Source organism: Carassius gibelio, chromosome A3 (assembly GCF_023724105.1).
Source record: "Carassius gibelio isolate Cgi1373 ecotype wild population from Czech Republic chromosome A3, carGib1.2-hapl.c, whole genome shotgun sequence".
NCBI lineage: Eukaryota > Metazoa > Chordata > Actinopteri > Cypriniformes > Cyprinidae > Carassius > Carassius gibelio.
This window is the reverse complement of record NC_068373.1, coordinates 33,091,836-33,153,197: the sequence shown is the minus strand read 5'-3', so window position 1 is coordinate 33,153,197 and position 61,362 is coordinate 33,091,836. Positions and strand designations below refer to the sequence as shown.

The 61,362-nt window shown below is 40.3% G+C and overlaps 3 protein-coding genes, 4 long non-coding RNA genes and 1 other non-coding gene across 12 annotated transcripts; 3 read left to right on the top strand and 5 right to left on the bottom strand.

Moving 5' to 3' along the window:
* Positions 1–15,105: 15,105 nt before the first annotated feature.
* rrp7a (ribosomal RNA processing 7 homolog A) lies at positions 15,106–23,672 on the bottom strand. Its single transcript, XM_052554256.1, has 7 exons — positions 23,571–23,672; positions 23,275–23,423; positions 18,733–18,858; positions 18,513–18,636; positions 18,256–18,353; positions 17,974–18,181; positions 15,106–15,428 (listed from the first exon to the last, which is right to left on the bottom strand). The coding sequence occupies exons 1-7, from the start codon at positions 23,620–23,622 to the stop codon at positions 15,343–15,345; spliced, it is 843 nt and encodes a 280-aa protein (XP_052410216.1). The 5' UTR covers positions 23,623–23,672; the 3' UTR covers positions 15,106–15,342.
* Positions 23,673–25,222: 1,550 nt separating this feature from the next.
* LOC127956249 (polymerase delta-interacting protein 3) lies at positions 25,223–29,748 on the bottom strand. 2 transcript variants are annotated; one of them, XM_052554079.1, is made up of 10 exons: positions 29,578–29,748; positions 28,891–29,000; positions 28,431–28,816; positions 28,273–28,332; positions 28,058–28,144; positions 26,376–26,549; positions 26,004–26,081; positions 25,808–25,937; positions 25,647–25,713; positions 25,223–25,553 (listed from the first exon to the last, which is right to left on the bottom strand). In XM_052554079.1, the coding sequence occupies exons 1-10, from the start codon at positions 29,646–29,648 to the stop codon at positions 25,364–25,366; spliced, it is 1,353 nt and encodes a 450-aa protein (XP_052410039.1). In that variant the 5' UTR covers positions 29,649–29,748; the 3' UTR covers positions 25,223–25,363. The 2 variants fall into 2 exon arrangements, with proteins under 2 accessions (XP_052410039.1, XP_052410047.1); XM_052554087.1 differs by having other exon boundaries at positions 28,273–28,329; positions 29,578–29,737.
* A 2,853-nt stretch (positions 29,749–32,601) lies between these two features.
* On the top strand, positions 32,602–32,755 carry LOC127966303 (U12 minor spliceosomal RNA). Its single transcript, XR_008155578.1, has one exon. It is a non-coding gene; the product is annotated as a U12 minor spliceosomal RNA (small nuclear RNA).
* A 6,202-nt stretch (positions 32,756–38,957) lies between these two features.
* On the top strand, positions 38,958–41,913 carry LOC127956559 (uncharacterized). Its single transcript, XR_008153595.1, has 3 exons — positions 38,958–39,073; positions 40,771–40,890; positions 41,468–41,913. It is a non-coding gene; the product is annotated as an uncharacterized LOC127956559 (long non-coding RNA).
* A 2,531-nt stretch (positions 41,914–44,444) lies between these two features.
* On the bottom strand, positions 44,445–46,978 carry LOC127956553 (uncharacterized). The gene is made up of 5 exons (XR_008153594.1): positions 46,370–46,978; positions 46,082–46,187; positions 45,567–45,852; positions 45,232–45,382; positions 44,445–45,125 (listed from the first exon to the last, which is right to left on the bottom strand). It is a non-coding gene; the product is annotated as an uncharacterized LOC127956553 (long non-coding RNA).
* Positions 46,979–47,314: 336 nt separating this feature from the next.
* Positions 47,315–51,117, top strand: LOC127956362 (uncharacterized). Of its 4 annotated transcripts, XM_052554229.1 has the most exons (11): positions 47,315–47,387; positions 47,683–47,854; positions 47,934–48,335; positions 48,426–48,514; positions 48,600–48,716; positions 49,673–49,724; positions 49,821–49,871; positions 50,021–50,065; positions 50,159–50,229; positions 50,318–50,378; positions 50,634–51,117. In XM_052554229.1, exons 1-8 carry the CDS (start codon positions 47,373–47,375, stop codon positions 50,053–50,055), a joined length of 933 nt encoding a protein of 310 aa, XP_052410189.1. In that variant the 5' UTR covers positions 47,315–47,372; the 3' UTR covers positions 50,056–50,065; positions 50,159–50,229; positions 50,318–50,378; positions 50,634–51,117. The 4 variants fall into 4 exon arrangements, with proteins under 4 accessions (XP_052410189.1, XP_052410191.1, XP_052410193.1 ...); XM_052554231.1 differs by lacking the exon at positions 47,315–47,387 and having other exon boundaries at positions 47,393–47,854; XM_052554232.1 differs by lacking the exons at positions 47,315–47,387; positions 47,683–47,854; positions 47,934–48,335; positions 48,426–48,514; positions 48,600–48,716 and adding exons at positions 48,873–49,012; positions 49,111–49,176.
* A 1,282-nt stretch (positions 51,118–52,399) lies between these two features.
* On the bottom strand, positions 52,400–54,734 carry LOC127956607 (uncharacterized). Its single transcript, XR_008153605.1, has 2 exons — positions 54,645–54,734; positions 52,400–53,649 (listed from the first exon to the last, which is right to left on the bottom strand). It is a non-coding gene; the product is annotated as an uncharacterized LOC127956607 (long non-coding RNA).
* A 2,003-nt stretch (positions 54,735–56,737) lies between these two features.
* On the bottom strand, positions 56,738–57,464 carry LOC127956547 (uncharacterized). Its single transcript, XR_008153585.1, has 3 exons — positions 57,150–57,464; positions 56,990–57,056; positions 56,738–56,881 (listed from the first exon to the last, which is right to left on the bottom strand). It is a non-coding gene; the product is annotated as an uncharacterized LOC127956547 (long non-coding RNA).
* Positions 57,465–61,362: the final 3,898 nt, after the last annotated feature.

Genomic DNA, 61,362 nt, shown 5'->3' with positions numbered 1-61,362 from the left:
ACTCCAGAGAACCTTTTATGCTAAAAAGGTTCTATAATGACACGAAACAACAATTTTGGCACAAAGGTTCTTTAGGCTATTATTCATTCATATCACATTATTCTGCAACATTTTGTATTTGTAATTAAATTATTGTTTGTAGTAACTTAATATCACATTTTAATCATGCTGAGTTTTGGAGAAAAACTGAAATGGCACTCTTCGTGTGATATTGATTAACTACATAAAATGATATAAATATATACATTTTCTAACCCCCATATCTTGAATTTTGTGATCATTGACATGCATTCATAAATGCATTTGAATACACAGAATAATGCAGTGAAAGAACGCACTCAAAATGCACGTGCATGCGCACTAGTATGACTTCATCATGTAACTTTACATTAGCCTAGATGCATGCACTTTTTAGGCAAGATTTGTTTAGTTTTTGAATATACTTGATACTGTTAAAAGGCACATCAATAAAACAAAAAATACGAGTTCACATATCACACCTAAACACGCGTGGAAAATGTAATTAGAACTAGCTACTAAATTAGTTAAAAATACCTATCCATATACAGCTATGATTCGCGAACTGATTCAAATGATTCGCGATCCCCAAACTGACTCAAATGATTCGCGATCCCGCCACGATCGAACTCCCGAACTGATTCAAATGATTCGCGATCCCCAACTCAAATGATTCGCGAACCCGCTACGCGAACTCCTTTTTTTATTATTAAGCAATACAAAAATTAAAACATTAATAACGTACACTTAAAAAAAAGAATATACACAGATTTGTTTGTTATGCCAGGGTAACAACAAGAAAAACGAGATAATAAAATTACATCTCGAGGACACAAAGGAGGAATATAAAGTGATTCCCGGAAAAGAATCGACATCTCAGGGCATTTCAAAGTGTGGGCACGCGAAGCGAGTGACGTAGGCCGCGTTAGTGAGGTGATGCTTTTGTGGTTTATAAAGACTTTTTACATGCAAATTATGATTCAAAATGTTGTTTTTTCCTGTCAGAAAAGCATATGGATATATTTGTGAGAGAATAACTCGTCGAGTGCAGTCTTATTGAGGCGTCTAACGGTAAGTTCGTGTTTATTATACATTTTACATAATTGTTTGTCTGTGATAATCAACTACGTTAACCCTCAGGTAACTTAAACGCACATATATTTTTATTTCGTGCTATAGTTAAACCTGTACTTTGTAACTTTGTGTTCAGAATGTACCTAATTTATGAGCGTAAACATCATAAACATCCAGATCGTGTTTTGACTTGTCCTTATCCACTTTGGTACGCCTATAAGTGTTTATATATGGACTGTTTTAAAGCTGCGGAGTAACCCCATAGTCCAAACGCAATTGAAACGCATTTGATTTCAGATGCCTTACACAGAAAGCTGTCAATTTGTGTCAAGCGTGGGACTATACTATGGGGCATGTTTTTTATTGGGATATATTCTGTAGTTTTTACCCCAAATCTCTCACTGTTTGCACTCTGATACACATCAGCAAAACAACATTGCAGTTCTACTCTTATTTACCTATTTGCATCTTACCCTATATTTTATTCCTCCGGTGAAAAGCATTTGGTTAACGGTAAAAATGACAGAATTATTTATTGTGTATGGTGCCAAGAATATAGGGAGATCGGGTTTAACACACACCTCTCGGAGCGACAGATGCCTTTAGTAGTGCCTTAACCTCCATTGTTCAAAGCATTTGGCACAATTGTCTTTGAGTGACATCACCTCCCAATACAAACACTCTCCATAGTACGGTCTCACCTCTGGCAAAAATTGACAGCTTTCAATGTGAGATATTGGAAATTCAGATGCTAAAGTAATTGCGATTCCATTTGAGTTTTGACAGGTAACGTGCGACACAGTGAAAAAACAGACATGGTAATTAGTAACACCTCATGTACTTGTTCTTATGTTGCATCTATGCTAATATTAGTCTGTTTCTCTCTTATTCAGAGGGTCACTGCAGTCACCCGGATCCAGTACGTATCCAGACCAGATGGTGGATCAGCACCTAGAAAGGACCTCTACATCCCTGAAAGACAGCGGAGACCAGGACAACTAGAGCCCAGATACAGATCCCCTGTAAAGACCTTGTCTCAGAGGAGCACCAGGACAAGACCACAGGAAACAGATGATTCTTCTGCACAATCTGACTTTGCTGCAGTCTGGAATTGAACTACTGGTTTCGTCTGGTCAGAGGAGAACTGACCCCCCAACTGAGCCTGGTTTCTCCCAAGGTTTTTTTCTCCATTCTGTCACCGATGGAGTTTCGGTTCCTTGGTTTTCCTTAGTTGGGGACAATTAAGATCAAGCCATATCATCAACTTGATTGAACAGAGGGACGATAAATCACTGAATCAATGACGAACTGACTTTAACTGAAAACTGAGTGTTTACTGTTATCCCTTCGCATTATTACACACTATTTTCCTATTTAATATTGTAAAGCTGCTATGATGCAGTATTTGATCAATATGACAGGCTTATTACTCATAATACATGGAAAATACAGCTACAAACGGACTTTGCTTTTCCATTTGAAATTTGGCAGTCACTGTGCATTCATGAAAACTGAAACCGTAATTTTTGTTCAGTGTTTTTGAAACAGTGTTTTTGTTCAAGATTTGCAATTGTGTTTGGATTATGTCACAATGTGTCACATGTGGAAAACGCAATTGAAAATATAATTAGCAATTCCTTTTGAAAACTGTCCTTCCATAGACAGGCTCTATAACGGAGTACACTGCTCTCAGGTGTAGATCTTTGCTTCAGAGCTTAAGTGTTTGACAATAGTTCACACATTGTCATTAATAATTCACCCTGGTCTGAAAGCTCTCGAATATCATCGAAAATATCTTAACTTATGTTCTGAAGATGAACGAAGGTCTTACGGGTTTGTAACGTCATGAGGGTGAGTAATAAATGACAGAATTTTCATTTTGGGTGAACTATATGTTGAACCACCCTAAGCAGTGCACATCTACCTACATAGGAGTCTTTATATACTTGAAATAAATTTAAGGACATCTTTAAATGATTTTACATTTAAATTTAAAGAATGTTAATTGTCAGTGTAATTTCACTGTATTTAAATAGCTAAACATGTCCAAATGTAATAGTTAAACAGCTAGACGGGTCATTCAGAAATAATTTTCTTATAGCAACTGTAATTCTATGATTTTTTTATTTTATTAATTTATTTTGCATTTGCTGGAAAAAAAAAGGAAAAATTGCATGTTGTTTGTCATTGGTACAAATTTTGGAATGTCAGATGGCATTAAAAATATTTTTTAACAGTCTAAATAACCTGCATTCTTCATTACTTATTAATCCATGATTGCTTTGTTAAGCAAAAGTGAAATTATGAGAATAACCCAGCAAGAATAACCCGGAATCATAAAAATGCAAACCCACAAATGGTAAAAATGACTCTAACTTGGGTTTTCTCAATAGCCCAGCATGCTCTGGGTGTGCATATGAACATCTAGGTGTGCCACATTTATTGTCAGATTACTGTGCAAAATGATTAACCCTAACCATAACCATGCACCACATAACCATAAAACTATATAAAATAATATAGCTGCAAGCAGCAATACGATACCAAGCCATGCAAGGCACAGCAAGCAGCACAAGAAACATCCTCGTCAGGTCTAACATTAGGTTTTATGCTTAAAAAAAAATTAAGAAGGGAGCTCTGCAACATATTGCTGGCTAGCAATGTGCAATCAAAGATTCTCTGTTTAAATGTGCGGCAAAGATCTCTGGGGAGCTGCTGGGGTCAGGGTTGCCAGGTCCCAGAAATATTAACTCGAAACCCGCCCAAATGGAATGAAAACTAGCCCAATTTTTCAGTGTCCAATCAGATGAGACAACGACTGGATTCCCACAAAGGGCCTTAAAATAAATTTATATAAGTTTAAGTTTAAATTACTTGCTTTTTGTCTTACCCAAATTCTTAATATCACACACTTTTGTTTATACATCATCTCATACAATAAAGGTCAAATAAGAACATATCCTCTCTGATATTTTCTGACCCTAGTCAGAAGTACTACATTTCTTCCACAACACTTCCTAAGTGGTCAACAGTTGAAGTGCTTGAGTGACAAGCAACATGGACAGCCAGCTTCAACTCTGCCTCTTTCACAGGTGCATTATTTCTTGGAAAGGAACTGCCTGTGTCAAATAATGATCTGGCATTTCAGAAAGGAGCCGCATTTTTAAAATGTTTTTCAGTCGCAGCGTGAGCTACCAGATCACCGTGGTGAGCTCTTACTTCACATTTGCAATATTTGCAGAACGCTTTTCTATCATCATTTGGAACACTTTGAATCCACTCCTTTAATCCTTTCTCTGTCTCCCATTCTTTGCGATACTTCTTTCCATACTTTCCCCATTTACCTGACATTTACCTGACATTTTAGAATACTACTTGTTCATCCACAGACAACCGAACCGACGCTTCTGACTACAACGCTCTCATGATGTGAGTGACGTGATGATGATGCTTGATAGTGATGGCCGATTCGTGAACGAGTCGTTCAATTTAACCGGTTCTTCTTAGTGAACCGGTTGAACCAGTTCACCAAATCGAACTGAATCGTTTGAAACGGATCACGCAGGCGGCAAGGATGTCGACCAGAAGTTGAAATCGGGTGCGTGCTGCCATCTTGTAGCAGAACTTCACTTGCGTTAGCATTCCCATTGACTCCCATTCATTTTGGCGTCACTTTGACAGATAATAACTTTACATCTGAGGCGTTTAAAGACTCCGTTTGTCCATTATTTATTTCTAAAGATACACGACAATGTATAAAGGGCTCCATTACCTTCTATGTTACATTATGGCCCCGTATAAACAGTTTTTGTAAAAAATAGGCTAACGATTGCGTCATAATCACTCGACTCTCTGTCGCATTACCGTACAGACAGGAGGAGAAGCTCGCAGGCAATTAACTTAATATGGCTTACTGGCGTTACATTTTAAAATACTATACAAAATAATTAATCAGAATACTTACTCCTGCTCACTCACGACAAAGAACTCCCCGCTCAAGCTCGCCGTCTCTGCAAGATTAACGATGGCAGTTTGCACACACAGCTACTAGAAGATTTACATCTGTCAGACAGGTTGCTGACGTCGTCAAGCTTCGTTTGAGTCTGCGCGTCAGAAACGGAAGTGCTAAAAAACGCTAAAACTGGGCTTCACTTGTCTCAATTGAGTTCCAATGGGGTCGCTGTGTCCATTTTTTTTACTGTCTATGGGTTCACGTCTCCAATAAGCATTAATCCACAAATGACTTAAGCTGTTAACTTTTTTAACGTGACTGACACTCCCTCTGAGTCAGAATAAACCAATATCCCGGAGTAATTCATTTACTCAAACAGTACACTGACTGAACTGCTGTGAAGACCGAACTGAAGATGAACACCGAGCCGAGCCAGATAATGAACGAACACGCCCACTGCTGGAGCAGTTCTCGTTCTCGAGTCAAGAACCGGTTGCTTCGGTTTTCGGATCACCAGTACACTCAACCGAGAATCGTTTCTGTCGGATGCGTCCGAATTGAGAACTGATGAACCGATGAACTGATGATACTGCGCATGCGCGATTCAGCGTGAAGCCAACTGACTCACAGCATGTCTGAACCGAAGTGATTCTTTTGGTGATTGATTCTGATTCTGTACTAGTAATGTTATGAGCGCGGGTATTTCGAGGGCTTGGATGAAGGGCAATCTGGCGAAACGTAAGTTCATTTAATAACAAATACATCGCAATTATGTTTATTAAGTGGATCGTGGTTTGTGCGCTGATGACACCTAATTTATTTACTTTATATCTTCAAGACTTAAATCCTCATATGCACATTATTGCTGTTACTGTATTTGGGTGTTGTTGCAAAATTCAAATGTAAACTTTTCATGATTATGAGGGTTTTAACTGACTAAAGTTATGATTACTGACTTTATATATTTGAATGTTTGATAGACGTGACGCCATTACGTCATCGCCAATGACGTCATTACGTCGAGCGTAAAAGAACCGCTGAACCGTTTTTTTCAACCGGTTTATTGAATCGAACCGTCCGAAAGAACCGGTTCGCGAAAAAGAATTGAACTTCCCATCACTAATGCTTGATTTGTGATGTCAAAGCACATGTGGCATGCGCGCCTACTCGCATCTCGCGAGAACAGCAGCGTTTGTTGCCAAGTATTCATTCCCGGGGATCAACACCCACTTAATAAAAGGTTCACTTTTATCTTTGTCCACAATTATTTTATTTTATTTTTATTTATTTTTTTTGCGGCCGGGTACTTTATAAATGTAGCCCAAAAAACCGCAACCCGCAACTCCGTATTTTTTCCCGCAACTCCTTTTCTAAAATAGCCCAATTGTGCTGGAAAACCGCTACCCTGGCAACCATGGCTGGGGTCACAGTCAGCTGCTGTTTGCTGATTGGTTGGCAGTCCGAATGCCGGCAAATATTTTTTTAAAGAAAATAATTTAAAACGTAAATTACATTTTAAAATTTTTTAGCATTATTGCCCCATATATTGGATTCTTATGTCTGTGCCCCTTAGAGTATGATTTAGAATGTTCAGTGACGTCACAGAACTGCCAGATTCAAACAGCTTTCGCGCGCTGTCTGGCACTGAGCCAGAGACAGACGCGCTCAGAGCTTGTCATATATCACAATTAATAAGAAGTGTTTTCAACCACATAATGTTTATTTTGGTTTCATACATTTAAATATACATAATCACTAGTAAAATAATACATTGGTAGTTTGTAAAATACACACATATGTCTATGGAAGCAGCAAAAACTATTGAATCAAATGTAATTTGCCGACGTGTTTAGTCATATATCAGACACACATAGCAGAAAAATAAAGTTTACTCTATTTACACAGTTCAACAGCCACTTACTTTCAAGTATTTCGGGAGAAACTGGGGAATTCAAGTGCTGTACGTTAAAGGGGGGGGTGAAATGCTCGTTTTCACTCAATCTCCTGTTAATCTTGAGTACCTATAGAGTGGTACTGCATCCTTCATAACTCCAAAAAGTATTTAGTTTTATTATATTCATAAGAGAAAGATAGTCTGTACCGATTTTTCCCGGAAAAACACGAGCGCCTCGAGGCGTGACGTGTGGGCGGAGCTAAAGAATCACGAGCGCCAGTTGTGTTGACAGCGTTTGGAAGTTGTGACAGCTGTGAAGGCTGAAACTGAACGAGAGCAGCAGCAGCAACGACTCGCTCCGAGCGGGGCTCGAACCCGGGTCTCCGATGGGATGGGACGCACTAACAAGGAGGCAGAGATATTTAAGCAGTTTTACTCACCGCCTGTGGTTCCAACACACGATCGTGACCCTTTTTCGTTGGGATTGCATCATCCTTAAGAAATAAACGATAAGCAAATCCGTCGTCAAACTGGGCCTTGTTTGTAAAACAAGCATCTTCGAAATGCAGGGAACAAACACAAACACTTGCACAACTCCGTTGATGCTTTGTAAAAATAAACTCCATCCACTGATCCCTTAATGCTGTTTCTCTTTTGGTAATCTGTGCAGGGTTGTCTTGCCCTGGCAACCAAAAACACACTTCTTTTGTGACATTTGGCGACGCTCTCGCTCTGATCAGTGAAGTCTGTTGTGCTCTCAGTGCTCTGCTATACGGGAGCGCGCTCTTCCGGCAGAAGTGCCTCAGGACCCATATAAGGAAATTCCGCTCCATCTAACGTCACACAGAGCCATACTCGAAAAAAACACTTTCCGAAACTTGTGAAAAACCGGAAGGAGTATTTTTGGAACAGAAATACTCCTTCAAACGTACAACTTAATTTTTGAAACTTTGTCCATGTTTAGCATGGGAATCCAACTCTTTAACAGTGTAAAAAACTCAGTATGCATGAAATAGCATTTCACCCCCCCTTTAAATCCGACTGACACGACTCTGAACTGCTGCGCTCATCTCATTATAGAGGTCGGGATCGTTGCGTCACGTCGCAATGCATTGTGGGAATCGCGGTACAGAAGTAGATGTACTGTATAGTAGGCATTAGGTAACGTTGGTCATTTGGTCATTAATTTTGATTATTTTTTGGAAAATGGTTCAGTATTGCTGTATTGTGAACTGCTGTAATCGGTTTCATGATCGACAGGGCAAACGCCTCGTGAATCATATTAGTTTTCAACATTTTCCTACTTGGAAAAAAAACACAAGGTGTTTGAAATCACCAAGAGGCGTCAGATGGCTTGGGTCGCCACTGTACCGAGGGAAACCATCACCTTCGATAATATTATAATACATAGTTATGGTGAGACATGTTGTGTATAGTCTCTCTCTCTCTCTCTCACATACACACACACAAACTCAGACACAAACACATTACGTTTTCTCTAGTTTTTGGCCAGTAAGGGAGTCAGTTTAGTGTCTGTATTTTTTGTTTAAACATTTTCTTTTGACCCAATCCTGAACTTAATTTGCTTTTTGATATTTTTGTGCTGACTGTATTTAACAAATTTGAACAACTTGTTTAAAAAAAAAAAAAAAAAAACTGGAACGAACTTCAAAATAGGAAGTTAAGCGTCTTGTTTTGGTGAATGGTGGGTTGTGTCTGAGGTGAATGTTCGTCAATATTATACCGGATTACAGAACTACCGGAGGAAAACAGTACAGAACTACCGGAGGAAAACTTTTTGCAAGTATGATAGGTGAGTAATTACTCCTGAAGTGTAACAAACCCGCATAGACAAGCTTCATAGCTCGCAGAATCTGATAAGTGTGTGTGTGTGTGTGTCACCACTGATGCTTGGTTAATGTTAACATTTCCTTAGTGAAAAAGATTGTTTTCTCCACGTTTAACTTGCAGATCCATTTATGATCTGCAGGTGAGCCTCCAGTGACTTTTTAAAAAGTGAAAGTGACATTTTTAAATTGATCGGAGGTGTAAGCGCTCACTCCACAGACCCGGTAGGATAAATTATCAGGGAAACTGAGGCTTGGTAAACTTTCATGTGTTCATAGGGATCGATTCCGCCTACAACCTCTTTTTTTTTTAAGTAGCGTTGTTTGGCTTCATTATTAAGTTTGTCCGTATAGGTATAGGCAACTTTTTTTGTCACGTTCTATAACTTTTTCTGGAGACTGGCTATTATCTTATTACAAACCTGCTTTGCGATGCCTCTAAAATGGCCGCCGTTACCCACAATGCACCATTCCATGACGTCTACGCCCGAGCTCTATTGATCAAGATTATTTATAAAGGTTTTTAAACGAAGAATCGGAATATCAGACAGTTGACATGGTAAGCAAGTTTGTGAATATTTTTAATACAATTTTAAAAACTAAAGAAAAACGAATAGCGATACATCTGTTAGTTATTGTGGCTGTGGTGTGTCACGTGACAATCATGACACGTCGCCATGGAAACAAGGGGTCAGTTAAAATATTTGTAATTTATGCGTGAAAAGGTTGATTTAAAAATATATATGTTTTCTAAGTAAATAACAACAGCCCAAGTTTAGTAAACATTTTTTATTGAGACTATAAAAAATAATTCTGCATCTATTTTTAGTGTGGGTGGCACCGGCACACCCTGGCACACCCGTGGCTACTGCTGGGTTAAAATGTGTAAACTTTACTTTACTTTAACCCAGCACGTGTTCTGTCCAATATTTACCCAACGTTGGTTTGCCAATTGGCTTATTTTTAACCCAGCCACGCACTGGCCCTGTGCATATAGATTAATTAGATAAAGGAATATCTAAATTTGTGCCTAACCGCCTACGGTATTTTTTTAGAACTTAGAACAGAACAGAAAAAATGCTGCAGCCAATGAGCATCCGGCGGGGGCTGGTTGCACGACGACTCAACCTCCGCAGACAGTTTTTAATGTTTATCAGACAATAACTACTCAAGATTTAGCTTTAGTATAATTTTCGGGAAAATTAGGGCCAGATTCAGGATTCAGGACAAGTTTAGATTTCAGGAACTGTCCCTAAACTGGAGAGTGCCTAAACTCAGCGTGTGCCTCACAGATTTGAGAAATATAGGCTATATATTACAGACAGCTTGAAATGCCTTCTTTTAAACACAAACATTCAAACCAAAATAAACAGGCTACTCTCTGATGATGTAATCCATATGAAATGTGCATTTCTCTCTGGCGTTCATGGCGAGTCTGCATCGTCAGTTTCATCTTTGCAGCGACACAGAAAACACCAGTTTATTACTAAACAATTAAATGACTCCTTGCATATTTTGGAACCAGCAGGCCGTTCTGTGTTGAGCGAGACCCCACAGAGTGAGCGAGCGGAGCGGGATATTCAGAAATGCGCTCTCTGCTCACGAGCTCAGATCAGAATAAACCCGAGCCTCACTGTCTGGTGACCTTGCAGAAACATACAAATAGACATAGCCAGACTAGACTATTTTAGAACAAATTATGAGCTTACTGACGATTTTTTAATAATTCTTGAAAAATAAATTAGATTATATTAAGGATATATTTTTTGCTTATTTCCTACATCTATGGCCCTAATTACACTACGATGAGGATTTACTACTATTAAAAAGTGCAGATCAGGTACAATATTTTCTTTTCCTTTTTTTGCGGTCCGAGTTGCGGGCGGGTTAGTCGGTCAGGTGCTGGTTATTAATACATTGACCCGCGCATCACTGCCGCTAATAGCTGTAACCAAAACTACAAAATATTTTTGTAAAGTACATAAAATAAAAAATAAAAAAGTAGAAAAAGTCTTGCCTCCCTGTGTTCACTGTGTATAGTGTGTGAGAGAGTGTGTTCACTGTGTGTGTGTGTGTGTGTCTCACCATGCAGACGCTGTGAGGGTTGCAGGGACTGGAGAAGGCGCTGCAGGCTGCTTCTGCTGCTTTGGTGTTTCCTGGACACACAGAGATCATGTGAGGGATGTGTGCTTGTGTAATGAAGCCCCTGCGCCCTAAAACACCCGGGATCACCGGTCTAAATGACCCATCGCCCTCGCATCTGCAGTAATGAAGCCCCTGTGCCCTAAACCACCCGGGATCACCGGTCTAAATGACCCATCGCCCTCGCATCTGCAGTAATGAAGCCCCTGTGCCCTAAACCACCCGGGATCACCGGTCTAAATGAACCCCGTCGCCCTCGCATCTGCAGTAATGAAGCCCCTGTGCCCTAAACCACCCGGGATCACCGGTGTAAATGACCCATCGCCCTCGCATCTGCAGTAATGAAGCCCCTGTGCCCTAAAACACCCGGGATCACCGGTCTAAATGACCCATCGCCCTCGCATCTGCAGTAATGAAGCCCCTGTGCCCTAAAACACCCGGGATCACCGGTGTAAATGAACCCTGTCGCCCTCATATCTGCAGTAATGAAGCCCCTGTGCCCTAAACCACCCGGGATCACCGGTCTAAATGACCCATCGCCCTCGCATCTGCAGTAATGAAGCCCCTGTGCTCTAAAACACCCGGGATCACCGGTCTAAATGAACCCTGTCGCCCTCATATCTGCAGTAATGAAGCCCCTGTGCCCTAAAACACCCGGGATCACCGGTCTAAATGAACCCTGTCGCCCTCACATCAGCAGTAATGAAGCCCCTGTGCCCTAAAACACCCGGGATCACCGGTCTAAATGACCCCTGTCGCCCTCACATCTGCAGTAATGAAGCCCCTGTGCCCTAAAACACCCGGGATCACCGGTGTAAATGAACCGTCGCCCTCACATCTGCAGTAATGAAGCCCCTGTGCCCTAAAACACCCGGGATCACCGGTCTAAATGACCCATCGCCCTCGCATCTGCAGTAATGAAGCCCCTGTGCCCTAAAACACCCGGGATCACCGGTCTAAATGAACCCTGTCGCCCTCACATCTGCAGTAATGAAGCCCCTGTGCCCTAAAACACCCGGGATCACCGGTCTAAATGACCCCTTTCGCCCTCACATCTGCAGTAATGAAGCCCCTGTGCCCTAAAACGCCCGGGATCACCGGTCTAAATGAACCCTGTCGCTCTCGCATCTGCAGTAATGAAGCCCCTGTGCCCTTAAACGCCCGGGATCACCGGTCTAAATGAACCCTGTCGCCCTCGCATCTGCAGTAATGAAGCCCCTGTGCCCTTAAACGCCCGGGATCACCGGTCTAAATGAACCCTGTCGCCCTCACATCTGCAGTAATGAAGCCCCTGTGCCCTAAAACACCCGGGATCACCGGTCTAAATGACCCCTTTCGCCCTCGCATCTGCAGTAATGAAGCCCCTGTGCCCTAAAACACCCGGGATCACCGGTCTAAATGAACCCTGTCGCCCTCGCATCTGCAGTAATGAAGCCCCTGTGCCCTTAAACGCCCGGGATCACCGGTCTAAATGAACCCTGTCGCCCTCGCATCTGCAGTAATGAAGCCCCTGTGCCCTTAAACGCCCGGGATCACCGGTCTAAATGAACCCTGTCGCCCTCACATCTGCAGTAATGAAGCCCCTGTGCCCTAAAACACCCGGGATCACCGGTCTAAATGAACCCTGTTGCCCTCGCATCTGCACTAATGAAGCCCCTGTACCCTAAAACGCCCGGGATCACCGGTCTAAATGAACCCTGTCGCCCTCACATCTGCAGTAATGAAGCCCCTGTGCCCTTAAACACCCGGGATCACCGGTCTAAATGACCCATCGCCCTCACATCTGCACTAATGAAGCCCCTGTGCCCTAAAACACCCGGGATCACCGGTCTAAATGAACCCTGTCGCCCTCACATCTGCACTAATGAAGCCCCTGTGCCCTAAAACACCCGGGATCACCGGTCTAAATGAACCCTGTCGCCCTCACATCTGCAGTAATGAAGCCCCTGTGCCCTAAAACACCCGGGATCACCGGTCTAAATGAACCCTGTCGCCCTCGCATCTGCACTAATGAAGCCCCTGTGCCCTAAAACACCCGGGATCACCGGTCTAAATGACTCGTCGCCCTCGCATCTGCACTAATGAAGCCCCTGTGCCCTAAAACACCCGGGATCACCGGTCTAAATGACTCGTCGCCCTCGCATCTGCACTAATGAAGCCCCTGTGCCCTAAAACACCCGGGATCACCGGTCTAAATGAACCCTGTCGCCCTCACATCTGCAGTAATGAAGCCCCTGTGCCCTAAAACACCCGGGATCACCGGTCTAAATGAACCCTGTCGCCCTCGCATCTGCACTAATGAAGCCCCTGTGCCCTAAAACACCCGGGATCACCGGTCTAAATGACTCGTCGCCCTCGCATCTGCACTAATGAAGCCCCTGTGCCCTAAAACACCCGGGATCACCGGTCTAAATGACTCGTCGCCCTCGCATCTGCACTAATGAAGCCCCTGTGCCCTAAAACACCCGGGATCACCGGTCTAAATGACCCCTGTCGCCCTCGCATCTGCACTAATGAAGCCCCTGTGCCCTAAAACACCCGGGATCACCGGTCTAAATGACCCCTGTCGCCCTCGCATCTGCAGTAATGAAGCCCCTGTGCCCTAAAACACCCGGGATCACCGGTCTAAATGACCCGTCGCCCTCGCATCTGCACTAATGAAGCCCCTGTGCCCTAAAACACCCGGGATCACCGGTCTAAATGACCCCTGTCGCCCTCGCATCTGTATTAATGAAGCCCCTGTGCCCTAAAACACCTGGGATCACCGGTCTAAATGACCCGTCGCCCTCACATCTGCAGTAATGAAGCCCCTGTGCCCTAAAACACCCAGGATCACCGGTCTAAATGACCCCTGTCGCCCTCACATCTGTATTAATGAAGCCCCTGTGCCCTAAAACACCTGGGATCACCGGTCTAAATGACCCGTCGCCCTCACATCTGCAGTAATGGAGCCCCTGTGCCCTAAAACACCCGGGATCACCGGTCTAAATGATCCCTGTCGCCCTCACATCTGTACTAATGAAGCCCCTGTGCCCTAAAACACCCGGGATCACCGGTCTAAATGATCCATCGCCGTCACATCTGCAGTAATGGAGCCCCTGTGCCCTAAAACGCCCAGGATCACCGGTCTAAATGACCCCGTCGCCCTGGCATCTGCACTAATGAAGCCCCTGTGCCCTAAAACACCCTGGATCACCTGTCTAAATGACCCCTGTCACCCTCACATCTGCACTAATGAAGCCCCTGAGCCCTAAAACACCCGGGATCACCGGTCTAAATGATCCCTGTCGCCCTCACATCTGTACTAATGAAGCCCCTGTGCCCTAAAACACCCGGGATCACCGGTCTAAATGACCCTGTCGCCCTCACATCTGCAGTAATGAAGCCCCTGTGCTCTAAAACACCCGGGATCACCGGTCTAAATGAGCCCTGTCGCCCTCGCATCTGCAGTAATGAAGCCCCTGTGCTCTAAAACACCCGGGATCACCGGTCTAAATGAGCCCTGTCGCCCTCGCATCTGCACTAATGAAGCCCCTGTGCCCTAAAACACCCGGGATCACCGGTCTAAATGACCCCTGTCGCCCTCGCATCTGCAGTAATGAAGCCCCTGTGCCCTAAAACACCCGGGATCACCGGTCTAAATGACCCCTAATATGTGTGTGTCGTGTTAAAGATCAGATATGTTGTTGTTGTTTCCTCTCTCTGGATCAGGGCTCCTCCGTTTGGGTGATGGTTTTGGTTCAGCATTATGTCGGATCAACACTAAACTAAAACAGATCAATGCAATGTTACTTGATAACAGAGTGCTTTTGACCCGCGATCAGTAATGAATGCCTCAAACAGTCACACATTTATTTCCGGCACCACGTGACTCCTCTCCCCGCCCCCAGAAATCACGTGACCTGTCCCATGACGTCAGCGCCGGAACCCTGCTAAATATATCCATTCAGCTTTACTATTAACTGTTTCATTGAATTTCTTGCAGTGAATTTGACATTCGCCAGTCACCAAAAAGCCATTTTTATTGTTTGAAAAAAAATATATATATATTATATCGGCAGTAACCGATATAAGCATTTGATTATTTTGTGTGTACATAATATATGCCAACATTAATTTTTTTTTTTAAAAGCGAAACGAAGGACCCAAATCAAAAATTAACACACATTCCTCAAACATACACTGCATCATAATGGTTTATTTTTGCTCCAAACACAATTATCACAATTCTATGACTGACTCACTGCAGACTTTTTTTTTTTAAATGAACGTTCATGTCAGCAGACAGCCAACAGATGCATTGTGGGTAAATGGATCCAGTGGGTGCCGAGGATTGTGGGTAAATGGATCCAGTGGGTGCCGAGGATTGTGGGTAAATGAATTCAGCGGGTGCCGAGGATTGTGGGTATGTTGAATCAGTAGGGTCTGAATTTCCTCTGCGCTCTCAGTACAGCGATTCTCTGTTTGTCCTCCTCAAACTTCTTCCTTAGCTCAGCGATATCTGAAACAGATTATTTGGTTTGAGAGCCTCTCAGACACACATCACCATTCCCTGACTTATTCTCTGAATTATGAGCTTTGACATAAAAAGGCACACAAAAAAAAAAGTTAACGTCTTGCCCCACGGAGATCGAGTCTTGCACCTCCAAGTTAGCCCCTCCCAGTTCTCGTCTTGCCCCTCTGAATTCGCCCCACCGACATCGCGTGTCATCCCTATAAATTCGACCCTCCGAGTACGGGTCTAGCCCCTCCGAGTTTGCGTCTTGCCCTTTTGAGTTTTGCGTCTCGCCCCTCCGAGTTCGCGTCTTGCCCTCCGAGTTCGCCCCTCCGAGTTTGGGTCTCGCCCCTCAGAGTTCGCCCCTCCGAGTTTGGGTCTCGCCCCTCAGAGTTCGCCCCTCCGAGTTTGGGTCTCGCCCCTCAGAGTTCGCCCCTCCGAGTTTGGGTCTCGCCCCTACCAGTTTGGGTCTCGCCCCTCAGAGTTCGCCCCTACCAGTTTGGGTCTCGCCCCTCAGAGTTCGCCCCTCCGAGTTTGGGTCTCGCCCCTACCAGTTTGGGTCTCGCCCCTCAGAGTTCGCCCCTACCAGTTTGGGTCTCGCCCCTCAGAGTTCGCCCCTCCGAGTTTGGGTCTCGCCCCTACCAGTTTGGGTCTCGCCCCTCAGAGTTCGCCCCTACCAGTTTGGGTCTCGCCCCTCAGAGTTCGCCCCTCCGAGTTTGGGTCTCGCCCCTACCAGTTTGGGTCTCGCCCCTCAGAGTTCGCCCCTACCAGTTTGGGTCTCGCCCCTCAGAGTTCGCCCCTCCGAGTTTGGGTCTCGCCCCTACGAGTTCGCCCCTCCGAGTTTGCGTCTTGCCCCTCCGAGTTCGCCCCTCCGAGATCGCGTCTCGCCCTTTTGAGTTTTGCGTCTCGCCCCTCCGAGTTCGCGTCTTGCCCTCCGAGTTCGCCCCTCCGAGTTTGGGTCTCGCCCCTCAGAGTTCGCCCCTCCGAGTTTGGGTCGCGCCCCTCAGAGTTTGCCCCTCCGAGTTTGGGTCTCGCCCCTACGAGTTTGGGTCTCGCCCCTACGAGTTCGCCCTTCCGAGTTTGGGTCTCGCCCCTACGAGTTTGGGTCTCGCCCCTACGAGTTTGGGTCTCGCCCCTACGAGTTTGGGTCTCGCCCCTACGAGTTGCCCCTCCGAGTTTGGGTCTCGCCCCTACGAGTTTGGGTCTCGCCCCTCAGAGTTCGCCCCTCCGAGTTTGGGTCTCGCCCCTCAGAGTTCGCCCCTACGAGTTTGGGTCTCGCCCCTCAGAGTTCGCCCCTACGAGTTTGGGTCTCGCCCCTACGAGTTTGGGTCTCGCCCCTACGAGTTGCCCCTCCGAGTTTGGGTCTCGCCCCTACGAGTTTGGGTCTCGCCCCTCAGAGTTCGCCCCTCCGAGTTTGGGTCTCGCCCCTCCGAGTTTGGGTCTCGCCCCTCCGAGTTTGGGTCTCGCCCCTACGAGTTTGGGTCTCGCCCCTACGAGTTTGGGTCTCGCCCCTACGAGTTCGCCCCTCCGAGTTTGGGTCTCGCCCCTACGAGTTTGGGTCTCGCCCCTACGAGTTTGGGTCTCGCCCCTACGAGTTTGGGTCTCGCCCCTACGAGTTTGGGTCTCGCCCCTACGAGTTTGGGTCTCGCCCCTACGAGTCGCCCCTCCGAGTTTGGGTCTCGCCGCTAAGAGTTTGGGTCTCGCCCCTCAGAGTTCGCCCCTCCGAGTTTGGGTCTCGCCCCTCAGAGTCGCCCCTCCGAGTTTGGGTCTCGCCCCTACGAGTCGCCCCTACGAGTCGCCCCTCCGAGTTTGGGTCTCGCCCCTACGAGTTTGGGTCTCGCCCCTCTGAGTTTGGGTCTCGCACCCCTGATAGTCGCCCCTCCGAGTTTGGGTCTCGCCCCTCAGAGTCGCCCCTCCGAGTTTGGGTCTCGCCCCTACGAGTCGCCCCTCCGAGTTTGGGTCTCGCCCCTCCGAGTTTGGGTCTTGCCCCTACGAGTTTGCCCCTCCGAATTCGGGTCTCGCCCTTCGAGTTGGTGTCTCGCCCCTCCGAGTTCCCCCCCCTCCGAGTTCGGGTCTCGCCCCTCCGAGTTCGCCCCTCCGAGTTCGCCCCTCCGAGTTCGCCCCTCCGAGTTCGCAGTTCTGAGATTGTGCCTCAATGCTCCGAGATCGCGTATTGCGTTTGTGTCTCACCACTCTGAATAAACATTTAGAGAATTTCACAAGTTTTTTTGTTATATATAATAATAGACTTCTTTTAGCTTGACGCAAGAAGACAGCAAAGTTCAGGTAGCAGACTCGTACACTAGTGTATCCATCTTCTCGCTTCTAAATTCGCATCTCGCCCCTCCAAGTTCTCGCCACTCCGAGTTTGCTCAGTTTCCGCCTTGACGCCCAGAATTTACATTTAGTGTAATATAATAAAATACTTCTTGTAGCTTGGTGCATGGAGACAGTGATTATCAGGGAGCAGACTCGTACACTAATTCACTTTCTTACAGTCTCAACGCATGCATGAATGTGGCGTCGAGTTGCAGATCGTCTCAAGACTCACGTTCTTTCTGCGTGTTTCTGTGCTGCCACGTGTAGAAGTTCAGCAGCTCCTTGCGCTCGCTCTTCTTCTTCTCCCTCTTGAGCATCCTCTCATTGGCTGTCTCGCTGTGTGGGCGGACCTTCACGCCGCGGCTGCTCTTCGTCACCTTCACCCAACCCTCCTCATCCTCCTGCTGCTGCTCCGCCTCCTGGTTCTGACGCTCCGCCTCCTGTCAGGAAAGATTATGAATAATTCATGAGCTGTAGCTCTGTGTATGTGTGTGTTTGGGTGTGTGTGTCTCACCTCCTCCTTCTGTCTATCATAATTATTCATGAACTGATCGATGTCCTGCTGTAGTGATGAAGCTTTGATCAGTGAGTCTGAGTACTGCTGGATCCACTCTAGACACACACACATACATCATTAGTATCATCATATCTTCATCACACACACCACCACCATCATCATCATCATCATCATCATCATCATATCTTCATCACACACCACCATCATCATATCTTCATCACCATCATCATCAGTATCATCACACACACACTCACTGTGGATGCCGGTCCTGACAGGTCTCTCAGCTGTAGAGACGACGAGCGGGACGTTCTCCGGGTGCCGTTTAGCTGCGTTCACTGCAGATGCGTGTTTGAAGACGATGTATGCCACCCTGAAACACTACACATACACACACACAGTATATCATCATGAGAACATGCTGTGCGATCACGTTCAGTGATGTGTCAGCTGCTCTAGAGGCTGTGAAGGGGTCACCTGTCTGAGTGTGTCTGTGAAGTGTCTGGACACCCCGCTGTGGCTCGTCTCTGACGCTCCTGGTCTCTCCTTCATCTCGACGGACTGGACAGACCCGAAGCGGCTGAACACCTCTGTCAGAACACTCTAGAAACACACAGCACATGGGTTCAGTTCTCAAAGAGAAACACACAGCACACAAGGACACGGGTTCAGTGCCCAAAGAGAAACACACAGCACACAAGGACACGGGTTCAGTGCCCAAAGAGATACACACAGCACACAAGGACACGGGTTCAGTGCTCAAAGAGAAACACACAGCACACAAGGACACGGGTTCAGTGCCCAAAGAGAAACACACAGCACACAAGGACACGGGTTCAGTGCTCAAAGAGATACACACAGCACACAAGGACACGGGTTCAGTGCTCAAAGAGAAACACACAGCACACAAGGACACGGGTTCAGTGCTCAAAGAGAAACACACAGCACACAAGGACACGGGTTCAGTGCTCAAAGAGATACACACAGCACACAAGGACACGGGTTCAGTGCTCAAAGAGAAACACACAGCACACAAGGACACGGGTTCAGTGCCCAAAGAGAAACACACAGCACACAAGGACACGGGTTCAGTGCCCAAAGAGATACACACAGCACACAAGGACACGGGTTCAGTGCTCAAAGAGATACACACATCACACAAGGACACGGGTTCAGTGCTCAAAGAGATACACACAGCACACAAGGACACGGGTTCAGTGCTCAAAGAGATACACACAGCACACAAGGACACGGGTTCAGTGCTCAAAGAGAAACACACAGCACACAAGGACACGGGTTCAGTGCTCAAAGAGAAACACACAGCACACAAGGACACAGGTTCAGTGCCCAAAGAGATACACACAGCACACAAGGACACGGGTTCAGTGCTCAAAGAGAAACACACAGCACACAAGGACACGGGTTCAGTGCTCAAAGAGAAACACACAGCACACAAGGACACGGGTTCAGTGCCCAAAGAGAAACACACAGCACACAAGGACACGGGTTCAGTGCCCAAAGAGATGCACACAAGGACACGGGTTCAGTGCCCAAAGAGAAACACACAGCACACAAGGACACGGGTTCAGTGCTCAAAGAGAAACACACAGCACACAAGGACACGGGTTCAGTGCTCAAAGAGAAACACACAGCACACAAGGACACGGGTTCAGTGCTCAAAGAGAAACACACAGCACACAAGGACACGGGTTCAGTGCTCAAAGAGAAACACACAGCACACAAGGACACGGGTTCAGTGCCCAAAGAGATACACACAGCACACAAGGACACGGGTTCAGTGCCCAGAGAGAAACACACAGCACACAAGGACACGGGTTCAGTGCCCAGAGAGAAACACACAGCACACAAGGACACAGGTTCAGTGCCCAGAGAGAAACACACAGCACACAAGGACACGGGTTCAGTGCCCAGAGAGAAACACACAGCACACAAGGACACGGGTTCAGTGCCCAGAGAGAAACACACAGCACACAAGGACACGGGTTCAGTGCCCAGAGAGAAACACACAGCACACAAGGACATGGGTTCAGTGCCCAGAGAGAAACACAGCACACAAGGACACTGGTTCAGTGCCCAAAGAGATACACACAGCACACAAGGACACGGGTTCAGTGCCCAGAGAGAAACACACAGCACACAAGGACACGGGTTCAGTGCCCAGAGAGAAACACACAACACACAAGGACACGGGTTCAGTGCCCAGAGAGAAACACACAGCACACAAGGACACTGGTTCAGTGCCCAAAGAGAAACACACAGCACACAAGGACACGGGTTCAGTGCCCAGAGAGAAACACACAGCACACAAGGACACGGGTTCAGTGCCCAAAGAGAAACACACAGCACACAAGGACACGGGTTCACGGGTTCAGAGAACAAGTGCTGGTCCAGATAATATCAGTAGTCGATTACTCTCCAACTGTGCTGTACAATTAGGCCCGATTTTTTATTATATTTTTAATTTATCCTTGTCTCAACAGAAGGTGCCTAATCTGTGGACACAGTCTACTATAGTCCCTGTTGGTAAATCTAAGCATCCCAAATCATTAAATGACAAGGCCTATAGCCCTGACTTCATTAAGCCCCTTTCACACTGCCATTCCGGCAAATACAGGGGTAAAGTGTTCCTGTAATTGTTCCCTGGTCGCTAGATTTGGCACTTTCACACTGCCAGTGATGACCCGGTATATGTGCGTGCTTTCACACACAACCCTTGAAGATCCCGTAACGACACGTGACATCAGCGCGTGACGTGTAATGTACGAGTTGACAACGCTAGGCACGTTATACTTTCACTGAAGCAAGCGAACGATCTCGGCGTCAGCGCGGAAAGTGAGGAACTAACTGATCTCTGCCTCATTACAGTTTGCACATATGTTTTCGTCGCAAATGTTGATCTTCCTTCAAAACAGCCGGTAAAAGAGTCGCGCGATAACACGCGTCATCACTTCGATATGGAATTAGATCTGGCTTTTGTTCACACAGCGCTCGTTCCGGATCGATTACCGCAATGTTACTATGTCCACGACCCTGGTTCGATTCGGTAATCAATTCCGGGACGTGGTTGCTTTCACACAGAAGGCGACCAGGCAATGTTACGGGAATATTGCGGGTCCGACGTGCAGTGTGAAAGGGGCTTTTGTGATGAAGTCACTGGAAAAACTGATCAAAGCTGAACTGCTGAAAACTACTGAACACCGAATGGATCCCCTGCAGTTCACGTACAGGAACAAGAGAGGTGTTCAGGATGCCACCATAACTCTGTTGAATTACATCTGTAAGCACCTTGACAGTCCAAACAACCATGTCAGATTGATGTTTGTTGATCTTTCATCTGCCTTCAACACTATTCAGCCTCATCTACTAATTCAGAGACTAAGGGATAACTTTGGTCTAGATGGTAGTATTGTTGGCTGGATCTTGGACTTTCTTACAGGCAGAACGCAAAGAGTCAGAGTAAATGGCAAATTTCCTGATCTATCTGTAACATCTACTGGTTCACCACAAGGGTGCGTTCTTTCTCCTTTGCTGTACATATTGTACACAAATGACTCTTGTAGTAGTTTTGAAAACCGTCATATATTGAAGTTTGCGGATGACACAGTCATAGTGAGCCTGTTGAATAGCACTGAAACTTCGCATGGTCCTGTGATTGATTACTTTTTAAAATGGTGTCAGGAATCTTTTTTATCCTTAAACGTTTTAAAGACAAAATATATGTGCATTGATTTTAGACGTGCTCAGCCTTCCCCTGACACTATAGTGACTGATGGTCAGACAGTCGAATCGGTAGAGTCTTATATCTACTTAGGCACTTTCCTCGATAACAAGCTGACATTTAAGAAAAATACTGACTCGATCCATAAGAAAAGCCAGCAGCGTCTTTTCTGTCTTAGAAAACTATCTAAATTCCAGGTTGACTCTACTTTGATGATTTTGTTTTATCGTTCTTTTATTGAGTCTATTATTACGTTCTCCTTTGTTTGTTGGTTTCAATCCTTGAGTGTAAAAGAGAGGAACTTACTGAACAAGGTTGTTAGCGTCAGTAGTAAAATTATAGGGCTTTCACAAGAAACTTTACAGGATCTCTACGAAAAACAGCTGTTTAAGAAAGCAAACTCTATCTTGACTGACTTCTCTCATCCTTTATATCTACAGTTTCAGTTTTTACCATCAGGTTCATTGCTCATTATTTTTTTATTTGATCAGAACGTGCATTATATTTATTTTATTTTTTATTATACTATGTGTATTTGTGTTTGTAAGTTTGTGTGCTCCTATGCTGTAAAACTAATTGCCCCACTGGGGGACAAATAAAGGTATTGAACTTGAATCTCAGGATTCTCTGTAATTGGCAAACAAAGTTAAATCTTTTTTTATTTTTCTTACTCAAATTATTCTTATACAATAATTTTAATCTCCAAACTGTTTTAGATAGTTCTGCTTTGCTTCTTATGCTTTTCTAAAAAAAGTGTTTGATTGTGCTCCATTCTCGACACACACGCAAGGATCATGAACACATTTCCTGCAACACAACACAGCAGCACAGGTTACAGTTCACTGGAGTGAGCCTGTTTCATGTTTTATGGACGCAACATATTTTAACGTCTGTAAACAAAAATTAAAACTTAAATATTAGTAGTTCCATTTTTCAGGTGTACTCTAAAATAAAATGGTATAGGCTTAATGTCGACCGTTTTTTTATATATATATATATATATATATATATATATTGGTGGGTCGTGAAATTGAATTCACTTGTCTAGGTGGGTCATGGAATGGAAAAGTTTGGGAAACACTTGTCCAGATCAAGGGTTTTTAAAGAGGGACATTTTAGAAAATAATAATAAAATTATTACTAAATTGAAAAAATTATAAATAAATTTAAAAAAATAGAAATTAGTAAAATAAATAACTTACATAAAAAGTATTGAGTGTGTGTCTGTGTGAGTTATAGTAGTGTGTGTGTGTGTGTGTGTGTGTGTGTAACAGACTGACCTCCGTGCAGTACGGAGGGACGTTGAGCACGAACAGTGTTCGGTCCAGTGGTCGGTTCGTGCTGGACTCCGCTCGGACCCGGTGCTCTTTAACACACAGCTGATGAAGAGCAGCATGAGCGTCATCCTCACTGAACCTCAGCGACAGCACTGCGCACACACATACACACACACACATCACATTACATTACAGCTCAAAGACACGACAGAACGCGCAACTGTGTCATCTTCCGTGATTACCGGATAAAGGAACAGATTTCTAGACGTTACTGAAACACAAACAGATGTTAACTTTACCACTGAAGCCTCCGGGAATGACGCGCGCGTGTTGATCTGCAGACGGCGCCATCTTGGTTTACCCTCGTCACCGGAAACAGAAACGCAATGGCTGCTGGGAACTATAGTTATTCTAGTGAATATATCTCCACAAGAATTGAATAATAAGGAATTGGGTGAAATATGAACATAAATAAGTTTATCAGACGGGTGCCCTGTTTTTCTATCAAATAAAACCAACCAGGCTGTATTTTCAGCATCATTCCTCCAGTCTTCAGTCACAAGATCTTCAGAAATCATGAAAAGATGATTTACTGCTCAAGAAACATTTCTGATTATTATCAATGTTGAACACAGTTCTTAATACATTCTATTTTTCAGGATTCACAGATGAATAGAAAGTTCAAAAGAGCAGCATTTATTTGAAATACTACTACTGTTTCAGCTATTAAAATAGTTTTGTATAGAATAGCAAAGTGATGATATTTAGTTTCATTTTTTTTTTAAAGTTAATTTAGAAGAATGTTAGGAAGATTTTTGTTCATTAAATGTAAGTTTTAGTTTTTTAAGTAATGACCAAGCATCTAGCGGCAGACAGAGAGTCTATGTTTGATCAGTTTAGTCTTCTCAAATCATCACGACTTGCCCAAAATAAAATCTATAGCTATAGAACAGTTCAAGCATATGACAATGTTTAAATGTTAGACCCAGATAAACGTGCGCTTTATTCAATAGTTTGTGTCAGGACATGGAGACGACCGCATGATCATTTCCATGTTTTCATTGGATACGCCATCATTTTTGCTCATAAAGGTAACAGTAATACATCATTCGTAACTGTAAAGGGTCTACTTTTATTTGTATGCAGTCACAATATCAACAAAACTTTGTGCTTTTATAAAATAAAGAAAACAAATATGATCTGATGTTTACATTTATCTGACGCTTTTATCTAAAGCAACCTACAATTGCTGTATATGTCAGAGGTCACACACCTTTGGAGCAACTAGGGGTTAAGTGTCTTGCTCAGGGACACATTGGTGTCTCACAGTGGATTCGAACCCAGGTCTCTCACACCAAAGGCATGTATCTTATCCACAGTGCCAACACCACCCAATGGTCTTGAACAGGAGCACTTCACAAAAACTAACCGAATACACGCCTCCCAGACATGATAAATATCTACAGAAAGCTTTAAATCGGGACTTAACGAAATAAAACATATTGAAAAACTCTTATTATAAACATAATGTGTTTGCATTTCTTAAAGGTGGGTGTAACGAAGAGATGGAGAGCACTGCACATGAACTTTTAGCTCATTGTTTGTCATTTTCCCGAAGTATTGTGATGTTTTACTAACTCTCTAACTGCTCATCTGTGCTAATGTGTGCGTGAAGGCGATGTATAATGTTTATAATAGCCTATATTCATCATAACAGTATTTCATAAATGAGGCGATCTGTAGAATACACATGTCCCGAGGCCCAGATGGACTGAGTGTGTCGGACACGTCCTGATTACTGACCTCTACTCTGTTACATCACACACTCTTTATCTGTCACTTCTGATGTAATGCGTCAGTTTGAGCTGAACAGTGATCTCAAACCTGTGAATGATAGTGTAACGTCAACACATCTCACAGAAGACTGAACAATAAAGAGAGCAAACACAGCTGAGTATAAACTAAGACCTTTACTGAAGAGAAGAGAGAACAGGGTCACAGAAACAGTGTTAAAAGACAAAAGATAACAGAAACAGGAGCTGGTGCGCCCCTAGAAGCGCACGCGGTGTGTGTGTGTGTGTGTGTGTGTGTGTCAGATCTTGATGCGGAAGGCGGTGGCATGTGCTCCGCTCGTCTCTGCTCCGCTGGAGCCGCTCTGGCTGGAGGACTTGAACAGAGCTCTCAGGATGGTCTGTGGATCCACCTCGGGCCCCGGGGCCTTCGAGCCGGAGCGAGACGCCGAGTCCTTCTGCACCGCAGCGCCGGGCGAGTCACTCAGCCTCCTGATGGACAGAGAGAGAGAGAGAGAGAGAGAGGTCAGACACCTTCATCCTCCTCCTCCTCCTCATCATCATCACACAGGTGGGGCGTCTCACAGGAGGATGGGCTGCTCCGACGTGATCACACTGCCCCGCATGTGCAGGTTACACTTCATCGGCTGACCTGGAACACACACACACACACACACACACACGCAGAGGTCAGTCCGTGCGTCTCTTAACCAGGAGGGGTCAGAACACAGAGGTGTGTGTCTCACCGTCCAGGCAGCGGTTGTTGTACTTCCTGTAGGCACTGACTGCATCCTCCTTACGCACGAACACCACCTCGGCCACGCCCACCTTCACCAGCCGCGCCCGCTTCAGCGCCCCGCACACACAGAACAGCTCCTGCACACACACAGAGAGTCAGACGAGTGTGTGTGTGTGTGTGTGGATCAGCAGGCCTGCACTCACCACTATATCCTCCTCCGTCACTCGAGGGTGAAGGTTGTTGACCGTGATCTTTGTGCCCTCCAGAGGACTGCAGACGGGCTGTTACACACACACACACACACACACACACACACACACACAGAGATCCGCTGGTTAGTTACTCCTTTAAGTCCTGTTCTGAATCTGCTGAATTTAAAGGATCTGTTGTGGAGTGTTTATAATGTCAGATAATGTTTTATGAAGATTTGTGAATGTCATAATGATACGTGACTGACAGCATCTGTGCGTGTTATTTACTGTTCAGACTGTTTTCACTGCTGTTCATGTGACCAGACAAGGCCCAATCACAGCAGAGATGCTGACCCGTGTGTGTGTGTGTGTGTGCGTGTATACCTGTGCGGGTGTGTGTGTGGGGCCGCTGGTCTGTTGCGTGGCGACGGTTGTCCTGGAGACGGGCTGCAGGCTCTGTGTGGGGGGGCGGGCGGGGGGCACTGAGACTGACGGAGGAGTGTAAGAGTCATTCTTCACCACCTTAGTGATGGGAGTCGAGAGAGAGACAGGCCCCGCCTACAGAGAGAGAGAGAGAGAGAGAGAGAGAGAGAGAGAGAGAGAGAGAGAGAGAGAGAGAGAGAGAGAGAGAGAGAGAGAGAGAGAGAGAGAGAGAGAGAGAGAGAGAGAGAGAGAGAGACACAAACACACACAGAGAGAGAGAGAGATTACGGACTGTGGATCACTCTGGTTTCTTCACTACACTCTCTCGGACTGATCAGACGTCTGTGCTCGACCGGGGTAAGGCTGCTCTGTGCTCAAACTCATCTCTACACTAACACCTCAGTCACACACACTGAAGGTTTGTATTTCCAGGAGTCATGAATAACATTACAGACCGTACAGGATGGTACTGATAAAGGACACAGGAGTTTTTAAATAATTATGTTCAAAGATAACGTATTTATAATACACACTTCAACAGTCCATAAAAAATTATTAAAATTAATAACTTTGTAATTGACTGCATCACTGTCACTGCTTTCAGTCAAACAAAGCAGCTCTACAGCAGAGAGAGAGAATGTGTGTGTGTGTGTGTGTGTGTATGTGTGTGTGTATAATCTTCCTGATCATAGTAAATGATCTGCTCTTATCATCTGATCATGGGTGTATCTCTCTATTAGTTTTATTGGATCTTAGTGCTGCGTTTGACACAATTGACCACAACATTCTTTTGCATAGACTTGAACACTTTGTTGGCATCAGTGGAAGTGCATTAGCATGGTTTAAATCGTACTTATATGACCGCCATCAGTTCGTAGCAGTGAATGAAGATGTATCATATCGATCACAAGTGCAGTATGGAGTACCTCAAGGCTCAGTACTAGGGCCGCTACTCTTCACGCCGTTCGTGATCCCATGTATTAAACTTTAGTTAGTGTATAATGTTGTTGTTAGAGTATAAATAATATCTGTAAAATTCTAAAGCTCACAACCTCACAAGGACCACAAGGAGGTAAGTGTATTTTATTATTTAAGTTGGTGTGTTTAACAGTTTCTGTAACTTCTTACACAAAGGGCAACGCTGTTTAGCTTTGTTAACTAGATGTTAGGGCTGTGCAAAAAAAATCGAATGCGATGTTCATGCGCATCTCGTCAGTAAAAACGCTCCTGTGATTACAAGTACATCTCCAGCACATGCTCCTGCCCACTTGCTTCTCAAAACTAGTCCAATCCTGTTTCCAGGAGGGCAGCATGCTATCAGCTGCTGTCCAATCACAACACAGGAACCGCTGGCCCAATCAGAACTCGTTACGTATTTCTGAAGGAGGGACTTTATAAAACAAGGAAGTCATCAGAACGCTTTTGTGACCGTGAAAACAGCAGTAAACAGATAGGTGAATTGTGTGAAAAATACTGTGTTTTTTACACGCGAAACATGAACACGTTATATTGCACACTGTAAACACAAACAAAGCTTCAAAAAAGCACGAAAAATGGGACCTTAAAAAAAAACTAACGCAATGACTAATGAATAATACATTTCTAATATCTAAATCCGTGTGTGTGTGTGGGGGGGGGCTCACTCGTGTCTGCAGGTTGGCTGTAGTGATCTTCATCTGTTTGTTAGGTATCACAGCTCCATCATCAAAGTCATCATCAGCAGATGAAAGCTACAAGGAGACATACAGCTGGCCATCAGACTCATGTCATCCATCGGTTAAAACAGGACTAATGTAGTGTCATCTGACAGCGATGCTGATTGTGAAGGTGTTTCTGAGGAATGATGTGTGAGTCTCACCGGAGCGGCTGCACTGGGAACGTTGATGCGGATCCCGCTGGTCATTCCCACAGGCCGCTGCTGCACACACACACACACACACACACACACACACACTCACTGTCACTCACACTCATCATGTGATGCTGATCAACATCTGCAGTCACTCATCCGCTCACCTGGATGGTTTTAGTGATCTTCAGAGATGCTGCGCTCTGATTGGACGCTGTCGGGATGCTCCTCTTTAAGCTCAGCCTATCACGTGCATCCACTACCTTTGTGATCCCGCCTCCTGGCTGCAGGGCCACACCCACTCTGGTGTTCTGTGGCCGAGGGCCGGCAGAGACAGGGCCAGTGTTGTGTATCTGGACGTGAGGGATAGCTGTGGGTTTGACGGCTGTCTGCTGGACTGTCGTGGTCAGAGGCGTCTGCTGCTGTTTGCGTGAGTTGATCAGCTGCCGCGCATCCTGCACAGCCCCGGCTCCAGCTCCGTCCCCTCGCCCCCGGATCCAGAACCGTGCGTCTTTCTGTCCCAGCTTCTCTCTCGCATCCTTCACCTGGAACGCTGGACAAGGACAGAGAGATGAACAACACGAAACTCTGAACAAACCACAGCTTCGTCAATCCCAGCGCACGTACCTCCTGTAGCTCCGCCCACTCCCAGTCGCTGTCTGACGTCACCACTGCCAATCTTCTGACGGGCATCGAAGGCCCTGCCCACTGACCCCGCCCCTCTGCCATATATGGGCCTGTGGGAGGGAAAACAGCATAGTTACACGGGAAAGACCAGCAGGACGCCAACAAACCTCTAAAGACGAATTTCCAATTAGAATTCGAATCAAAATGAACTTGGTCTTCAAAGTGTTCATACACAAGGAGTGTGTCTCAGTGGCTCAAAATAAAAATGTACGTGTATTAAAAAGGAAATGTGTATAACCGGTAGTTTGAATCAGAAGTATTTGATGTCGATCGACAGATATCGGCCGAATCATCGATCAATCGCTGAAGCACCTCGTGTTTTAATAGCGCAGATCTAGTTACGAGCTATAGTTCACGCGAGACATGTCGATTATGTAAAATAACTTACGAGATTTATGGAATTAACGAAATGTACGAGGTTTGTAAGTAAAAACAGCCGCGAGCATAAACGGACAGGACGCGTCCGCCAATCAGAGCGCGGCTCAAAAGGGCATAATACCCAATGAGCTGCGGGAGAAGGCGGGACAACATGCTCAACATTCACGACTGCGTTTATAAAGAAAGAGTAAAGAAGAAAACACCCCGCGGTTTATATTAACGCCCTCTGAAGCGCCTGGACGCATTTACCTTTTATTACTGACTCCTCTGGCGTTAAAACTGCGGCGACGAATCACTTCATCCAGAGAGAGGTCCGCCATATCTACGCTTGCTGGAATCTAAACGGGCGCAGCACGCAAGTGCGTGACGTACATATGGGCGGGGCGAGGCGATGCGTGACGGGCAGTGGAAAGGCTCAAAATACACGAGAGAAAACGCGAGAGCCTTTTTGCTGCAGATTTAATGCTTAAAAAGTTACATAGATAAAAAAAGAATTAAGCCAATGCAGTTTATTTCCTCTTTTCATTCTACATTTCCCTTTGTATATTAATGAATGTAAAAAAAGTGAAATATTAATGACTTAGTATTAGTATGAAGCATTACTCATTAACAACAACAAAAAAAAAAACGAAAATGCATATATATGTATTTTTTTGCTCAAATTAAAAAATGACATTAGAGAAATACAATTTAGCATATATATAACATACAATGTATTAACAATTCATCCGAAGTCATCAGAACTAATGGAAGAGAGGAGAGATGGGAAAAAAACTGAACAGAACAAATAAAGAAAAGAGGAGTATATAATAATATTAATAATAATAAAAAGGCAAAAAAATACATCAAACCAAGTATTAATCACGGTACATGAAAGATCTCATTATATCTCCTCAAAAAAGAAAAACATTTTTTGTTATTATTAATATTACTAATCGTAGAGATGTAATTAAATGTTCTGCTTCATAAGAAATCTATAAAAGTTTTTTTTTTCTTAAGAAATGTCTGTTTGTGAAAACAGAAGTCTGCCACAAGGATAAGAAAGTTAAACTCATCCTCAACGAGTAAATCACACTTCATCTTCACTTTAGAGAAACAACAGGAAGTCAAATCTTTCCAGAAAAGTGAGGAAACATTACATGAGAAAAATAAATGGCAAATATCTTCACTTTCTTCTCTACAGAAGGAACATACATCACAAAATCTAGACAAGAACACATTACAAGGATGTATATTATGCAGAATATTACAGTGCATTTTTCACTTTATTCAGTATACAGTACTTATATGGTAATAATGATGTTTAGTGCATGACTCGTAGGAAAGGGAAGTGTTCATTAGACACATTAATCCAGCAGAATCTCCTTTATAACAGAGTTAAAGTCTTTAAACACAACGAGACACTGATTGATATTCATAAAGCATTCATAAGATAACAAATCACCATTAGAGATTAATAGATCAACAACAAAGTTATGATTTTATCAAACCATTTATTTAAAAAAAAGACCTGTTCCTAATTTTAATATCCAGATTATTCCATAAGATGGATTTGTGTTTGTAAAGCAGTTTCCAGGCTAACAATGCTTGCTGATGAACTCAGTTTAGTAATTTACCAGTGGAGTAATAACAGTTCATCCAAACAGAGAGCCACCAAACCTCTTAAATATATTCATATATGAATATCTGACCCAATCTGTTTAACCAGTTCATTTTAAAAGTATTGTTCGTATCATCAAAATTCAGGACTTCAAGACCCCCATCTGCTTTTGTTTGCTAAAACATCTTTCTTCAGTTTGTGAGGTTTATTGCTCCAAATAAAATCATTATTATTATTATCTCCAGAGACAGGGAAGGGTGCACAAATCTGCCTAAAATTAATACATCTCTTTGGAGCCAATCATCTACTAATTACATTTTATGTTATATGAATTCCCAAATATTTAACTTCATTTTTATTTGGTATATATTCTACAGTATCAAATAATTTGACATTTATTTAAATGAAGTTTGAGCCCAGAAGTGTTAGTAGTGAAGACTGGAGAAATAACGTGCGGTTTATCCTCCGAGAATAGAGTATCATCATCTGATAACTGTGAGATTCGAACCTCTCTGTTGGAGATATCAAAGACAGAAGAGTTATTATTGTGCTAAATATCTAAAGATAATGTTTCTACAACAAAGAGAAATAAAAAGGGACTCAAAGGGCAACCTTGACGTATTCCTTGAAGATGTACGTGAATTTAAAATTTATACAACTATCTGTTTCTTCGTACAACATTTGAACATTATTTATGAGTTTCGAGGGAAATCCAGAAGCCTCTAAAGAGTTGATAAAGAACTGGTGTTTTACAGTGTTGAAGGCCTGATTAAAATGGAAGAATAAGATAATAGCATCAGATTTAAGCATTAAGAAAAAAGATTATTCTAAAAACTGCCAAAACAGTATGAAGAATTGTAAAGTAAGTGCATCGGAGCCAGGGACTTCACCTCTTCACGGATTTCATTGCATCTCTCATTTAACTGAAGGAGACAGGAGCCTCTCAGGAGAACTTCAATCCATCACTTATCTGAGGAATATCACTCTTAATCTCTGAAACTAAGACTTCCTTGTGTTTGCCTGTCCATCAGGAGAGTACAGGTTCCTCACAGGAGTAACACGCTTCTCAGTTTCGTCAGTGTTATTGTTAATCTGTAATGCAGAGATGCTTTTCCTTTTAAAATCCCTTTCTCAAGAGGAGAAGAAGCTCTTATTTTTCTCTCTGTCCTCAATCCAGCTCTGGATCTAACAAAGGCACTTTAAATATTTCTAAATAGAAATGGGCTATTTCCAATTGCAAAGTTTTTAACTGATTTAACAGATTCTTTTTTTAAGGTATTTATTTTAATTGGCAACTCAGTTTCCCTATTAGCATTAGCCACTTTTAAGGTTTTAGATCTTTTTATTGCTAATCTTGCTTATATATATATATATATATATATATATATATATATATATCTAAATACAAAACTACCCTCCAGAAAGCGAGAGGCGGTGACGTCACAGACTATCCCACAATGCACCGCCCGAAGAGCGCGCTCGAAGCGCAGATAGAGTGTTTGTGGTCACTGCACACTATTAAGGGCAGAACATGTGCTGGTGTGTGTGTGTGAGGGTGAAGATCCATCATATAAATCACCGCAGACTGAACGAGACGCGCGCTGCCTCTGCTCACCGTCGCCGTGCACGCGGGCGCTCGTCACCGGGACCAGGCGCTCGTGCACTACACACTCATGCCTTAAACTGATGAGTAAGGAAAATAACGACGCGGGGTGACGCCCGTGTTCTCGCAAACTCTCGCGAGGAGAATTTTTGAAAGGGCACAGGTCCGTCTGTAAGGTGATTCACCTACTTAGTGAGATGCCGAGCAGAGCCAGGATCTGCCCCGAGACCCTTATTAGTGTACAACAACAGAAACATTTCTCCAAGCTCGTAAGTGGTGTACAACAACAGAATCAGCTGCCCCGAGACCTTAACTAGTGCACAAAATATTATCTTCATTATCTGACCAGACATTTTCCGCGATACCTTAGCTAGAGCACAAGAACAGACAAATCCGCCCCGGACCCTAACTAGTGTACAATAACAGAATAAACAATAGCAACTGAGCAGAGCTCTGCGCCGGAACACTAACTAGTGCACGATAGCAGAATATACATCAGCTGATCGGGGTTTTCTCTCTAGTACTGTACGAGTGTATAATCCATGAACATCAACAAGCAAACCACACTAAAGCGAAAGAAAACGAATACAATTTTAGGTTTTTCTCGAGTCTTAAAACATACAAGTACTCAAAATAAAATAAATTAGGCCTATCTGATTTCTCCATGTTGAACCATCTTCTTAATGCCCGGTGAAATTGCTTAAAATTAAACTGCATACGTTTTTTTCAGACAGATAAAAAGGTTTGTTTAAAGTGAGAAACTGTAGAAGTCATCTTCTAGTGCTACAACATCAATGAGAACACGGCCCTTAAAGGGCCACACCCTCCTTCATCTCGTGTGTGACTGACTGACTGGTGTGTCCCAACCTTTTCAGCTCGCGGCCCACAATCACACACATATGTTTGCTTGGCCCACTGCAAACAAAAATAAGAAATAATAAAATATCTGACCCCACTATTGTTGGTTTAATAACTCAGAAGCTAGATTGTTAACTGTATTTATTGAATGAACTAGGGCTGTGCGATATGGAGAAAAAAAAATATCACACACAGATATGCTTTACAGTCATAAATGCATTCAGGATTCATTTGAACATATTTCCAAAAGAAAACCAATTAGAGCTTTATCAAAAAGTTGTAACGTCTCTAGAACAGACAAAATAATCGCTACAGTAAAGGTGTAACAAAATGTATAGATTTATGGCGGGGCCGGTTCTAGGGTGAGTTGAGATCCGGGGCTAAACCCAGAAAATCCCATCAAATATAAAAATAGAAATACAGAAATATGACATTTAAAAAAAAATTAGAATGGTACTTTACCACTAGGTGGCGGCATGCCACTGCCTTAATGAGTGAGTCTTGTCTGTCATTTAATCAATGGATTCGTTGGAAACGGATGATTCAATCAGAAAAAAACTGTTTTAATGAATGGGCCAGTGAATCATTTACTCAAGCAAATTTATTCAGTTAACACCGCTGTGTGTTGCTGCAGAGCACAACAACATGCTTTGTTTGGAACCAATTCCTTTGCGAAATATGTCTTTTATTATCTTGTTTATTGCATTGTTGCCCTGACACGAAAAGTCTGCCACAGACCATGCTAACCAAACATTATAACCACTGTGTGTGTGTGTGTGTGTGTGTGTGTGTGTGTGTCCTAAACACTGTGCTACGAAACCGTTAACTGTTAGCTGTTCAAAATGTAACCTTAAATCAGACACAAAACCGAAAAAGAAATATAACACTATGATTAAAATTTGCAGATACCTGAAGCAGTTGTATCTTGGCGTTCAAGTGTTGGCTGGGGTGGTTTTACTTCCCTTTTTTTTTTTAATTTTGAAATTTTCAATTTTAATTTTTAAATAAATTGATCTAGTAAAATACAACACGCCAACAAACCGCCTTTCTCCAAAATCCAAAAGATCTCATTTAATTGGCTGGATTGTGCAGATGCTCATCGATGGTTGGCCAGTTTCATGTCAGTCAGAAGCACTCGTGTGAATGACACCGCGTAAATTGACAGACGTGAGAGTCGAGAGATATTTATCTATTTAATTAAATTCTAATATAAATTACTTTATTGGGCATGAAAATTCATTGATGGCATGGTGGTAATAAAAACATTCGGGGCTTTACTGAAAACACTCGGGGCTCCAGCCCCCTTAACCCACCCCTAACGCCGCCCTGGGTACAAATATTTATTTATCATCAATGAACTGTTTCACAAACACTTCCTGCTTCGATGTCCAGATCTGAATTAAAAAAAAAATCACAAACATGCTCCGAAGTGCCGCTCTGAAAACTTCGACCAAAGAATGTAAAAAATAAATGCATTTTAATATAGTAAAAATAATTAAGAATGGTCTTCCTCTATATTATATTAGCAGCCTAACTTTTAACGAGCAATGCACCATAAGATCACCTTTACACTATAAAAAACACTATATTTCAGCCAATATTAATAACCTCTATATAAAAAACAGAATACCGTTCTTACCAAATTCATTCAACACGTTATTAAATCATAATTAGTTTTTAAACACTGACAGGAACTTTCAGATCTGATTCCAAAGTTACTGCGTTTATAAAACAACTCTATGAAAGACTCAGATCACGTATCTAAAAATAAATCGTTATAGTAAAAGAGAAATAATAAGAGGAGTGAAGTTTTCTACTGTTCTGCTGTGTTTGGTCCTCACGCGCGTCTGACGCTCCGCGGCGCGTCTCCGCCCCTCACACGCGCGTTTACAGCGCTACATTAATCATCTGTGCTAATTATTATACATTTACTTCATTGTCAGCTTCAGGTACTTCATTTATTATTGTTCAATGAACTGTTTGAAACAAAAAAAGGTTGTATTTCAGTGTCTCTGCAGGGGATTATAGAGCAACAGCGCCACCTGCTGCCGACACGCGGTTATTGATAGTGATGCCACAGTCAAAAATCAGTAATAATTCAAACTTATCAAAATAAAATATATAAAATAATGATTTCTATTTTGATATCCTTTAAAATATCATTTATTTCTGTGTTAAAAAAAAAACGTAATAAATCATTCTGATCCCAAACTCTGAACGGTGTGTGTGTGTGTATGTGTGTGTGTGAGTGTGTGTGTGTGTGTGTGTGTGTGTGTGTGTGAGTGTGTGTGTGTGTCGCACTTACACACTAATCCCCGCAATAATAAACATGTTAAATACTCATCTGAGGAGGAATATAATTTATATAGGAGGATATAATTTGATATGCAACATTACCTTTTCTTTTCATAATCATATTTAAGAGTTCATGATAATTTCGATTCAACTTTATTTCTCAGTTGATAAATCTGAATCAACCGAGTCGCGAACAGGCTCCGAAGTGGCGATCTAAATCAACCAGTGTTTGGAATAACGGCGTTTAAAAGAACGGCGTTAGGTAACGACGTTATTTTTTCAGTAACGCGGTAATCTAACTAATTACTTTTCCCGTCGTTACAACACCGTTAACGTTACTGGACGTTAAGTGCGGTGCGTTACTACGCATTTATTTAATAAAGTATAATCCGAACGCACCCCTGGCTCACACAGCGAGTGAGCACGTGGCATAATGACGAGAGAAGCGGTTATGATTGGCTAAGGCAGAGTCATGTGTTTCATGGTACCCAATCAGAGCCAGTGTTTTTACACACATGCCTGCACACGCGGCTGCGCCAGCGGCGCCAAACACACACACACACACACACACACACACACGCAACAGCTACACAGAGATTCGCAGCAGCAGAAGAGTTGGCATTTTCAAGGTGGAGTACATACACACAGAGAATCGAAATTGCTTTACACTCAGACTCCGGTGCATACAGATAACATTAACATTAAAGTTAATGAAAAATCAAAGCGACAGGTTAAAAAAAAAAGCCTCACGTCCAAATATTAATTAATCACTAATGAACTGTTTGAAATTTTTTTATTTTTATTTTACATGTGCACAATCCCTCAACAAAACCAATGGGAAAAAATAAATAAAATAATAATAAAAATAATAATAAAATAATCAATAATGCCTCTATTTTTAAAATGCTCCTATTTAAGTTCTTTTTCCCTTTTTTATTTTTTTTTCGGGACCATAATTCTGATGAGCTGAAAAGGGCTTGATCAGTTCTGATCTGAATCAAATAACTCCCTAGTCCGATGTCCAGATCTGAATAAAAAAAATCACAAACATGCTCCGAAGTCCCGATCTGAATGAACCGAGTCGCGAACAGGCGCCGAAGTGTCGATCTGAATCAACCGAGTCGCGAACAGGCTCCGAAGTGTCGATCTGAATCAACCGAGTCGCGAACAGGCGCCGAAGTGTCGATCTGAATCAACCGAGTCGCGAACAGGCTCCGAAGTGCCGATCTGAATCAAAACAATCAACAATTCATTGTAAAAGAGTTCTATTATTTTTTAGAAAGAAAGCATACATTTTACTGACCACAAACTTTTGAACTCTAGTTTTTATTGTTACAAAAGACTTCTATTTTAAATAAATTCTCTTCTTTTTTAAATTTTCATTCATCAAAGAATCCTGAAAGAAGTATCACAGTCCAGCAGCACAACTCTGATAATAAATCATCATATTAGAATGATTTCTGAAGATCATGTGACACTGAAGAATGGAGGAATGATGCTGAAAATCACAGAAATAAAATAGATTTTAATGTATATTAAAATAGAAAAATTTTGTTTTACTTCATAATAATATTTCACTCCCCCCCCCCCTGTACTTTTGATCAAATAAATCAAGTCAAGTCTGCTAATATCAAAAAGATACTATGTCTATTTTTAAAACAATTGATAGCAAAATTCTGGAAGACATAGTGCAGCAACTAAAATCATCAACCTGTTGTCTTGACACACTTCCCACATCTTTTTTCAAAAGTGTGCTTGACTGCTTAAAAGCAGATCTCTTAGAAGTGGTGAATGCCTCACTTCTTTCTGGGACATTTCCAAACTCCCTAAAAACTGCAGTTGTAAAGCCCCTCCTGAAAAAGACCAATCTTGATAACACAATTTTGAGCAATTTTAGACCAATATCTAATCTTCCTTTTATAGGCAAAATTATAGAAAAGGTAGTTTTTAATCAGCTGAACAAATACTTAAACTCAAATGGATACCTGGACAATTTTCAATCTGGTTTCCGACCACATCACAGCACAGAGACAGCACTCATTAAGATAATAAATGATATTCGCTTAAATTGTGACTCTGGCAAAATATCGGTGCTGATATTGCTAGATCTCAGTGCTGCGTTTGACACTGTCGATCATAACATACTACTAGAGAGACTGGAAAACTGGGTCGGGCTTTCTGGGATGGTACTCAAATGGTTCAGGTCATACTTAGAAGGGAGAGGCTATTATGTGAGTCTAGGAGAGCATAAGTCTAAGTGGACGTCCATGACATGCGGAGTCCCACAAGGCTCGATCCTAGCACCGCTCTTGTTTAGCCTGTATATGCTTCCACTGAGTCAAAAAATGAGAAAGAACCAAATTGCCAACCACAGCTATGCTGATGATACCCAGATTTACCTAGCCTTATCTCCAAATGACTACAGCCCCATTGACTCTCTCTGCCAATGCATTGATGAAATTAATAATTGGATGTGCCAGAACTTTCTTCAGTTAAACAAGGAAAAACTGAAGTCATTGCATTTGGAAACAAAGATGAAGTGTTCAAGGTGAATGCATACCTTGACTCTAGGGGTCAAACAACTAAAAATCAAGTCAGGAATATTGGTGTGATTCTGGAGACAGACCTTAGTTTCAGTAGTCATGTCAAAGCAGTAACTAAATCAGCATACTATCATTTAAAAAACATCGCAAGAATTAGATGTTTTGTTTCCAGTCAAGACTTGGAGAAACTTGTTCATGCCTTTATCACCAGCAGGGTGGACTATTGTAATGGGCTCCTCACTGGCCTTCCCAAAAAGACCATTAGACAGCTGCAGCTCATCCAGAACACTGCTGCCAGGATTCTTACTAGAACCAGAAAATCTGAGCATATCACACCAGTCCTCAGGTCCTTACACTGGCTTCCAGTTACATTTAGGATTGATTTTAAAGTACTTTTACTCGTATATAAGTCACTAAATGACCTAGGACTAAAATATATTTCAGATATGCTCACTAAATATAAACCTAACAGAGCACTCAGATCATTAGGCTCGAGTCAGTTAGAAATACCAAGGGTTCACACAAAACAAGGGCAGTCTGCCTTTAGTTACTATGCCGCCCTCAGTTGGAATCAGCTTCCAGAAGAGATCCACCCGATTCGAACGTTATCACTCGATTGAATGGGGCGTTATCAGCGGTTATCAGCCCATAGCTATGGGCCAGGAGGGGCCTCCTGTAACTACTAGTAGGCTCAGAAGGGTGTGATCATCCATCCAAATGGTTAATCACCCACAAATATACAAGAGAAGACTCCAGATCCAATCCCAGAATTCCTGCTCACCTGTAATCGGAAGTCTACTGGACGAAAGCGGCAACATTGCGATATTTCCTGCTTAATATTTTCAGGTAAGACTATTAAAATTATAAAAATAAACTGTCAAAATTACTTTTTACACTCATACCGGCTTATTGCATATTGTGTATGCTCGATAACGCCTCACTGAAGCCAGATCATTGGACTAATGTAACCCATGTCGACTTGAGAGAAATATTAAACACAAGACGTATTTTACGACTGTTTGGAAACCTTGGGATCTTGACTAGAGTGTAAAATAAAGTTCTGTGGGTTTGGATCTATCTATCTATCTATCTATCTATCTATCTATCTATCTATCTATCTATCTATCTATCTATCTATCTATCTATCTATCTATCTATCTATCTATCTATCTATCTGTCTATCTGTCTGTCTCTCTCTTTCTCTCTATACTAGCTAGCTAGCTAGCTGTGTATATATTTATATAATTTATATATATATATATATATAGCTAGTTGTCTGTCTATCTGTCTGTCTCTCTCTTTCTCTCTCACTCTCTCTCTAAATCTTGCTAGCTGTGTATATATTTATATAATTTATCTATATATATATTTAGCTATCTTGAACTTGAACTTGAAAAATAAAACCCAAAGGTCTGTCTGTCTGCCTGCCTGTGTTACATTAATGTCTCTTTAACTAACTTTTTTGTCTCCCTTTACAGCATACATCTCCAGCTGGTTGCAAGGACTTCTGTGGCAAGTTTGTTTTATTACTTCCATGCTCTATGTCTTTGTTGAACTATCCAGAATTAGTTTTTGGGCTGTTTAGAATTTATTGTTCACAAATCTGTCTTGTGCAAGTTTCTCTCTGTCTGTGTTTTAGGTTGAAGATGGCCCAGAGAGGTAAGCCGTACAGTTACTAATCTAGAGCATTAGGCAAGAGTGTCTGAGAACGATGGTATGATCTGCAACAGTCTTTTTTATTACTGATTTATTACTGACTATCTATTTCTTTCTTTGTTGTTATTCAACAAGAGAGAACTCCCATTAATGGGAATCAAAAGGAAACCCTGAAATCATGTTTTAAGGATGGAATGACACGAGTTGGTTCAGAATTAATACCAAGAGCTGCATCAGTTACTGGTTTGGACACCAGTGTCGTAGAAATAAGGTTTACTTTTGTGCTACACTAACAAACATCATGTCAAATAAATAAATCATTCTGCTGCACTGCTTGTATAAATGATGTGTTTTGTTAACATTCGGTTTAATTGGTGTAATACCCTTTTGCTATTTTTTTGTTTTTCAGAACTGGATTGGTAATAACAATAGATTACAAATGACTAATGCTTCGTCTGAGCCCCGTCCACCAAAGGCCAAAGTTCACATTAGAGAGCTGTCGCATTACAATCATTTTTATAGGGACATATTTAAAAACAAAGGTGAGAAACAAAATTTAAAGACTGTTTTTATTTTTTTTATACTGAATTGTTTCTTTTCATACATGGTGGCCTTTTTGACATAAGGTTTATGAGGGTCATGAAGCGTCATGAAACAGATTTTCATGATAGTATTTGGGAAGTACTTCACTCACACAAATTGCATTCATCAGTTTAAGAATGCTGAGTGTATTGAAAAGAATCATCAGGGCATCTACTTTACATGTTATCTTGTTTTTACAGAGTTGTTACAGATAAATGGTTTTCACAACCCAAGTACTGATTGTCGTTGTATGAATTTACTTTAGAAAGGAGATGCTGACTCTAATGCGTTAAGTTTTTCCTCAGGCACAATGAATGATATTAAGGGCAGGTGCGCCACATTGGGGGAAGATGCAAAGCAGAAATACATTCAAGAGGCAGCAGCACTGAGGGCACATGGGCAGGCACAGGACACTAAACCCTGAGGTGAGGGATGCCCGAATTACAATGCACTTAAAGAAGCTGAAGTTAGAGGTTTGGAAACAGGATTCATTTGCTAAGCATTAGTGGTATTCTTAAAGTATTAGATGGAAGGATGATCAACAGCAATTGTGGTGTGTGCAGAACATTGTGTTAGACAACTGGATTGTTTATCTCTAGTTTTTATCATAATTTCAAATGAGTTTGTTACAAAAAAATATTCCAGCTGATTTTTGTTTACAAGGCTATCAACATCAAATATTCTCACATTGAAGAAATTGTCAAAGACTCATACCACCATATCAAACTTGAAGCAGCTGAAGAAAAAAGTGGTCATGAGATTTGTTAAATTAAAATGTAGTTACCCCTCTGTTTCAGGTTTGATTTACATCCATTTCTGAAACGAAAAACCCAGAGTTTTCCTAAAGATCTGAGATGAATTGATGTACAATACCCACATATTCCTTTGGCAACAGTTAAAAATGAACACGCTGCCTTTGAGATGTTGCTTTAAATATAGTGATGAGTATGATTTAAACTAACTCGCTTGACTTTCAAAATATTTGTGTTTTTTCTTTGGTAGATGGAGGCAATTTGTGCTGTGTCTGCTGCGTCCATTTTGATGATAAGAAGAAGAATGCAAGAAAGAAGTGGCATTCATGGTCTCAGTGCACAGTGTGCCAATCATGGTCACACACAGCACGTGGCTTTAAAAAGAACATGTGCCTTCACTGCCAGGGTCAAGACACCATGCAAACACCCTGAATATGTATCTTGTTCCTTGTTTGAGTTGTTTTTACTGTGTTGACGGCCCCCAACCCATCCATACAAACACACACACACACAATACATACATATGCTGCAAATTTATTGTAATGACCACACTTCACACGTAAGAAGAAAATTGTGATCTTTTTGTTATTTTCATTCACCCCATTTTTATTTATTATTGTTGTTTGTTGGCACCATCAATGTGTTCTCCTTTATACAGGACTTATGTGGGGACCAATAAAGTTATATTGTACTGAATTGAGTCTACATGTTTTTATATATATATATATACACACACCTGTTTCATCATTGGTTCAGTAGGGCTGGGTTTTAGCAAGGACCTCACCTTAATATTCACAACAGTGGGTCAGAGTATGATTTCATGTTATGATTAGATGCTTCACATAACTTTATATTTTTCACAGTTTTGCTGTCAGTAGGAGATGCTTGGCAAAAAATATATTGAAAAGATGGTTACTGGTACTTGTAGAAACTTTGGTATACAGCTGAACACTACAATTTATTTATTTTAAATTTAAATGGTTTCTATGGCATTGCTTACTTCCACTCTGAAGTATTTTCATCACAATTACTGTTACGCTTTTATTTTAATGATAAACATTTCAGAGAAAATGTGAAGGGTATCATTTTATCTGTGTTAAGGATATCAATTGTTTCTCCTTGGATTCAGATAAATAAAGTTTATTGTCAGTTTATGTGAGGGAGGACTGGTGTGTTCCACTTTTGTTTGCAGTTGTCTGCCGTGGGTAGACTACATTTAATTCAAAGTGCTGTCGGTCAATTATATTTATTATATATAATTAATTATTCATTTAAAATCTGATTAGTTTATCTGGTTTGCAAATTAGGCTTGTAAAATTATATATTTACTGAACATATAAAATATCTAGTATAGCCAAACTATTAATTACATTGCATCTAGATGAATGCAAAGAAATTAATTGACATGCTTTCAAACATGCTTTTTAAATGACACATGAGTTTTGGTAACATGGACTGAGAAAACATTTAATGATCTTCTGCTCAGAAACCTTGTAAAAACTTTAACTTTTACCAGCCATTACCAGCAATCTTCAAATTATCTTATTTTATGTTCAGCATAAGAAAGCAACTCATACACGTTTGGAATGACATGAGGGTGAGTAAATGATGACAGAATTTTCATAGATAGCATATATATATAAGCCATGTGTGTACCAAACAGAAATGCAAAATGAGTCTCTGTGTGTGTGCGGACAAGGTATTTGTCATGTTGTGGGTTCATAAATCTGTTTACAAAGTCAGAAACAAACAAACAAGCAAATAGCTTCTTTTTATATAGGCTATGGCTATTGAGCCTTCAAATAGCTCTCTGAAACTACACCCGAGATGGCTTGTGCATGTGAAATGAGAAAATTAAAACTTTGTCGTAGAGCTAAACCATATACATTGTTAGAAAGGTCTTGACCCAGAGAGTAACATATGTAAGTATGAAGATTCTACATGGCTCTTGTTTTGAAATACTGACCTTTGAAACATCACCTTGGTGCATATTTGAAGGCTTATAATAAAGCAATAAAAAGGGCTACACACATGGGACTAACTGTTATAGAGAGCTCTTGTCCTCATGTATGATGTGAATATAGTCAACAGCTTGGGATATTGTCAAATCTGGTTAAAAGTAATTTGAACCCATTTAAAATTTAGACATTTAAAATCTGATTACATAGATATGTTTACAATCCGCCTAAACTCCACATTGTACTCTCAACTCACTATTTGCAATATCCAATTCTAAGAAATACACGATTTTTTTAAAAACTACAATTCCCTATAGCTACTCAATGCAGCTTGATACAAATCAAGCACTGCAGTTGTAGTTTATCTGGTTTGCGAATTAGGGTTGTAAAAAGATATATCTACTGAATATATCAAATATCTAGTACAACCAATCTATTAATTACGCTGCATCTAGATGATTTACGTTAAGAAAATCTAAATATATTTGTTTATTTAAGATTTTTTAGCCGAAATGTAGAACCCGCAAACCCCGCCCACAACACAATGCACTTCCGTAACCTTCTGCTACCAAAAATGTATTTCTCTGAATCGAAGGAGAAATGTGCAAAAGTTATATTAACATATCTTATTGTTGAGTTATCTGTTTGTTGTTGTTTTTTCGTGGACAAATGTTGAATTTATCATTAAAAAAAAAAGTGTCTTTTTGAGCGGAACTACGTTATGCAAGCCACGTGGTTTCAGCGATAGCAGCGTAACCACCATGGCAACGAACAACGAACAAACTAAATGTAATATACATTCACTGAAAGAAGAAAGTGAAAATAAAATGAAAACAGCCAATGGGAAGAAGAGAAAAAAAAATCAATAACATAGGCTTGGATCTGGAGAATTTCAAGCCAATAACAGTTATGTAGGAACCTACTGTATGTAGCACACTGTCACATACGGATTATGTCTGTAAATTCATTGCATGTTATTTATTAAGTAATTTACTTTTCATTGACTTTAAATGTGCTGTGAATAAGTGCAGAGCACCATGGCTGAAAACATGGCTGTAACTCGTAGAGTCAATACACCTCTATGTTCCCTTTTATTTTATTTTTTTACAAACTCATAGTTGCTTCAGAGGATTCAAGATCCAATAATTTATTGTCATTTCAACTCAGTCGAAGGGGATTTTGATGGTGAGCTCACAAAAAACAAAACACCTCCCACACATTTGTACATTACAGTAAATAACACATTACATTATGGTAAACACATTTTTTTTTTTTTAGATTAGATTCAACTTTATTGTCATTATGCAGAGTACAAGTACAGAGCTAATGAAATGCAGTTAGCATCTAACCAGAAGTGCAAGAATATAGTGTTTTATATACATAAAAGTGCAGAGTAAGTAAAGCTATGATATACAGAAAGTACAGTGGAGTTGCTATATACAATATTGATCAGAGTATATACAGAATATAAATATGAATGCAATGTAGGGATTGTATGTACATTATGAACAGAGCAAAGAAGGATTATATATATGTTATGAAGAGCAGGAACGTGAGAACAGTGGTAATAAATACAGTTGGATGAGTGTGCAAAAATATTGTTGAACAATGTATTCTATGCAAAATAACAGTAGTGCAATATTTTTTATAAAAATATTTTACTGTGCTTGTACAGTAACAATTATAGACAGTTTATTTTTTAATTTTGTACTCATACAGACAGACTAGTGGGGATATGTATGCTTAAATACAGTGCCTAAGCTTTAAAATAGATCAGACCTAGTAAAACAACATGTCTGCACAAGTAACGCAGTAAAGTAATTAAATTATTTATATATTATAATTATATGTCTATAATGTCTTGTACATGTGGGTGAAACATCACAGTGGCTTGATGTCATTTTCTTTCCAGCTGTTGGAGACCTTGAATGAGAGCAGCTTACTGCAGTCCTACAGATTTAAGGAAAACATAGATTTATGGGAGGAATAGTGATCTTTTTCACAAGTTTAATTAATATTTCATGGACTTGATTGAAATTCTGCAACAATGATTAACCTCTTGAGGCTTTGAGCTGTCAAGATGTGATAGCAGGTATTCCTCTAAACATGCTGGTTCTGTGTAATGGATCAACCGCACTTGTACCAGAGCTTTGATTCCTCACAAGGCCAAAGTTTGCATCCAATGTGACAATCATATCTCCATCCGCCTGGAAAACAAACACTTACAGTAACACTGGTTGTGTACCCGCACCAGGTTTATACATTTATACTATTACTATTCTATTACAATACTACATACACAAATTAACTTTTAAGTTTGATATTAATTCAGATTTTATTTCTATGCCATTAATTTAATCAAACAAGAACCACGCTGGAATTATAACCAACCTTTGGACATGCTGGGCATATTGTTCCATCATTTAATTGTGGGCAAATATCAACCAAACTTCTTTGTCGGAAGTGGTGATGCCTAAAATGGGATATGGGGTGTTGCAAAAACCCTCAACAGAAACCTGACACTCCAGTGCCAGAGAAACAGAAAGCTCTAGCAGAGGGATGGAGAAGGCTGTCTGTCTGGGGCTTGTGGCTGTTGCTGGTCAGAGCCCATATCTCAGCAGAGTACAGGTTTCTGGTTAACACGCACACATGGTGACTGTAACGGTGCAGAGCCGTCCTGCCAAATATAAAGAGCAAAATAACATAAAAACATAACCTAGTAGTACTATAGAGACTACCATATCAGTATAAATTAAATTAAATGTATGCATTTAGCAGACGCTTTTATCCAAAGCGACTTACAGTGGATTCAGGAAATCATTACTCCACATGTAATAGGATTGAATTCCTTAACCTGTCAATAAAATTAAATACATTAAGATTTTGTATCAGGTAAAATGACAAACCTGTGCTGACAATGACCTTCATGTCCTTTGTGTACACAGCATGGGTGCCATGGGCTTCAGGTAAATATAAGAATAACCCCAGGGAGGATGGCTCATAGTAAACATTCTGTAAGAAAGATGGATAGCTCTAATGTTTTTAAAACAACAAACTTGTGACACTAACAGTTGATACTGCATAGTGCTAAAACAATTTGAAGTATCTAATGAATCTGTTGACATTACTGTGAGTTTGCTGTCTGTATGCAAGTATAGCAATAGCAATGTAAGACTGTATGCTATTGTTCTTACATTCCACTTTTCAGGAAGATGCAGTGAATTTCTGTGAATCCTCTTCAGGCAAACCTCACAGAACACTGTAGTGGAGCTGCACTCAATGCACCTATAATCAGCATGTTCTCAGCAGACAACACACTGGGTAGTGATCGGTGCTGAACATTCAAACGTCACCTTAAGCATCTCATCCTTGACTGCATCCCAGGCATGAAGCTCTCTCTTCTTTGCCTTACTGTATGCGCTCTCAGAACAGCTTGGTGTCGCATCATCAGGTTCAGCAGGTTGAGATGTAATAGAAGGGTCTGAAGAGTGGGTCTGTTTGTAGCTGGGCTGGGGAAGACCTTGACTGAGGTAAGAAAACTTGCAGGGCCCGCGATAGACCTCCTCACCAACTTAATTTTAACGTTCCTGAAACGTGTGCTCATCTTAAGTGCTTTTCCCATATCTGAAATCAAAATATTTGGCAATTATTACATAAAGCAAAGTGCAACCCGTACCGTACTTCTTATCACAGCCTAAAAGACAGAAACACATGAGTGAAAATGGGATGCAGTCAGATGAGGGATATTTGGTGCGATAGTTAGATAGATCCAGCTAGCTAGATAACTAGATATATAGATTGCAAGATAGATAGATAGATAGATAGATAGATAGATAGATAAATACACATCAAGCTAGATCTACATCTATAGATAGATTATATAAATAGATAGATACACAGCTAGCTAGATCTACATCTATAGATAGATTATATAAATAGATAGATACACAGCTAGCTAGCTATATATATATAAACTGCTCAAAAAATAAAGGGAACACTTGTGTGTTATATTGTGTTGTTAAGTATTCCCTTTATTTTTTTGAGAAGGTATATAGATAGAAAGACAGAACAGACAGCCAGACAGATAGACAGATCCTAAGCTTCCCAATAGTATCCATCTGCAGACCCGCAGCACAGCCGTTTTAGAACCGCCGTTTCAGAACCGGAAGTGAGGGGCGGAGCTATTAACACCTAGAAATGGCGGAGAGCACGGTGAGTACTTTTGCTGTCATATGGTGAATAATTTTCATTAGTTTTCACAAGTTTTTATTAGGTGTTTATATTTAATTTGTGATTGGCTTCATTGTCTTATTGAATCTTCAATTTGTTGTCGTTTTTAAGGTGTAGAAGTTTTCTGCGGATGTTTTGATTAATCTCGTGTTGTAAATGGGCCTTGCATATGAATAGTTTGTTCTCGTTTCACCTGTTGTATGCATTGTTTGTGAAATAATGTTACCGTATAGTTTAGCTATTTTAATCCCATTTGTCGTGCTTTCATCTCTTATAGAGACATATAACTATTCAGAATGGTGACGCATTACCTGAGCTGCAGCAGTGCAACAAGTGTTGCAGCAATTATCACTGCCCTTTTTGCGCGGCCAGCGTGTTTAAGCCAGCCAAACTGGTCAAATTAAAAACCCATCTTCAAAGCCACTTTAACAAGGCAGTAGTCTGTGGAGGTATCTTGATTTGTTTAATATGTACTTACAATATATTATTGTGTAATAGGTTACCAATTTACTTATTAATTTATTTTAGGCTATACTATACACAGATGTGGACTAGGATGTAGACCAGCTCTACATCACCACTGTCCATACTGTGAAACAACAATTTTAAAGAGAGGTGATTTTGAAAAACATGTACAGGTTTGCAAAAAAACCCCACCTCCAACTTCAGCCACAATTCCATCTCCAACCACTGCAGCATTGACCACACCAGCTGTGAGAGGGAAACCATCTCCTACCACTGCAGTTCTGACCACACCATCTCCAACCACTGCAGTGCCAACTACACCAGCAGTCTTCTCAGGAAGGGTTTGTGTAAGGCCTGTGATCAGAAAAAGATGCCCAGTTTCGGACATCTCTATAGACGAGCTAGTCCCCACAGACATTGAGATGGAGCATGTTACCCCGACATCAATGACGGTCCCAACCAGTAGTAAGTGTAAACCTGTATAAGTTTTAATATATCATAAAGCTGTAATGCATAAAGTTGTTGTATGTAATTTTCAAATTTTTATTATTACAGCAGAAACTGAAATGGTGTGTAATTATAAATGCCTGTCTGCCAGTAGAGATTGTTGGGATTGTGTGCCAACTCATAGGCAATCAGTAATGGTATGTGAAAGGTATTCGGTTTTATTTGATGTTGCAATGGCAAACCAAAAATGGTTTTTTTAATCATTTTTTTCTTCTCTCTAAGCTTGAATGGGCTTTGGGGACAGGCGACCAAGATGAGACAATTGCTGAAGTTGGAAACGTGGTTCTGAAAAGAAAAGATTTCTGGACTCTCGGTCTCAATGAGCAGTTGGAGGCAACAGTAAGTTGATACAAAGTAACATACAATAATATTAAGAAATGACTGTGACTCTTTACAATTTTCTTTTAAAAAAATTCAGATTGCAAACAGCTGTCTTGAAGTAATTACTTTGGTCTCTATGGAACGAGTAAGTATTTGTATAAAGCTGCAAATAACCTGAGACATAGTTGTCTAGCTTGTTTATAGTCTTACATAAGTACGTTATGTTGTAGGGAATGGATGTGTGGACAGCTAATGCATATGTTGTGGTGACCTGGTTGCCTCCAAATAATCTGGACCCATCCTTGTCATTTCCAGTGAGGCCACAAAGTTACATACCATTTACAGCAGTGACCAATTTTATTTTAACCATCTGAATGTTTTTTTTGTTTTTATATATATGTATTGTTTACAGGATAACATTGCACTAAAAGACTGCATTATCTTCCCTGCTTGGAAGCCAGGACACTGGATGTTGTGTGTATGTCATTTGTGATCTAGCTATTTAACTTTCAAAAAAATTAACTGTCAAAAAAAATTTACTGTGTTTGTCTTATCACAATTCAGAAATACAATTTCATGATTTGGAAGAACTAACATTTTTTTGCAGGTCATGAAGCCAAAAGATAGACACATGTTCTTCCTAGATTCAACCAATCCATATGGGTTGGGTGATGGGAGATATATGAAAGCTTTCAGGTTGCAAAAATAAAATAGTGAAAATGTTCAAGGTTCTAAGTTCAGGCTTGCTGTTCAAGGTTCGCTGTTCAATGTTTGTGTTCAAGTTTTGCTGTGTTCTGTGCAAGAGTTTAATAAGCTTGCTTAATGGTTACTTGCATGATGTTCTGTCTTTGCATGGTGTGACAGTTTTTACAAGAAAGACCCAAATACTGTTGACTGCTATGGTTTCAGAGCATCAAACTGTATGTAATTTTGCATATTAGCAAATATGTTTATTATGTGTATTTTTGTTGCAGCAAGATGACAGCCAAAATTGCACCTGGAACATGGATGCTAATAAAAAACAAGGTTGGTTATAGGAAGTATGCTAAAGTTGGGATAGTGGGAAGTGTCAAACATTGTAAAAGGTTTTTTTTTTTATATTTTATTATTATTTTTTTTTAGGATATCCCCCAACAGATTGGTGGTGTGGACTGTGGAGTCTTCATGTTGATGGTATTGTTTTATTTATAACTAAATAATTACACCATAATTGGTTTATTTATGAGGAACAAGGCAGGTTTTTTTATTATTGTTTTGCATTTACAGAGTGTGTGTGTGTGTGTGTGTGTGTGTATAATTTGTTTTCTTTTTTTTTATTCCAGTATGCTCTACATCTTGCCTTGGGAGCACCCTTTGATTTTACATCTGTAAGTAATTATAAAGGTAAATGTGTTTAACTGATGTTGTTGTAGCTGTTAATATTTTAATATTTCAGTTATTTTTTTTCCTTTTTCTTCCAGTGTGACATGCCAAAGATTCGGAGATGGTGGACTCTAATTCTTTTAGAGAACTTTGGGGTTTTCTCTGAAAGGTAAATACTGGACATTTCCTCCAGCCCACCATTACATTTGCACCCCCTTCTGATCATTTTTAAATGAACCAAAATATGTATATTACAGTGCAGATACCCTTCAAGAGGCTCTTCCACACAGAGAACCAGCTGAGCTTAGCAGCAGTGAGGTATGTCTCAGATATAAAGCCCATATATACACACATATGTACAGTTGAAGTGGATCAAAACCTTTCATCAAAGTTGTATTAAAATCAAAACAATAACCATTCTTGTCTTAGGACAACTTACTGATTAACTCTTTTGATCCACTTCAAATGTTGACTAATCACACACAAATACATGTAAATACATAAATGCATACATATATAAACATCTGTAAGAAATGTAAAAATTAATTTTTTCTTTAATATTCTGTAATCAAGGAGCTACCAGTAATCCGAGACATGGCAGAAGCTGTGAAATGGATTGATTCCAATAACCATCTGCTCAGAGGGCCGGTGGAAGAGCCTCTTTTCCTCACCATGACTGAGGAGGAAAAGGAAAAGGCCCTCAATGATCTCAGTGAAAGCACAGACTCTTCGAGGGAGCCCTTTACGTTTCTTTTTCAGTTCAGGGATGACATGGAATTAGTTATACAAGAATGTCATGACAAAATGGGCCTAAAACTGAACTGTTCATTTGATACATTTTAATTTAAATTAATGCCATATGGTCATGACAATGTGTGAATTGTTTGTTTTGTAAATTGTCATTTTCATTTTATACAAAATTGTCATGGCAAATTGTTTAGCAAGTTTATTCCATAAACTTTAATTATCTAGTTTTTGATTTGTTTCTTTTAAAATTTTGTGTGTTTGAAGATTTTTACAGCAATGTTTTAATTTTTTTGTAGTGAAATGCATGATACACATGTTCTTTGCTTTGAAGTATATTTTTTTATGTTGTGATTAAAGTATATTTCATATAAAATGCCTTAAGTTTCAATTAATTTTTATTATCTCGAACTCGAGGAAATAGCTCACGTAATGCAATTAAATGAATAAGTATATACAATTATATTAAACAATTTTTTTTTAATGTGTCGTTGTAACATGCGCACATAAAGTATAACGTTTCTTATGAATAAAAGCCAATTATACTTCAAAACCGTGGGTGGCGCTGCTCTGGCAAGTACGTAAGCTCCGCTCCTCGCTTCCGGTTCTGAAACGGCGGTTCTGAAACGGCTGTGCTGCGGGTCTGCAGATGGATATATCTCAAGCTTCCTGATATAGGATCAAATCCAGACAAGCTTGTTTCAAACCCACAGAACTTTATTTTACACTTTAGTCAAGATCCCAAGGTTTCCAAACATCCGTAAAATACATCTTGTTTAATATTTCTCTCAAGTCGACATGGGTTACATTAAGCCTATGATCTGGCTTCAGTGAGGCGTTATCGAGCATACACAATAGCCTGTAAGAGTGTAAAAAAGTCATTTTGACAGTTTAACTCGAAACTAAATTCCCCCATTAGCTTCAGACGTAAATACACACTCAGATTAGCAACATTAATGCTCACATAAAGCATGTAACGTTAACATAACAACACGCTAATAACGTAATATGGTCTAGCGATAACGTTTGCAGACACATCGCAATACGGTTATCTCATGTCAACAATAATGACACGCAATACGAGTGTATGTATTGTTTTCCATTACAGTTTAAATGCTCAGTTTTATAATTTTAATAGTCTTACCTGAAAATATTAAGCAGGAAATATCGCAACGTTCCCAGCTAACACAGTTACGTTGTGACGACGTAACTGGACCAGACCATATTCGTTGCAGCGACATCCCAAATAACGTTCCAGTGACGTAACTTTGTGATTCCCATATCCGTCGTGGCGACGTTATAGTGGAACGTCGCTGGAACGTGATGAGTACGTCCTGACGACCAAACTGGCACATTATGAGGACGTGACATTACAGGATCATATTGGTAATTCATATATTCACCTCACCATTACCTTGAAATACATAAAGAACTAATAAACTCAATCCATCTCTGGTGCAAAAAATAAACCTTATGAAATCTAATTGTAATCTAATTATAGGGGATTCATAGTTAATACATTAATTACATACATGCAATGCAAACAAATACAAAAACATTACATTCTAATATAAAATAGACAAAAACACGCTGCATTCATTCACAAATCAATATTTATTCAGCACTACTTTGTACAAATACGAAGCCAAAACATTTTGAACATCGCACCTGTTCTTTAAACATGCAAAATGTTACTAAGTTATGAGCACAGAAAACTAAACACATCAATTCATAGATTACACAATATAAACAATAGAAAATTTTTGTCTTAAAGATGGGGAGATGGTTAATGACGTTATTAGTGAAAATTAAAAATAATTATCAGTAAACTTATTGATACAACATAATTTAGTGCAACAAAAAGTACATGATAAATAGATATGAAACAATTCAGCAGATACTGCACCGAGATACTGCACAAAGTAAAACTGTGAGCGTCGTATATGAGGCTCCTGGTATAGATGTCTGGTGGTGATGTGCTTTAATTACACGACATGCAGGGAAACATTTAGGCTAATTCATGCACACGATTTTCTATTTCATTCCCTCGATTTGCTAAAACGTGTACACTATTTATACATCAAGAGAACGAATTAGTAAATTGTGCATACGATTTAGCAAATCAATGAAATGTAAAAGTAATCGTGCACGTTTTAGTACATAGAGGGAACGAATTAGTAAATCATGGACATGATTTCTTTCTTTTTCTTGCATGTCATGATCAGGGCTCTGTGCTCACTATCAGAGGATAAAACTAAACAATAAAGCAATTACCAAAGAACCATAATTTTTGAGCTTCTCAGAAGAAAAACATTCATAAAGCGTAAAGATATGAAAAATGAACAATATAGAGATTTCTAGCATCTCTCCTGTATTATTTGTCCCACCCGAAAAAACAAAGTTTTTTTAAGAAAATGAGCGTATTGACTTTCTCAGAAGAATCTGTGATCTCTGATTACTGACTGTGGAGAAGACTCTTTCAGACAGTGCTGAGGAGGCAGAGTTAGGTGCAGGACAGCTGATAGAGAAGAGGAAGAGTGTGTTTCTTACCCCAGCAGCAGAAGACAGGCTCTTCTGAGGGAAGGACAGGAGGCTTGATGCAGTGTTGTGCTGTAGAACAAGGCTTCTTCTCAGCACCTGATCTTCTTCAGAAAAGAGTTCCTCTAGTGTAGAGTCAGACACACAGACTTCTTGCAAACTGGAATCTTTTAATAACATTTAGCATATTATTGTAGCCATGTTCATTGTTTTTATTATAACACATGGCAAGCTTATGAGAAAATTGTTAAACGTGTTCTTCCTCCTCTTCTTCATCCTGGGCCTGCTGTCAACATCCTTCTCTGAGCTGAAAGGGAGGATCATCTTGTTAATGTTGCTCATGTATGTTCACAACCAGTCAAAAATCTGGAATCTTTTCTTTATGGTTTTCAAGAGAAGTCTCTTCTGCTCACCAAGGCTAGATTAATTTGATAAAAAATTAAATTTAAATTGTAAAAAAAAAAAAAATTTTTTGAATATACTTAAACATATTTATTGAAATAATTATGAGGCAAAGCTGAATTTTTCAGTAACTTTACTCCAGTCTTCAGTGTCACATGATCTTTTTCATATACTGATTTGCTGATCGGGAAACATTGCTCATTATCACAAATCAGTGCATTTACATGCACCCAATCGCATTATTGGCGCTATGATCAAAGTGTACATCTGCTCATGACATACATGATGTGAATCACATCTGCAGTTAGCTTACTACGGTTGTTAGTTCCACTGAACTCTATTGGTAACGAAGGAACTTTTTGAACAAAGTTGGTTTTAGGGAAGCGCACCCCATATTAGAAATGATGGGGAAGAAAACTTAGCATTTCTGGAAAGTTGAATTTTTTCTTCATTATTATTTTATAAAACACAAAGTTCAAAACATTGAAAAAAAAGGTAATCTTTTGTAAAATTACAAAAGTCTTCTCTACCACTGGTTTTCAATTTTATGCATTCTTGCTATTAGCCACCCCCCCCCCCCCCCCAAATAAAATAAATAAATAAAATAAATAATAAATAAATATAACTGTAGTGTAGACAAAATGTTTGGGCAGCACAACTGTTTCCAACACTGATAATAATCAGAAAAAATTATTGAGCAGTAAATCATCATATTAGAATAATTTCTGAAGATCATGTGACACTGAAGATTGGAGTAATTAATGCTGAAAATATAGCTGTGCATTATAGAAATAAATTCAACTTTTAAAATATATTTAAAACTTTTGACCAGCTGTGTACATTGGCACATTTAAATGAAAACTCAACTTGTAATAATGCACACATTCTCAAAGAACTTACATTCTGGTGATAACTTCCTTCCCTCACTGCTGTCAGTTCCCTTCAGTCATTCCCAGACCTCCTTGTTTTTAATCTTTCCCTCAAATCTACAGAAACAAACATCATTTTACAGACAATTTGGATAAGTCACGAATTGCAATAGTTATATAACTATAATCACAATGCTAAATTATACATATATAATTATAAATATATATTGAATCGGCACACAAGTATCGGGATAGTATTGAATTGGCAGATTAGCATATCATCCCATCATAGTTACTACAGTCAAAACAATGAAACTCTCTTCAAGAGCGCACAATAACTGATATTTAAAACTGTTAAAAGAAAAGGCTCAAAATATTGCACACATATAATACATCTTCCTTTGGTGTTTTGAATATTTCTGTGAGTAATGCTACACGCTGTGACTTTGTGTTGCTTCAAGTGCATCATTCTGCGCACTGGTTGTGTTTACGTGCTGCACGCTGTATAGGAGCCATACCCTTTCGTATTATAATACATTAGCACAATGAAAGATTCTTGTTCTGTCCCATCTACCATATGTTGCTGCCTTCATTACTGTGCTATACATTTAAAAGAAATGTATTTTACACACACACACACATATATATATAGACGGTTTCAACGACAACAACATAAACAAACGTTACTGCGCGTGCGCGCTTTTGTGGACCTAACCTAACCGGTAGACTCCAAATAGAATCAATAACAACAGCCAAGTCCCTCTAGAGTAGATATTTTTTGATAACAAACAAAATATGTTTGCTGCGTGGATCAGGCGGACTTGATGAAAATGCAAATTCATCCTTTGCCAGCAGGAGATGTTTTAAAGCATAGACATAAAGCCCGAGAAATAGAGGTTTCCCCGGTAACAGCTGTAAACAAAGCAGAGCTACGCTCACACGCTGCTTTATCAGGCATATAACATGCAAGTCTTCCTTCAGAAATACAGCGATATAAAAACACCTGTGCCTCGTTTTGATATTTAAACATATAAATGTTAGGAATTATTAAACGTGCAGTACGTAACGTTACTCATGTTTATTCAACAAAGCCTTTTTGAAAATCGATCAGTTTTAAAATTGTGGCGAGTCTCCAAAAATAAATAAATGTATGGGAAACATCCCGCAGCACAACCACCTGAGCCCAACTTCAGTCTACTCATCACCTTGCCTTTAACTGCATCAGTTTGAGACCAAAGGTTTGGACACACCTTCTCATTTAAAGAGTTTTCTTTATTTTCATGACTATGAAAATTGTAGATTCACACTGAAGGCATCAAAACTATGAATTAACACATGTGGAATTATATACAAAACAAAAAAGTGTGAAACAACTGAAAATATGTCATATTCTAGGTTCTTGAAAGTAGCCACCTTTTGCTTTGATTACTGCTTTGCACACTCTTGGCATTCTCTTGATGAGCTTCAAGACGTAGTCACCTGAAATGGTCTTCAACAGTCTTGAAGGAGTTCCCTGAGAGATGCTTAGCTCTTGTTGGCCCTTTTGCCTTCTGTCTGCGGTCCAGCTCACCCCTAAACCATCTGGATTGGGTTCAGGTCCGGTGACTGTGGAGGCCAGGTCATCTGGCGCAGCACCCCATCACTCTCCTTCTTGGTCAAATAGCCCTTGATGCAGCATTAAGGTTAACGATTAATCGATTATTTGATTGTTAATTTAAACGACGATCGATCATGGAAATGATTGAAAATTGACATCCCTACACTAATCACATTAGTTTTCTGGTATTGCATGCACTTGATTGGCTTGCGTCTGCGCTTGGGTATTTGCATAAGATGTTCTGACTGGAGGACGGCTGCATTGGTGCTTGAAAAGTCTTCAACTTCTATTTAGAATTAATTTCTAGAATTAATTTCACCATCCTTGACGTCACTTCATTTAAAAGTAAACGAGAGGCGTTGACGCCCCGTGTGATGGGGCGTTATATGTCTGGATACCGCTACACAAATCTTTCAACAACGAGAAATGTAGTTCCTGCACGGACTTACATCCAGAACAGCAGAATGGTCAGGATGACCTGAAACACATAACCAACTGAAATCAATTTAAAAGTATTTAGTCTTGCCTGAGTGATGCTGAAACAACCAGGTTTAGTTTTTCACCCAGGAGAAACTGCTTCCTGTGGAACAGTCTCCATGAAGAATGATCTCTTGATCCTGGATCCTTGCTGCCATCCACGCAGAGATGATTTGGAGGATATGTGGTTGTGTCTAAAGGGTAATGAATCAATGTTACAAGAATACTGATAGCAGCACTATTGATCCTGTACCTTATGTAAATGTTTTCAGTACTGAACAAGTCAGGAACCAAATTACTACCAGTTCTTGAAACCCATCTCTACTTGTAATAGTTGTCTTGTTGCTGCTGCCCAGACTGTCTCTTCCCCTGATGATAAATATATGTGTTCATTTTAAAGCAATAAATAATACATTTAAATTACTAGGTGGTAACAAATATATTTCCTTATAAGGAACTCACTGAATCATGGACTCAACTGGTGGTTGTCAGGCCCTAAGAAAGTGAACAATTTGTTTACTTTTTGTGAAACGAAAGTATCAGATCAATTTGAGAATTAAACTAGCATTAAAAAGCATGCATGTGAAAAACACCATCAACACCAATAATGAACAGATGACAGAATTTACAAGCCTGCCACTTGAGGGAGAAAAGGGGAAATTATTAATCCCACATAACGTTACACTGAACATGATTTCGGCAGCCTCGGTCTAATTAACGTTAAACTTTATATTTAACGTTATATCGGATTATATTCAAGTTCACAGCATGGATAGCATGAGCATCATAAAGCTCGAGCAGCAAGTATTCAAACAAACTAATTAACGTTACTACGGTTAAAAATTTAATTATTAGAAAGTTAACACTGTATAGTTTATAGTGATAAATTTCAAATAATTTAAAACAGGTAAGGTTAAATTCGATTTTTACAGTTAACGTTACCTTAGACCACCTCTGAGACTGCTTTTGAGCTAATTAACGTTAATGTTAATTTGTTCCGTACTCTCTTTCATTAACAAACATTATCACCATTTGCTAAGTAAATTGTTTATTTTATTGTTCTTAAACTGATGGCATATATATATATATAAAAGGGCCTGAGTCCCGTGCAGGCTCTACTCCACAGTTCTGATCTGAATCAAATAACTCGCACTTCCTAGTCCGATGTCCAGATCTGAAAAAAAAAAAAAAAAAAAAATCACAAACATACTCCGAAGTCCCGATCTGAATGAACAGAGTCGCGAACAGGCTCCGAACTGTCGATCTGAATCAAAACAATCAACAATTCATTGTAAAAGAGTTCTATTATTTTTTAGAAAGAAAGCATAAATTTTACTGACCACAAACTTTTGAACTCTAGTTTTTATTGTTACAAAAGACTTCTATTTTAAATAAATTCTCTTCTTTTTAACTTTTCATTCATCAAAGAATCCTGAAAGTAGTATCACAGTCCAGCAGCACAACTCTGATAATAAATCATCATATTAGAATGATTTCTGAAGATCATGTGACACTGAAGACTGGAGGAATGATGCTGAAAATCACAGAAATAAAATAGATTTTAATGTATATTAAAATAGAAAAATTTTGTTTTACTTCATAATAGTATTTCACTTCCCGCCCCCCCCCCCCGTACTTTTGATCAAATAAATCAAGTCAAGTCTGCTTTATTGTTAATTTCCACATGTACAGTACATACACACAGAGAATCGAAATTGCGTTACACTCAGACTCCGGTGCATACAGATACCATTAACATTAAAGCCTAAAAATATAGATCAAATATAAAATGTAGATACAACTATACAATAAGGGAAAGTTAATAAAGGCATATAATAAAATTAAAAATCAAGTTAAATAAAGCAGCGCAAGGCAAATAGAGTGCAAATTCAATGAAGTGAACATCAATGCAGATAAAAGACTTTTAGTGCAAAAAATAAAATAAAACACTTATTAATAAATGCAGTTTTGATGAGTAAACTCCTGTAAAAAATAAATAATAACAATAAACTTTTTCATCAAAATAAATCATTCTGATCCCAAACTCTCACCGGTGTGTGTGTGTGTGTGTGTGTGTAGCACTTACACACTGATCTCCACAATAATAAAGATGTTAAATACTCATCTGAGGAGGATGTGTGACGTACACTTTTCTGTAAACTGAGCCAAACATTTTTTCACTGATTTAGGGTAGAGTAAGAAAATTTACTGTATTGCGCAAGTTAGTTCATACTTAGATATAATTTTATATGCAATATTACCTTTTCTTTTCATCATCATCTTTAAGAGTTCATGATTATTTCTGTTCAACTTTATTTCTCAGTTGATAATTCTATCCACAATTCAATAAAACACAACACATGCAACTGAGGTACAAGAAGGCTTGACTTTCAAAAGTCATTGAAATCATTTAAAAAAAAAAGCCTCAGGTCCAAATATTAATTAATCACTAATGAACTGTTTGAATTTTTATTTTTATTTTACATGTGCACAATCCCTCAACAAAACTAATGGGAAAAAAATAAATAAAACAATAATAAAAATAATAATAAAATAATCAATAATGCCTCTATTTTTAGAATGCTCCTATTTAAGTTGTTTTTCCCTTTTTTATTTTTTTCTCGGGACCATATTAGCAGGGCTCTACTCCACAGTTTTGATCTGAATCAAATAACTCGCACTTCCTAGTCCGATGTCCAGATCTGAATAAAAAAAAAAAAAAAAAAAATCACAAACATGCTCCGAAGTCCCGATCTGAATGAACCGAGTCGCGAACAGGCGCCGAAGTGGCGATCTGAATCAACGGAGTCGCGACCAGGCGCCGAAGTGGCGATCTGAATCAACGGAATCGCGAACAGGCGCCAAAGTGGCGATCTGAATCAACGGAGTCGCGAACAGGCGCCGAAGTGGCGATCTGAATCAACGGAGTCGCGATTCTCGCGAACAGGCTCCGAAGTGCCGATCAGAATCAACGGAGTCGCAAACAGGCGCTGAAGTGGCGATCCAAATCAACTGAGTCGCGAACAGGCGCCGAAGTGGCGATCCGAATCAACTGAGTCGCGAACAGGCGCCGAAGTGGCGATCCGAATCAACGGAGTCGCGATTCTCGCGAACAGGCTCCGAAGTGGCGATCTGAATCAACCGAGTCGCGATTCTCGCGAACAGGCTCCGAAGTGCCGATCAGAATCAACGCAGTGGCAAAAAGGCGCTGAAGTGGCGATCCAAATCAACGGAGTCGCGAACAGGCTCCGAAGTGTCGATCTGAATCAAAACAATCAACAATTCATTGTAAAAGAGTTCTATTATTTTTTAGAAAGAAAGCATAAATTTTACTGACCACAAACTTTTGAACTCTAGTTTTTATTGTTACAAAAGACTTCTATTTTAAATAAATTCTCTTCTTTTTAACTTTTCATTCATCAAAGAATCCTGAAAGAAGTATCACAGTTCAGCAGCACAACTCTGATAATAAATCATCATATTAGAATGATTTCTGAAGATCATGTGACACTGAAGACTGGAGGAATGATGCTGAAAATCACAGAAATAAAATAGATTTTAATGTATATTAAAATAGAAAAATTTTGTTTTACTTCATAATAATATTTCACTTTTCCCCCCCTGTACTTTTGATCAAATAAATCAAGTCAAGTCTGCTTTATTGTTAATTTCTACATGTACAGTACACACAGAGAATCGAAATTGCGTTACACTCAGACTCCGGTGCATACAGATACCATTAACATTAAAGCCTAAAAATATAGATCAAATATAAAATGTAGATACAACTATACAATAAGGGAAAGTTAATAAAGGCATATAATAAAATTAAAAATCAAGTTAAATAAAGCAGCGCAAGGCAAATAGAGTGCAAATTCAATGAAGTGAACATCAGTGCAGATAAAAGACTTGTAGTGTAAAAAAAAACACTTATTAATAAATGCAGTTTTGATGAGTAAACTCCTGTAAAAAATAAATAATAACAATAAACTTTTTCATCAAAATAAATCATTCTGATCCCAAACTCTCAGCGGTGTGTGTGTGTGTAGCACTTACACACTGATCCCCACAATAATAAAGATGTTAAATACTTATCTGAGGAGGATGTGTGACGTACACTTTTCTGTAAACTGAGCCAAACATTTTTTCACTGATTTAGGGTAGAGTAAGAAAATTTACTGTATTGCGCAAGTTAGTTCATACTTAGATATAATTTTATATGCAATATTACCTTTTCTTTTCATCATCATCTTTAAGAGTTCATGATTATTTCTGTTCAACTTTATTTCTCAGTTGATAATTCTATCCACAATTCAATAAAACACAACACATGCAACTGAGGTACAAGAAGGCTTGACTTTCAAAAGTCATTGAAATCATTTAAAAAAAAAAGCCTCAGGTCCAAATATTAATTAATCACTAATGAACTGTTTGAATTTTTATTTTTATTTTACATGTGCACAATCCCTCAACAAAACTAATGGGAAAAAAATAAATAAAACAATAATAAAAATAATAATAAAATAATCAATAATGCCTCTATTTTTAGAATGCTCCTATTTAAGTTGTTTTTCCCTTTTTTATTTTTTTCTCGGGACCATATTAGCAGGGCTCTACTCCACAGTTTTGATCTGAATCAAATAACTCGCACTTCCTAGTCCGATGTCCAGATCTG

What these genes read in the sequence shown, in the direction of transcription:
- rrp7a (XM_052554256.1), bottom strand. Translation starts at nt 23,622, where the DNA reads ATGGCGCCGTCTGCAGATCAACACGCGCGCGTCATTCCCGGAGGCTTC. An exon ending in TCACAGACACACTCAGACAG is followed by an intron (nt 18,637 to 18,732) that starts GTGACCCCTTCA and finishes GTGTATGTGTAG; the next exon opens with TGTTTCAGGGTGGCATACAT. An exon ending in ATGATAGACAGAAGGAGGAG is followed by an intron (nt 18,182 to 18,255) that starts GTGAGACACACA and finishes CTTTCCTGACAG; the next exon opens with GAGGCGGAGCGTCAGAACCA.
- LOC127956249 (XM_052554079.1), bottom strand. Translation starts at nt 29,648, where the DNA reads ATGGCGGACCTCTCTCTGGATGAAGTGATTCGTCGCCGCAGTTTTAAC. An exon ending in AGATCACTAAAACCATCCAG is followed by an intron (nt 28,333 to 28,430) that starts GTGAGCGGATGA and finishes GTGTGTGTGCAG; the next exon opens with CAGCGGCCTGTGGGAATGAC. An exon ending in CCACACACACACCCGCACAG is followed by an intron (nt 26,082 to 26,375) that starts GTATACACGCAC and finishes TGTGTGTAACAG; the next exon opens with CCCGTCTGCAGTCCTCTGGA.
- LOC127956362 (XM_052554229.1), top strand. An exon ending in ATGAGCAGTTGGAGGCAACA is followed by an intron (nt 48,717 to 49,672) that starts GTAAGTTGATAC and finishes TTTTTGTTGCAG; the next exon opens with CAAGATGACAGCCAAAATTG. An exon ending in GGATGCTAATAAAAAACAAG is followed by an intron (nt 49,725 to 49,820) that starts GTTGGTTATAGG and finishes ATTTTTTTTTAG; the next exon opens with GATATCCCCCAACAGATTGG.